Source organism: Schistocerca cancellata, chromosome 1 (genome assembly GCF_023864275.1).
Source record: "Schistocerca cancellata isolate TAMUIC-IGC-003103 chromosome 1, iqSchCanc2.1, whole genome shotgun sequence".
In the NCBI taxonomy this organism is placed as follows: Eukaryota; Metazoa; Arthropoda; class Insecta; order Orthoptera; family Acrididae; genus Schistocerca; species Schistocerca cancellata.
Genome location: NC_064626.1, coordinates 341,592,402 through 341,664,490, shown reverse-complemented (window position 1 = coordinate 341,664,490; position 72,089 = coordinate 341,592,402).

Genomic DNA, 72,089 nt, shown 5'->3' with positions numbered 1-72,089 from the left:
GCTCTGTTGCCAAAAGCATTACACTGCCTGCATGTGTCCACTACCAAGAACCTCTTAACTCCATGGATAAAACAAGAGGTGACTGCTTGATACAAGAAGAACGTAAGGGTAAAGTGGCTTACAGTGACATCAGTTATCAGCTACCATAAGAAAACAGGCAGTGCGCAAACGCAACTGCAGGGCTGCTGGTCAACATGCAGGAGCTAACAACATTTCCTGCACGACCAGCGCCGACACCTCATCCATCGCCGCACCATGTCCAGCAACCGCATGCTCCTCCAACTGCCTGGCAGTCGGTGTTCATACCGCCAGTGACAACGCGTCATGCGGTGGCCCTGTTAGTCCCACTACGAGAACAACGAAAGACAGCTTCGCGGCCCCTCAGCTATCACTGTGAGTTAAAAAGCGAAAAACTTCCTTAATTAAACACGTTCATACCTTCACAGTTAGCATTCTGTAACAACTTTCTCCAACTCATCCAACTTGCTCACCATGTATCAGAGAGTGTTATACTTAATGTTACTGCTCTGGTGCTCTTCAGTTTCTTTCAATATGGCGCAAGCTATCAAGGACATACTTTAATGGAATGCTAGGGCATTTAGATCCAGTAAACATAGTCTCATCCACTACACCAAAACACACAAATTCTCAATGTGCATGGTTTCTGCGATGTGGCTCAAGACCACGGAGGACTGCCACTTCCCGACAATCATATCACTAGAAGCGACAGAAATGATGTAATCGGAAGAGTGTAGGCTACATTTGTGTAAGAAAATATTCCTTCTGATCTTGAACTTAACTGCTCCAGGCAAAACATACAAGCGGCAGAGATATCCACACAAACACCAGAATCCTATCTGAATATACTGACTATCTAAAAGTCTCCTACTTCTATCATGTGGCAGTGTTACATCTCTATTCCTGCAGTTTTGCAATCCAATGCTTGTGGTGGGCGACTTCAACGCCTAACATACCTCAAGGGGATACGATTAGTACGATCGCAATGTTGACCTCTTAATGACAATCTTACAAGATGAAAGCCTAGTACTACTCAACGACGGATCCCCAAATACTAAGGTCACTACTATAGACAAGGTCAACAACACGTCTCAGTTTCGATTCAAATGGTTCAAATGACTCTAGGCCTAGATCAGGGTGGCCGAGCGGTTCTAGGCGCTACATTCTGAACCGCGGGACTGCTATGGTCGCAGGTTCGAATCCTGCCTCGGGCATGGATGTGTGTGATGTCCTTAGGTTAGCTAGGTTTAAATAGTTCTAAGTTCTAGGGGACTGATGACCTCAGAAGTTAAGTCCTTTGTGCTCAGAACCATTTGAACCATTGGCTCTAAGCACTATGGGACTTAACAACTGTGGTCATCAGTCCCCTAGACTTAAACTACTTAAACCTAACTAATCTAAGGACATCGCACACATCCATGCCCGAGGCAGGATTCGAACCTCCGACCGCAGCAGCAACGCAGTTCCCGACTGAAGCGCCTGGGAAAGCTCGTTCAGAGCGGCCGGCTCTCAGTTTCGGATCGCCTCATGTGGCACTACCCACCAACCGAGAAGTAAAGGTAGGCCCTCTGAGTTCCGATCACCCTCCAGTTGTTATTACTTTAGTTGGCACAGAGGAAGAACCACGCTGGATCTACGTGAAACAGTGACGGAAAATCTGGAAAAGCTGACCGCAAAAAACATGTTAACAAATTAAGAGTGAGCCTTTCTCAGTTGGAGACATCTGAAGGTCTAGTTTTCCATCGTTCCGAAATAACGCTGTGCATTGCTGAGTCCGCAGTTGAGGCAATTCCTCAACAAAACCCATTTTGCATTACACAGTCAGTCTTGTGGGATACTGAACATCAAGGAACCATCAACGAACGCAAAGGAAGGACTGGGGCAATACAAGAGACATAGTACCAAAAAACAACATAAACCTGTAGAAAATACAATCGGGAACAAAGAGGTTTTTGAGAAATAAGAAGAGGACGAGTTCGTAAAACATCTGTAACTCTATAACTGAGGACACTACAATGTCAAGTGTGTGAAAGAAGGTCAAGAGCTTCAAGAAACACTTAACATTTCTCCATGACAATTCGATGTCTATGAGTTGTGTTATTGAACAGACATTACAAAAGGAAACGCCACCCTCCGTCAAACATCCGTCTAGCACAGAGGATTCAAGAACTGAAAACAGTCACTCTCATCTAGAGCCATTCTCATTGGCCGAGGTGCAAAGAGCTTTCTTCTCTGTTAAAAATACTGACCAAGGCCCATATAATATGCAGTACAGCAAGTCATCATGTTTACCATATAAAAGACAACACCTACTCCTTATTGACAATATAATATGGGCTGTAAATTACAGCAGTGAGCCCCTAACATAAGTCGGATAACACACGATCACGTAGAAAGCATATCCGCAGAAGACTGCAAGTCACAACTGGCAGTCACAATGTTCGGGCTCCAACAGTAACTCACAAGAAGTGGACTGGATATATCCTCAGATAAATCAAATGCAGTACTTCAACTTTTGTAGTCCTGTCTTCCTCAGTTGAGCGTAATATTACGGTATACTGATAATTTTTACTTATGGACCGTCTGACAGCAACTGTGCCATACGCGTTTAGCGCAAACCGCAAATTGGCATTCATAAGAAGAAATACAACACCAAAAATGCAACAGGAGCGTAATATGTAAGAAATTGTCCACGCCACCTGCCACTAATGATGCCTTGCAGAAAATAAAGGCGAAACGGGTATGGCACTAATATTGTGTTTTATTCAGTTGCTGTCAGACGGTCCATAAGTAAAAATTATCAATATACCAAATGCAGTACCGTTTTCGAGGTAAATAGTGAATCTGCCACCGGTAATAGCAATAGGCTGGTATCGCTTCATTTCGAAGACTGCAGCCGTATACGCGAGACTCTTCAATATACATAAGCTAACATGGAAAACACGCATAAAATATGTGGGTAGGATATGCGACATGGCTGTCAACATAATCAGAGTTATGATGGGTGCAGCTACAACGTCAACACAACACTAATACTTTAAGGTAGCATGGCACGTCCAATTATTGATTATGACAATGGCTTTTATGGATCTGCAATGACAGTTACCTCAACAGAACAAAAACAAATGTAATGTAAAGCACTGAGAGCTTGTTTCGGTGCTATGCGGTCCACGGCCGCCAATATATTCTTAGCTGAAGCACGTGAACCTCCAATCTCCAATACATCTACGCGTTCCGCACCTGTGTGCCAAACCTCTTTTTAAAAGGAATCAGCATGAATTCAACAAGCTGGAATCGATTGGCTCAAATCTAACCATGTAGTGCTTAACTGCAAGCATCTAGATCATTAGAACTCTTCTCCCCTGTCCAAGCGCATTTAGATATTCAAGATTTCAAGGAATATCATTAGAGCGCGTATACTAAATAGTCTTCTTGTCCCCTCGTCCCACTCCAATTTAATTGTGAACGTAATAGCCGCACTGAGTAGCCGAGCGGTCTTAGGCGCCTTGTCACGCTCCGCGCGGCTTTCCCGTAGGAAGTATGAGTCCTCCCCTCCCTCGGGCATGGGTGTGTGTGTGTGTTTTGTCCTTAGTGTAAGTCAGAGTAAGTTAGCTTAAGTAGTGCGTAAGCTTAGTGACCGATGACCTCAGCAGTTTGGTCCGATAAGATGTTGTTGTTGTTGTGGTCTTCAGTCCCGAGACTGGTTTGATGCAGCTCTCCATGCTACTCTATCCTGTGCCAGCTTCTTCATCTCCCAGTACCTACTGCAACCTACATCCTTCTGAATCTGCTCAGTGTATTCATCTCTTGGTCTCTCCCTACGATTTTTACCCTCCACGCTGCCCTCCAATACTAAATTGGTGATCCCTTGATGCCTCAGAACATGTCCTACCAACCGATCCCTTCTTCTGGTCAAGTTGTGCCACAAACTTCTCTTCTCCCCAATCCTATTCAATACTTCCTCATTAGTTATGTGATCTACCCATCTAATCTTCAGCATTCTTCTGTAGCACCACATTTCGAAAGCTTCTATTCTCTTCTTGTCCAAACTATTTACCGTCCATGTTTCACTTCCATACATGGCTACACTCCATACAAATACTTTCAGAAATGACTTCCTGACACTTAAATCTATATCTATTAAATAAATAAATATCCGATAAGATATTACCACAAATTTCCAATTTTTGAGCGTAATAACTAGCTTTAGCTTTGAGCACGGGGCTTACATTCGTAGTAAAAATTCGGATCAGTTTTTAAGACAATTCCCGTAGGCAATATATACCTATACCGAAGGCACCAAACCCAATAACTCTATCAGCGGTGCGCACTCCATACCACGTTTTCGAAGTCTGGTCTTGTATCGTACAAGTACCATGACCGCGTAACTTGTTGTAATACAAGTACACCTTCGTTTCTGCTGGCAGACGATAGCATCTCCATATCCCCTACTCAGTGACGGCTGTAACAGTACTTTAAAAAAATTGACACCTGTTTGACGGAAAACCGAATTGTGTACAGGAGTATCGAAGTGCTGCAATCGATCTGTGGAGAAGCCCATTCCTTCAAATTCGCTTGGGTGAAATCATCCTGTGCGATCGCTGGCAATGAAGCTGCTGTGACAGGGCATACTAAACGGGCGGCAATCCCCCTCTACGGATTATCGATACGTCCTGCACCATCAGAATACACTGGAAACGGAAATGGGAGGAAATAACAAGATACAAAGGCAAGAAGCAGGCAACAGTCCACCCGTAGATTATGTTTCCATGGAAACTCATATAAATTCAGTGCCAAGGAACTTAACAGCCACACTCAAGTTTAACCATGAATGTTTTTGTAAACGTCTTCACAGGCTGCGTATCGTAGAAACACTGTTCTCTTCATGTGGAGAGAAGGAGACGCAAACTACCCTTCCTTTGTGTGCCCCAGACTACATGGAAATACTACAATCCTCTCACAAGAACTAGTATACCTAGGTCAATCTTTGTGACAGCTTCAACAACACAGGACCACTAAGTTTCCTACTCGATATACCAGTTTACTACTGCCGCATCTGGGTCCTACGAGTAAATATAACTGTCAATGGACTGCACGAAAGTGTTCTACAACACTTGATTTTACAATTATTACACGATTCTGGTCTATGTGTAACTATGTATATTCTGACTGTACTGCATTAGGTAAAAGCCAATAAATTCAATAAAAAGAAAACTAAAGTTCTCATCAATTTCCACCCCAAGCTTCCTGCAGATTGTTTCCCTAGCTATAGACGTATCCCATATTTAAATTTTGGATTTCTAGTTACTGATAACCTACCTTTAAGCTGAAATAATTAATTCTGTGCCCTGAAATCAGCAGTTTGCTTCTTCCGTAATATTTCCTCATCTGCTCCTGCACACTACAAGTGTTATTATCTAGAGCGGCTCTCGATTTCACAGAAACCCCAATTAGAAAATGGCAGCGTATGCCACAAGTCCGTCTACGTCGTGAGGGATTCTATCGTTAGAAAACAAGTACACACATAGGTCGTTGCAGGAATCTCCTCTGGATACGTTTAATTACTTACGAGTTTTCCGCAGGCCACACCACCACTCCCTTTTGAGAGAAAGTGAAACAAACCGCTGACAGAGAGCATATTCTGCTAGGTAAGCACTTCATGAGAAGCGCTAGCATATCACATGATAGCCCTGCCCAAGCTTCCTACATTTTATATTAATTTTTCGCTGTCTGATTATATTAATTTTTTTATTTTCTTGTGCCTTTCCGACTTGCTTCGATATTAATCTTCCATTTCTCCCTTACAAGTTTCTGTTGGTATACGTTTCTAATTATCTGTTGTTTTCTGATTTTCTCTGATGGTATTTATCACACACTCACTGCCAGTCCCTTTCAGGAGCGCCGTTAGGTGTCTTTTCCGCTTCTGAGGCCCAAAATATGTTATGGCTCTAACCTGTAAGTGGCTAACTCACTGAGGACACAAGCACGGAATCCTAGTCTCCTTCATTCTTCGTTTATATTTAATAATTGCATGGGTAGCTTATGTCATTTCAATCTACTTTATATTAGGTTAAGCAAATGCTAGAATCGTTTCATTTTCAAGGCTCTCTCAGACTTACTTACCAACCATTTTCCTGTGATGTTACTAATACATCAATAATGAGCTCGATCTCAGCATGACGTGGATCTCTTTACTTTTTTCTGCTTTGACGGTTTTTTTTAGAGATTATTATCTGCAGTAGAGACCAAAATGAGGCAGTATTTCACATCGTGTGGCAGTAGCACTCTAAGAAGATCTTCACCAAAGTTCCCTCTGATTACAGAAAGCCTGCAAAATGCTATCTATTACATCTTCTCAATGTTGAATCGTGTATTTCCTGACCTCACTTCATCGATAGATTGCCGCTATGGAGGATCGCCAGGTGGCATAGACGTTTCTATCTGTGGACTTCATTCGAATGTGGCAACCTAAACAATGCAGCAGCATTGCTAGAATGTCGGAAAAGCAGTGCCGAATACACTGTCGACACCGTTCTGCCAGAGATGGTTATCACTGGCGCCAGTAACAGAGTGCTCACTAACGAACGATCTACCCTTCCTGGACGTCGAACTGCCACGATACAGTCAGTAAAACGTCATACCAACTGCTTCCAGCAGCGAATCATTCTACAAATATTACAGTGATGAAGAAACAAAATATGAGGTTTGGGATGAAACTATTCATAAATGATGAATTCATCAGACTGTATTTTAACTTTATTTATTAATTTCATGAATAAATCACACTTATTTTCTTTCGTCTATCTTTCGTATAATGATGGACTTTCTTGGCGCTCTAAGATGGATTCTTTCTCAAGAACATTGACACCTTCGTCAATATTTATGTAGCTTTAGCCACCGTGGCTTTGATAAGATGACTTCAGTTGTTTATTATTGAATGTTAAATACCCAACCTGATGTTAAAATTGAACTATATTTACGGCTAGGAATATACCACTAATCGGACATATGAGGATGTAAATGGTGTGAGCTGTTCTTTAGTCCAACACCGAAGTTGTGATCTTGCTTCAGCTAGTATTCATTATAAGTGTGAAACATTACCAGCAAGCCGCCTTCTGTTCTGAAATTACGACCCAGAACTCCGCCGGTACGTGTCACAGAACTTAGAAAATATCACAAAACCACACATAAGTGGTCCTTTACCATAGTACACGCTATCCTGTTATATAGGGCTCTTTATTAATAGATGATACGTAACTCAGATTAATGCTGTGTCCCAACGTATATTCGGAGGCAGGTTGCTCACGATGCTTAAAATAGCTTTTGAGGAGTGTGTGGCAGAAGATTCAAACAGCAAACACAACGATTCTGCAGATGTGCAACTGGATTAACATCAGAGAAACTTGAGAGGCATGAAAGACAATGCTCAACCTCATCCTAGCCAATAGATTTTGCTCTTTGGAAACATACGAAGTTTGTCGCCTCCACCGAGACAACTCACATCTTGGACACATATTCAGCGGACATATTTCTAAATTAATGGCGCAAGAGAGCCATAAAAGTGGATTAACAGCCACAAACCAGAAACCGCATCATGTACACTATTAGCAGTGACTGGAGAGTGTTTAATTTTCGATGATCCTTGCTGGACACGCCATCCAATCCATTATGTAAATCATCACTTTGCAACTGTTTGAATACTTTGCAGCAATTTTAAGTTCTTTTGGCGATGCACTGTTGTTAACATGGGATCCTATCACTTATTATAGGTAAGAAGCCTGACTTTTTCGTATCCTAAAACGGTTCTTTGTAGAAACGTTCCTCTCTCGAAGGCTATGTTCATCAATGGGTCGTCCATGGCATTAGACAGACTACTATTACATCATCTTTTTCACAACGATGTTGTTTTTGTTGTTGTTTTCATTCCAGAGACTGGTTTGATGCAGTTCTCCATGCTACTCTGTCCTATGCAAGCTTCTTCCTCTCCAAGTAACTACTGTACCCTTCAACCTACTAAATCTGCTTAGTGTATTCATCTCTTGGTCTCCCTCTACGATTTTTACCCTCCACGCTGCCCTCCAACACTAACTTGGGGTCCCGGCGGAGGTTCGAATCCTCCCTCGGGCATGCGTGCGTGTGTTTGTCCTTAGGATAATTTAGGTTAAGTAGTGTGTAAGCTTAGGGGCTGATGACATTAGAAGTCCCATAAGATTTCACACAAATTTGAACATTTTTGAACACTAACTTGGTGATCCCTTTATGCCTGAGAACATGTCCCACCAACTGATCCCTTCTTCTAGTCAAGATGTGCCACAAATTCCTGTTCTCCCCAATTCTATTCAGTACCTCCTCATTAGTTATGTGATCTACTCATCTAATCTTCAACATTCTTCTGTAGCACCACATTTCGAAAGCTTCTATTCTCTTCTTGTCTAAACTATTTATCGTCCATGTTTTACATCCATACGTGGCTCCACTCCATACGAAAATACTTTTAGAAAACACTTCCTGACACTTAAATCTATACTCGATGTTAATAAATTTCTCTTCTTCAGAAACGCTTATCTTGCCAAGGCCAGTCTGCATTTTATATCCTCTCTACCTCGACCATTCTCAGTTATTTTGCTCCCTAAATAACAAAACTCATCTACTACTTTAAGTGTCCCATTTCCTAATGTAATTCTCTCAGCATCACTTGATCTAATTCGACTACATTTCATTATCATCGTTTTGCTTTTGTTGATGTTCATCTTATATTCTCCTTCCAAGACACTGTACATTCCGTTCAACTGCTCTTCCAGGTTCTTTGCTGTCTCTGACAGAATTACAATGTCATCGGCAAACCTCAAAGTTTTTATTTCTTCTCCATGGATTTTATTCCTACTCCAGATTTTTCTTTTGTTTCCTTTACTGCTTGCTCGATATATAGACTGAATAACACTGGGGATAGGTTACAACCCTGTCTCACTCCCTTCCCAACCACTGCTTCCCTTTCATGCTCCTCGTCTCTTATAACTGCTGTCTGGTTTCTTTACAAATTGTAAATTGCCTTTCGCTACAATTTGAAAGAGAGTATTCCAGTCAACATTATCAAAAGCTTTCTCTAAGCCTACAAATGCTAGAAACGTAGGTTTGCCTTTCCTTAATATATCTTCTAAGAAAAGTCGTAGGGTCAGTATTGCCTCACGTGTTCACAAAGATACATTATATATATTGAATAACCTCCTCGTTGCAGAAATAGTGCACCCTAGGTTCCACAGCCTATGACCATCAGTTCGGATACCTCTCACAGAACATCACTGAGGCGTACATATGCCCCTCAATGATTGTACATACACATTTGGATTGTTCTAAGTACACTGCTGAGCCAAAACGTCAAGCATACTACCTGGTGGCTTTTTTGGCGCGTGCCATGGTGAGGGAAGTATACAATCGGTGCAGAAACGACAGTACAGGCAAATGACTAAACGCACTGACATAAGTGACGTTGACAAAGGACAGAGTGTTATTGTCCATCGCCTGGAAACGAACATCTCTAAAACGGCGAAGATGGTCCATTGTGCGTGGGCTGTTGTGATGAGTATTCAAGATCTCCTTCGGTGAGCAGATATGCGGGTACCTCTGATGAATTTCTCTATCTGAACGTCTCTAAGACACCTAATAATCCCCTCTCCGCCTCCCCCCCCCCGCCCCCCACCCAAGCTACACTACTGTAAAATTTATGCACAACTGCATCTGAAAGCGTATGTCACAACATTTGGCCATGTATAGGGAAATTGAAGATGACATAATATATTTATTCCAAGACCAATCCTATTACTCCACTCGTACATAAATGATGATCAAAGGAAAGCTGTCCAGTTGAACAACAAATAGCAGTCAGTATAATGACATAGTTAATACCAAAAATCAAGAATAACTTTTAGCTCTCGACACTCGCTCAACCGGCCGGTGTGGCCGTGCGGTTCTAGGCGCTTCAGTCTGGAACTGCGTGACCGCTACAGTCGCAGGTTCGAATCCTGCCTCGGGCACGGACGTGTGTGATGTCCTTAGGTTAGTTAGGTTTAAGTAGTTCTAAGTTCTAGGGGACTGCTGACCACAGATATTAAGTCCCATAGTGCTCAGAGCCATTTGAACCATTTGAACCACTCGCTCAATGTGGACTGTTTTGTGGACTTGCTGAAGTGTTAGGAAGTAGAGTTTCAATCGGTGGCCGTGGACGTGCGAGGAGGTAAATATTAGGCGCTGTGGCCGCGATCGAGTGAGGTAGCAGAAGGAGAGAATTCGTTGTTCAATTCGGAATCTGGAGAGAAGTTGGACCCGGATAAGAGGAGCATGTGGAGAACCACTGTTTGATCCGACACAGAGGCTCATTGCTCACTGTGTTTAAGATTGTTACACGCTTATGGTGAGCATACCGAAACACCAGTATTAAACATCTTTATAGTGAATATCACAATTGCCGTATTTTCGTACAGCAACAACAGTCACTGTCAATAGCAGTCACTGTCACATATCAGCATATTGTGGTAGTTTCAAGTAGCAGTGTACAACCACCGTCAGCCATGTTATCTACAGTCGGGTCATATTATCTGCCATGAAAGTTAGAGTTAATTTGTTTTCCGTCTGTTGAAGTTTGTTAACTTTGTATCAGTACACACCATTGTATGAAACATGATCATGAACTAAATAGATGTGGTATCTTGATACTGAATACTATTTGTTGCTCAGTTGACACTTGATTACGTTATTAATTTCATTTATGTATGTAGGGAATAATAACAATAGTCCTGAAATAAATGAATCATATCATCTTCAGTTTTAACAAGCATAACCAAATAATGTCACATACACATTTAGATTCTGTTGTGCATAAATTTTGCAGTCGTACAACTGAGGGGGGACCGCATATCCCGTTGTGTACAACACAACCTCCCTCCAGAGGACAGGAAATATCTGTTCCTCTAATTGTAACGCACCTCACGGCATCAGACAGGCGTCTTATGTTGAGCTTTCTGATGTTACAGATGGCGTCCCAATTTTCACACACGGAAAGCAGCTCAACTGGGTGGCTATGTGACACTGAAAAAAACAAAAAATGCGTACAACAGCTATCCCGGCGACATAGTGTCGGGAGCCCTGCAATGCCAGCCAGTTTCTACCACTGAGGTGAAATGTTTTTAACAAGCCTAGCTGATACTGATATCACTGAAAGGTCTATAGGAAACTTCGTGAAGACCCCTGCAGAAAACGGAGGAAAGCACTCTGGTTGGGTGAGAACAATCGCTATTGCTCCGTCCCGTCGTAACTCAGTGAAAGCAGTGACAAAAACGTCTACCTCTGGCCCTGGAACAATGCAACGTAACCCCCTACAGGTTCGCCACCCGTCACAGTCCTTCACCTCGCCATCTGCTCTGTGAAAGAGCCGGCCCATTTCTACTCGCTCGGCCGAATACATCTGCTCCTCGTGATCCTTCCGTATTTTACAAACTGGCACCAATAAAATGTTCCAGCTCCAGCGGTGACTACCTAACAATACATGCATTAAGTTACATCACCTCTGCTTACTTCAGGGAACTAGCTACCATTGAACTCAGTATGACAACCACCGTTCACCTTCGTTAGTAAGCATCCTTGAGCACAGTATGGTATGTTTCTAACCTAATGAAAACATCGTAATGATATGTGACGGCCTGAATAATGAGCACAGTGGAAGAAAAGCAGGTCCAAAGTACTTGACATCTTTCACAACCCTACTCCACTCAGAGTAAGTTTTTCATGGGGGCAGGTCCCATTTAAATCCTATAGTGGGGCATGGACAAGCAAAAATTTATACCTTAATATAGCCTGCGTAACAATTATTACTAATGTGAGTAAAAATCAAAACGGGAAGGGGAACGACATTGCAAACCACAAGAAAGATGAAATGCAATTAACTGATATTTAACATACAAACATGCTTAGAGAGCCCTATTAGATCGATATATTTACTTTACTGTTGAAGACAGGACTGAAGGTCGTGCTGGACGTTCCTGACATTTCCTTGAACCGTGTAGTCCCTGCAAGCGCCGCAGCCACAACCAAAGAATAGAAAACACAGGTGGAATGTATCCAATGTGGCAAGAACCTAACACTTACTGAGGCCAGAGAAGAATATCAAAAGCTATTCCGAATATTAAAGAATGTAGATCCAAGCATTCAGTAACGTCATATATATATATATATATATATATATATATATATATATATATATATATATATATATAATTAATATAACCGAATATGGAACGTGTCAAGTATGACACTAGTTAGTTCAAGTGGACAACTAAGTAAGTTCATATTGTAAGTGGCGGTGCATAAACGGAAATATAAATATGACTCTTACAAATAGAGACTAATGAATAGTTGTGAGAAGTAAGTGTGTATAAATGATATAACTGAACTGAAACATATTGATTTTGTATTGATAAACATTAGAAATTTTGTTTGTGTTAAATGCAAATATTAAATAAACATGAGAACAAAAACAACAAATACGTGACGTGTGTGTTTACATGGTCAACAAAATAAATACAAAGAGAATATGTGTGAGATGTGGTCATCAGGTACAAATCCAAAAACAGTGGAAAGTTTTACAGCATTAAAATTGATAGTAAGATTTTACAAGAAAAACATAAAGTGTTACTTAGAAAATATTCAAAGACATAGCATCGAAGTTATTACGATGGCACATGAGCAAGACGAGGAATGTTTGGCAACATTACCGTCTAGAGATCGTTGCACTGAAAGCGTCACACTACTTCACAAGAATCCTTCGTTTCACTTTACTTGACACTAGAACTTCAAACTGAATGTGAGAATTGTGTCTGAAGTTGCTGGGCGTGCTATTGCCCAAGACTCGGTGGGCAGTAGCGAACCTCCTTGTAACAGTATCTGTGGGCGTGGGGCAGCTATGTGCAGCACTTGGCATCCTTCCTTCCTGCTAAAGGCTGAAGCGAATGGGACAGCAGGCTCTCGTCTACGTATTAGCAGTTCCGACCTCACTTGGAACAATCATATGCATAAAGTTGCAGGGAGGGCAGTGCATAGGCTGAAGAACAGTAACGAGATACAGAGGGACTGTCTAAAATAACTGCGCTGGCGTTGTACTGTAGCAGGTAGGTTCGAGAAAAGGTGATCCACTTCGGTATAAGGGAGTGTCACGAATATGATTCACTAGTGGTTGTAATCATTAAACGACATCTCCATAGGATCCATCTCAAGTATGTGGTTGAATGGATAGACTTGATTCCAAATCACAAACAACTTAACTAACAGAAAGCGTAACACTTTCGGCGACTCTTGTGTGTGCTTTTAGAACTAAGACATCTTTTTATGCAGCGTGACAGTAACATAGTAATTGTGATCGGGCTTTTAATAGCGCGGTCCCTTCGAGAAACGTATGGTGCTGACGATAGAATCCTTCTGCGGCCAGCTTCAAATGTCGGTTCTCAGTAGCGTTCCTCGAATAAAACATCGTCTTCCCTCCAGGGATTCCCATTTGATCTACCTGGTGAGTGTAATCCGACTGCTGGAAAAAAATTACTCGCCATGCGAAGTGACTCTCAAGATCAGTTTAATTAGTTAGCCTATCAATTTGATATCAATGACGTGCCGCCTGGCGGGTGGAAGTGATGGCTAGGGTACAGCAGATGTGAACTTGACTTGGAAATTAAACAGGCATTTACACTATGTGACCAAAAGTATCCGGACACCTGGCTGAAAATGACTTACAAGTTCGTGGCACCCTCCATCGGTAATGCTGGAATTCAGTATTGTGTTGGCCCACCCTTAGCCTTGAAGACAGCTTCCAGTCTCGTAGGCATACGTTCAGTCACGTGCTGGAAGGTTTCCTGGGAAATGGCAGCTCATTCTACACGGAGTGGTACACTGAGGAGCGGTATCGATGTCGGTAGATGAGGCCTGGCGCAAAGTCCGCGTTCCACAACATCCCAAAGGTGTTCTATAGGATTCAGTTCAGGACTTTGTGCAGACCAGTCCATTACAGGGATGTTAATGTCGTGTAACCACTCCACCACAGGCCGTCCATTATGAACAGGTGCTTGATCGTGTTGAAAGATGCAATCCATGTCCACAAATTGCTCTTCAACAGTGGGAAGCAAGAGGGTGCTTAATACATCAGTGTAAGCCGGTGCTGTAATAGTGCCTCGCAAAACAACAAGGGGTGCAAGCCCCCTGCATGAAAAGTACGACCACACCGTAACACTACCACGTCCGAATATTACTGTTGACACTACACACGCTGGCAAATGACGTTCACCGGTCATTCGCCATACCCACACCCTGCCATCGTATCTCCATACTGTGTACCGTGATTCGTCACTCCACACAACGTTTTTCCACTGTTCAATCGTCCAATGTTTACGCTCCTTACACCAAGCGAGGCGTCGTTTGGCATTTACCGGCGTGATGTGTGGCTTATGAGCAGTCACTCGACCATGAAATCCAAGTTTGCTCACCTCCCGCCTAACTGTCATAGTACTTGCTGTGGATCCTGATGCAGTTTGGAATTCCTGTGTGATGGTCTGGATAGATGTCTGTCTATTACACATCACGATGCTATGCAACTGTCGGCGGTCTCTGTCAGTCAACAGACGAGGTCGGCCTGTACGCTTTTGTGCTGTACGTGTCCCTTCACGTTTCCACTTCACTAACACATCGGAAACAGTGGACCTAAGGATGTTTAGTAGTGTGGGAATCTCGCGTACTGATGTATGACACAAGTGACGCCCAATCACCTGACCACGTTTGAAGCCAGTGAGCTGCGCGGAAGTCCTCATTCTTCTCTCCCACGATGTCTTATGACTACTAAGGTCACTTATATGGAGTACCTGGCAGTAAGTGGCAGAACAATGGACCTAATATGAAAAACGTATGTTTTAGGAAGTGTCCGGATACTTTTGATCACATAGTGTATTCTGTTGCGGTGATATCTCTTAGCGATATTTCAATCTCTCACCTACATAGGAAAAGACGACCATCGTAATAAAATCAGATGTATTATCGAATGTATAAGGGATACGTAATACGAACCTGATATTTACAATTTCTCTGTGCTGTTACCTTAAGAGACTTTGCATGTTTCGAGGCACTCGGTTGCTTTGAGGGAGTTCGAAAGTGAAGAGGCGTCCAGTGATAGAGGTAGATCTTAGCACACTGTTATGAGCCAAAAATGAGTTTGTTATTCTAGTCTTTTGATGCACGACGTAACAGATTAGAGAAGATTTTTTCCTTTCTGATGAGAAAATACTTAGAAGAAATGTAGCCTATTCCATACAACTTAAATCCAGTATTTACTAGAAACAGACAGACATAGTGGAAGTAGATCTCAGATGTTTGTTATATATTCCTGACAGTCTGAGGGTGATCTTAAATATCGTAACAGAACATAACTTCATTGGATGACCAACTTCGACAGAGCTATGCTATCATCATCGGATCTTACGCTTTTGAAATTTTGCAACAAACTTCCAACCATTGTTAAAAGTCGCTTCACATTGCGTATTCAACGCAATCTTAAGTGACTTGTGAAGCAACTTGTAACACTTATGGATAATATGTTTAAAATTTCAAAAGCATTAGATCCGATGATGACAGCATAACTCTGTCAAAACTGGTCATCCAATAAAATGTTGTTGTCGATTTTGGCTTGTGAAGTTTTTTCCAGGCCACAACTATTTTTCATCGGACGATGTGTCAAGAAAGCATCCGGTAACGCACGAACTAAAAACTTTAAATACAGCAGTAGTTGTAGGAAACAATGAGTGTTGACCACATTAAAGAAACCATTGTCTTCTGAAGATGTAACTGACAACGAAGCTGAAAAGGTTAACTGTTTAGTGTTAGGTAATAAGGGAGAATATATTGAAGAAAAAGATTCCTCAACCCTGTAGAATTCCTTCAGTTACCTAACATTCCCACGATGAAGTCGTCTGCTAAGAACCATATTGAAATGTGCAAATGCATCTTTTTGATGGTGACTTCAAATAAATCACCAACATGCATTCGATAGCACCCAGGTTTTTTGCATTACTTAAACATCACTAACTAGGCATCCCAATAGGAGGTACAGTCTCTTCAGATTCATCACCCTGCCATAAATAAGCCAAAGATTTAGATTCATTAATTAGAACTAACACTAAATGTACACTATGATTTGGAATACTTCATTCATTTTCATTAGTGAAAAATCCAAAAAAATGCATATATTGGCAGTGTTAAACTAGTCTTATTTCATGTCAATAGCCTATTTACCAATAAATCTGTTGGAAAGGCTAGGAACGTTTAGTGGTATTGTTATATAAAACCTGAAAAAATGAAGTGGAGGAAGAGGATATGAAATTGACAGTTGAGGCATGTTACAGCAAAATTACTTCCTATTTCATAAGACTCTCTGCTGTCAGATAGCTTAGCAAACATGTTCCTTCTGATCCCCTTATTAATACTTGTGGATAAGTTTGAGCAATCATTTTTAGAGAAAGAACCCCTAACTTCTAAAATACTAAACTGGACCAGGTGTTCAGATGCTGTACTGAGAGTTCGGACAAGTACCATCAGACAGTTATAAAATTTTTGCAGCATTTCTATTCATACCACAGCTAATTAAGTTTACAAAGGAATTGCGAAAAGATTCAGTCAAGTTTGTAGACCTACTGTGGAAGAAAGTATGCCTTGTGATGGTGCTTGGTACCGAAATAGGTAGCCTGCAGGCGTAATAAAAGAAATTGCAGATGTAGACTAGAACAAACAATTACTTTAACTCAAAAGGACTTAGACAAAACGGTTCTTCTCTTATGGAATGTTCCTGCTATGTTCTTCAGGCTTGTTAAGGCGTGTTAAGATAATATAGGGAGTAAGGGGCAGTGTACGTTGATAAGACAGTAATGGAAAAAGAGTGTACGGCGGTCTGAACGCTGGTCTACACGCAGCCAGGATTTCCGTGCATAAGCCGATGATAGATGATCAAATAGTCGAACGTCGCAGAGATATTGAGCGCAGACCTTCATCAGGAGCTTGCCGAAGTAAGACCTTGCTGTATAACATAGCTTGTAACGTCTATTAGCAAAAGACATATTATGTAGTAACGAGAAAACCTTGTGTATCATGTTTTGTTATTGTATAAAATTATGTATTTTTATATTATTTATTTTAGATAATATCTGTGTCGGCGAGTACTGAAACCGCCACAGACGATAAATATCAAACAAAGATGAGAATGTGCAACTACTATAAATAATACAGAGCGAACATTAATTTCTCTGTCTTCTTCTTGGAGTTAAGCGAGTAGGATAGCCTGTGACGTTGTATTGTACGCTAGCGTAGCCTTCTTTTGTCAAGACTGAGAGATGTACGCCATTACGTACTCATTTTAAAGGTGTGTAATAGCTAACATATTTAAATGTTTTGAATAGAGTTATTTAAATGAAACCTTGCATTATTATTTGTAATAGCTTGCTTGGCATATTATCCCATCCTTTTGAGACATTTTCAGTTATTTAAATATTATCCGTGGTGCCGAGCTGCGCTACGAACGAACGAGCCGCTGCCGCGGCGTATTCAAACTACATTAAATGAAATCTATCATACCGCAAAGAAGCGGGAAGGTAATAGTGAAATAAAATTATTTCTTTCAGCTTCCGGACTTGCAGAGCAGGGCAGAGCAGCAGATTTTATGATGTGTTGCAGGTTGACGCGGGCCGCTGATAATATATATAACTAACAGTACAGAAAGATAATTTACCTTCGTAATATAATAGGAATCTTGCTGTGCTTGGTTCTGGTCTGGCAAACCTTATAGTGAAAACGTATTATTCTCCGATAATAGTCTCATGTTCTTGTGGTAGTCGTGGTACTGAATGGTGTTTTACTGATAACCAAAATCCACTTCAAAATTTTGTTGTTGAACAATCATGCGAACTGTAACAGCAGTATTCATAACAAAGTAATTTTCATTTTCAATAACTGTAAAGTAGGGAAGATATGTTGACTTTTAGAGTGAGTTACAGTAACGAAAAATGTTCCTTTAATAGAAAGCCAGATACAGAACAATAAGAACCCAATATATTCTGTTTTGTTGAAAATTAATGTTTATAAAGAAATTCATAGCACAGCATTACCAAAAGGTATTTCGCGGCTCTTTTCATATACGCGTTGTTACGCAAATAATAATAATAATAGTCAAACAAAACAAAGCAAATAATAGGAAAGAGCGTACGAAGGCGAAAAGCTGTAATCAAAAACTAGAAGTATAAGCGTTTGGTAAAGTTTCTTTTTCAGGTCAAAAGGAAAGAGCTTTTTTAATTTTTTAATGTTGTGGATTGATACTACTGCCTTCTTGTACATTGCTGCTAGAAGCTCAGAACAATTTAGCTGTTCGTCTATTAGTGCTCCTAGACTCTTTGCTGATGTAGAGCTGACATTTGTCCCATTTAGGATTAAGGATGTTAGGGTTCCCCGATAATGAGATCAGAATGACCAACCATGACTGTTGTGACTTGGCAAGACAGCCAAGCCACTGTTACCGGTAGCCGAAAGGCACGCGTTAAGCTCACGCAGGCTGGCGTGAGGTCTGGAACAGGACAATGTAATTAATATAGCCAATAAGGTACGTTGCTGCTGGAATACTTAACTTTAATCCATAATTGGTGTACATCGGTCTGACGGTACATGCATCACATGATAAATAGCACATGATAACGGCGCCTTGCTAGGTCGTAGCAAATGACGTAGCTGAAGGCTATGCTAACTGTCGTCTCGGCAAATGAGAGCGTAATTTGTCAGTGAACCATGTCTAGCAAAGTCGGCTGTACAACTGGGGCGAGTGCTAGGAAGTCTCTCTAGACCTGCCCTGTGGCGGCGCTCGGTCTGCAATCACTGACAGTGGCGACACGCGGGTCCGTCGTATACTAGCGGACCGCGGCCGATTTAAAGGCTACCACCTAGCAAGTGTGGTGTCTGGCGGTGACACCACAATGACCATACGTGTTTTGGATGGGTTTTAACCCTACATTGTGTGCCCATTTAAACAGTGTACCCAGTTCACACTTAAATTCCCGATAACTCTCTTCAAGTCTATTGCTTTTAGCCTCATCAACAACTGGAGGTCATCTGCATACATTTGGTACTTAAAGTAGAACAAAAACGATTACACATAATTAGCATAAATGAAAATAGTATTTGATTTTACGCCGAACGCTGGGGGAAACATGATACCACCTGTTATATTATGACTATACGGTTCCGGATATGATGTAATAGTGGCGAGACATCAGGTGTGAACGTAACAGTTTCAGAGCGCTTGGAGGTAACGTTAGGCGGCTAAGTTCGACAAGTAAAACTTCGTACTCATAGCTTAAGAAGCATTTGATAGTTGCCTTTTCTCCATCCATGACAAATTTCTGGTAGTCTGTTACTCTTAATGAAGTATTCTGTCATGATATACGGAGATTCCGCAACTACAGAATAAAACACGGCTCTGTGGTGTGCTACCTGGCGCTCTGTGGAGAGTCGACGGGTTAGCTGTTGGCATGAGGAGCTGATAGTGTCCTACTATTAATAATGGTTTCTGTGCCGCTTGAAACGTGTCCGGTGATACTGTTGGTGAGAGGTCAGATTACGGTACGTCGGAGCGTGTATCTTTGTGGCGAAGTCGGGAGAAGTCTCACGTTGTTGATCACTATCACACATATGTCATGCACTGAGGAAGTTGTCCGTGAGTAACATGATCGGAGAGAAAATGATAGTACAAAAGTTATTTCACGCTTGAACTGACATCGAAGGAAAATATGATGAATTACCAGATGACATGTAACTTAGCGCACGAAAGTAGATAAGAAGCACACCATGTGATCAAAAGTATCTGGACACTCCCAAACACATACGTTTTTCATATTAGGTGCAGTGTGATGCACCATTAGACATCGTGAGAGAGCAGAGTGGGGCCCTCTGCAGAAATCACAGACTTAGAACGTGGTTAGGTGGTTGGGTGTCACTTGTGTAGTACGTCACTTGTGTAGCCCTCTTTAGTCAAACACTGACCCAAACCATCACAATACCGTCATCATATTGACTACTGGAAACTGACGATCTACTCTGTGCGCTTCCCCTGGTTTCTCCAAACGTGATCGTTTCCTAAGGTTGGGGAAAGAATAAAATTAGACTACGCAATCTCGCTAGGGGATATCACCTGTTCTTACTCCCAAGATTTGAGCTCTTCACAAAACTTAATTCCCTCCATTACAATCCTCTGGCTTAGAAGAGTTTGTGGTGTTACAATTGCAAATTTCGGCAACTGAATGTGTCGCTGGGAAGGAATTACTTGACTTTTCCTGTGCTATAGAATGATATTGAAAATTAGGTGTAGTGATATCATAAAAGAGTAAGCTTTCCGCGGAACTGGCTTGGAGAGAAACACGTGAAAAACACAGACAAGGAAACAAGATAACAGGACATGTGTTATGATATCAAGGTATACAATACCCACCATAAGTTTAGAAACACCTAATGATTATGGACAATCAAAGGAAATACAGTATAAAATTGTATTTTATTGTTTTCTATATGTAAATACAACAACTATATTTTATATTCCTCAAAATAGCCATCCTTCAATTTAACCATTGCCATGCACACTCTCGTCATATGATGGGTCAATTTTGCTAAGGGCCGGCCTCTGTGGCCGAGCGGTTCTAGGCGCTTCAGTCTGGAACCGCGCTGCTGCTACGGTCGCAGATTCGAATCCTGTCTCGGGCATGAATGTGTGTGATGTCCTGAGGTTAGTTAGGTTTAAGTCTTTCTAAGTCTAGGGGACTCATGACCTTAGATGTTAAGTCCCATAGTTCTTAGAGCCATAGCCATTTGGTAAGGTTTCAGTCTCCATTTTTGTTAGAGGACCTTCCACAAGTGTGTTCCACTCATGATTCCACGTTTTCTGGCCCACCTGATCAACTCATCCCATAGTAGCTCGAATGGGTTACAATCAGAAGACTGGGAAGGCCATTGTATGTTATTCGAAATTTTCTGAATCTCTAGAGATTCATATAGTTCTGACACAAGCGGGATGTTCGTTTCGGGTCGTTATCTTGCAGCAAGACAAACCCTTTCCCAATCAGACGCAAACCTGGCGTCCTGGAATATCGATGGAGAATAGCATGATAACCCTAATGGTTCATTTTGCATCTACTTTCGCCAAATCATCGACTTTTATTCCCTCCAAAAGATCCCCACACCATTACAGAGCCCCCCTCTAAGCTCCACAGATGGAATTACGCAATGAGGATTCAAGCGTTGACGTTGTAAACAGCGTATGAATTGACAGATTTTACTTCCAAATATTCCGAACTTGGATATATCACTGAATGAGACTCTTTCCTAATACACTGCTGCCCAATGTTGGTATTTCGTAGTCCTATGAAGCCTTTTTCCTTTTTTTATACAGGGCGAAACTATGGTTTCCTTGCTGCTACATAACCCTGGAGGTCGTTCCTGCCAGGCGCCGCACCATTATTGACTCACTCATGAACTCCTCTGCAACATGAACGTCTTCGTGTCACAACGCCCTCAGTTATTTATTGGAATATACCACTGTCTGTTTGCATCTATAGTTTTTAACCATCTACAACTCCTATAGATACCATGGAAGTTGTTGGCCGCTGTGGCCGACCGGCTCTAGGCGCTTCAGTCCGGAACCGCGATGCTGCTACGGTCGCAGGTTCGAATCCTGCCTCGGGAATGGATGTGTGTGATGTCCTTATGTTAGTTAGGTTTAATGAGTTCTAAGTCTAGGGGGCTGATGACTTCAGATGTTAAGTCCCATAGTGCTTGGAACCATGTGAACCAGTTTTTGAACCATGGAAGTTATACTACCCTCCATAAGTTTGGAGACACCATGTTGCATACTGCAATTGAGCAAGATGGGAGTAATCTACTTGAGTTGTTGGTTGGGATACAGTATAGTATGCTCAAGTAACAATTAATTATGCCACAAGGGATCTCACGTTGATTCCGTATTTCTAGATTTCCGCAAAGCTTTTGACACCGTTCCTCACAAGCGACTTCTAATCAAGCTGCGCGCCTATAGGCTATCGTCTCAGTTGTGCGACTGGATTCGTGATTTCCTGTCAGGATGGTCGCAGTTCGTAGTAATAGACGGCAAATCATCGAGTAAAATTGAAGTGATATCAGGTGTTCCCCAGGGAAGCGTCCTGGGACCTCTGCTGTTCCTGATCTATATAAATGACCTGGGTGACAATCTGAGCAGTTCTCTTACGTTGTTCACAGATGATGCTGTAATTTACCGTCTAGTAAGGTCAGCCGAAGACCAGTATCAGTTGCAAAGCGATTTAGAAAAGATTGCTGTATGGTGTGGCAGGTGGCAGTTGACGATAAATAACGAAAAGTGTGAGGTGATCAACATGAGTTCCAAAAGAAATCCGCGGGAATTCGATTACTCGATAAATAGTACAATTCTCAAGGCTGTCAATTCAACTAAGTACCTGGGTGTGAAAATTACGTACAACTTCAGTTGGAAAGACCACCTAGATAATATTGTGGGAAAGGCGAGCCAAAGGTTGCGTTTCATTGGGAGATGCAACAAGTCCACTAAAGAGACAGCTTACACTACACTCGTTCGTCCTCTGTTAGAATATTGCTGCGCGGTGTGGGATCCTTACCAGGTGGGATTGATGGAGGACTTCGAAAGGGCGCAAAAAAGGGCAGGTCGTTTTGTATTATCACGTAATAGGGGAGAGAGTGTGGCAGATATGATACGCGAGTTGGGATGGAAGTCATTAAAGCAAAGACGTTTTTCGTCGCGGCGAGATCTATTTACGAAATTTCAGTCACCTACTTTCTCTTCCGAATGCGAAAATATTTTGTTGAGCCCACCCTACATAGGTAGGAATGATCATCAAAATAAAATAAGAGAAATCAGAGCTCGAACAGAAAGGTTTAGATGTTCGTTTTTCCCGTGCGCTGTTCGGGAGTGGAATGGTAGAGGGATAGTATGATTGTGGTTCGATGAACCCTCTGCCAAGCACTTAAATGTGAATTGCATAGTAATCATATAGATGTAGATGTAGCACTGAACGAATGCTTGTACATGTACATACATACTGGTATAGCTTAGTTTTCTGTAAACTGACCTTACCTGTCCAAGAAGCTGCACTTATCACGCCAGCTGGCGCCAGGGGACGTCACGACTGTGTGCAGGTACACTGTTTACAGCTCTGTGTAGTTGTGGTTCCATTTGTATGAAGGCAGGACAGGACGCGAAAGAAGGAAGTAATTGAACATGGCCCATAAGTGCCAGATTCCTTAGGATTCACGGGTAAAGATAATCACTTTGCATCAAGACGGCAATAGCGTCTGAACAATACCAAAAAAGAAAAAAAAAAAAAAAAAAGAAAGAAATTGAAGATTTCCATCAGCGGAGTTGCCAAGGCCACACATAGGCATCGAGATACAGGCTCCTATGATGATCGCCCTCGCTCAGCAGCGCGCATGAAAACATTAGAACGTCAGGAAAAGCATTTAATAGTGACTAGTAAAGGAAACAGATTCAAATTTACTCCTAAACTAGAAATCGCTAACTGATAACTGACATTTATACGTGGTTATTCATGGTGTGGAATAAACGCGAGAAGGATTCAATTGCTACGTACCATTAAATTTGAAATTTGTGATAGTGCATCCTTCGACATCTCACTTCACATACATAAAAGGGCCAAATGACTGGATAATACGCAACACGCTAATGCACCTTGTTGCTAGGATATTTCATCAAATTCACTCTCACCGACTCACTGCGGTTGTCTCTTGCTTATTAATTTTTTTAAATATTCCTTTCTAAAAGCGTATTAGGACAAAGCAGAAGCCACTGGAAAATCAGAAGCTCTTGCCAACAGCAGTAGTATCATGACTGTTACGTTAATGCACGTCCTGTACCACTGTTTTTAAGGGCGCAGTGTTGAGCGCAACAGCTAGAGTTGTGGCAGAGGCTTCCTTTGTAGAGCTGACAGCCCCCTTCAAGTTTCCTGTCTGCCAGACTACTGTGTGTTTATTTTCTCGTCCACTACTGTTGCTAAAAACCAATATTTCAAGTAAAGTGCGTGTACGTTCGTGACACTAGATGCAGTATTTCTTGAAAAATGTAGCAGGTTTACTTGTTTTATCAGGTGAGAGCTAAGTTCAAAATCTGTAGATCCGAAATCAGAGAATTAGCACAACACGAGAATGTTCCGGTGAGTCAGAACAGTAGCACAGATACAATTCAATTCCCGTTTACAGCCAGTTTATGGAACTATCGGTTTTCCTGAATACTTCAGGAGGAGCGTGTTATTTATGCCGCTGCGATTTCGTCGCTTGTAGGTAGTTATGTCGGTGACTTGATTTCTAGTTCTGCAAGACATTACCTTCCTACCGAATTCTAATGTACCCCCTGAAGTATCTGTTCACTTTTCAAGGCTATATTCACATACAGACAAGCTACCGTTTATTCCTGTCAACGACTGGTTGTAAGCGGAGATCGGCTAAGATTATGATCGCCTTTGAGAGAAAATTATGTGCCTGCGAAATTACAGAATTAATGAGAATGGAAAAGAAAACTGAGGATGTATTAGATGAAGAACAGTTTGTTTTTAATAAAGGTAAAGGCAACAGACAGGCAATTCTGACGTTGTAATTGACAACACAACCAAGAGTAAAGAAAAATCATGACATGCTCATAGGATTTATCGACCTGGAAAAAGCGTCCGACAATGTAAAATGGTGCCAGATAATAGAAATTCTGAGAAAAATAGCGGCAAGGTATAGAGAGAGAGGGGTAATATACAATATGTACAAGAGCCAGGAGGGAATAATAAGAGTGAACCATCAGGAACGAAGTACTCGGATTTAAAAGGGTGTAAGATAGAGATGTAATCTTTCGCCCCTAATGTTCAATGTGTACATCGATGAAGCAATAATGGAAATAAAAGGAAGATTCATAATGGGATTAAAATTCAAGGTGGAAGGATATCAATGATTCGATTTGCTGAAGACATTGCTATACTGAGTGAAAGTGAAGGAGAAGTACATGATCTGCTGAATCGAATGAACACTAATGAGTACAGAATATGTACTGAGAATAAATCGAAGCAAGATGAAAGTAATGAGAAGTAGCAGACATGAGAACAGCGAGAAACTTAACATCAGGATTGATGGTGACAAAGTAGGTGAATTTAAGGAATTCTGGTACATGGGCAGCAAAATAACCAATGACGGACCGAGCAAAGAGGACAGCAAAAGTCCTGGCAAAGAGGGTACATCCGGCGAAGAGAAGTCTACTGGTATGAAACATCTGAAGAAGAAATTTCTGAGAATGTACGTTTGGACACAGCACTGTATGGTAGTGAAACATGGACTGTGGGAAAACCGGAACAGAATCGAAGCATTTGAGATGTGGAATGCTGAAAAAGTTGAAAGGTGTGTGAAACCTTATGGGACTTAACTGCTAAGGTCATCAGTCCCTAAGCTTACACACATAAATTATCCTAAGGACAAACACACACACCCATGCCCGAGGGAGGACTCGAACCTACACCGGGACCAGAATCGGAGAAGAAAGGAATATGTGAGTAATACTGACAAGAAGAAGGGACATTTGTGAAGACATCAGAAATAACTTCCACGGTACTAAAGGGAGTTGTAGAGGACAAGAACTGTAGGGGAAGGCAGAGATTGGAATACATCCAGAAAATAATTGAGGACGTAGGTTGCAAGTGCTACTCTGAGATGAAGAGAATGATAACATAAAAAAATAATAGTTAAATAAATACAATATAGTAATACTTGTATTTCACTAACGTCTACGTCACCATGATCCGTACTTTCTGCGTTGTACTGCTTGTGAAAGTAAAACTAAACAAGGAACCAGTAAAGAAACTCAAAACTCAGCTGAGCTCGTGTGACAGAAATACTTTTGCAGTATACTCTAGCTTGAGCAGAACTCGACTTCCCAGTTGCAACAGACAGTTGTAGTCACGTATAATCAAGAGGTTTCTGAATACTCTTCCGCCGCGGTAGCCGAGTGGCCAGCGCGGCAGCAATCATGCGAAGGGTGCGAGTTTGATTCCCAGTACTACTGGGGATTTTTACTTGCTGGCAAGACTGGAAAGGTGTCCACCCGGCCTCGTGATGCCAGCTGAGAAACTATGTGACCGTGCAGCAGCGACTGCTTGTTGCGAAAACTGACAGCCGGCCGGTGTGGCCGAGCGGTTCTAGGCGCTTCAGTCTGGAACCGCGCGACCGCTACGGTCGCAGGTTCGAATCCTGCCTCGGGCATGGATGTGTGTGATATCCTTAGGTTAGTTAGGTTCAAGTAGTTCTAAGTTCTAGGGGACTGATGACCTCAGATGTTAAGTCCCATAGTGCTCAGAGCCATTGTGAAAACTGACAGTGGCTTGGAGGCCGATGTCCTGACTGCACACCCTCTATACCACACATAGTGACGTTGTTGGCAGACGATAGCAGGGCGGTCGGTCGATCCCGATAGTCCCGAAAAGGCCTATGGACGGAATTTACGCTCTACAGTGTGCAATATCAGAAAAAGCGCTCCAAAAATTGTGGAAGCTATTCTCTTTCGTTAAGAGAGAGCTCAGCACCAGGAAGGGAGATACAATAGCCTTCTCTTACACAATGTCTTGGCCATCCTTACAAGCGTCCGTCGAGAGAGTATGCCTAACTGCAATCAAATTTCAAGCCAGCTGACGTGATCCCTATGCACAAAATGTTGCAATCGATGTACAGTATACCGGTATGTACTCCAAATCAAATGTCATCCACTTTTCTTTAAATTTTAGATGGACCCAGAAGCCGATGTACTTTGGTACCTGTTGATGAATGGGTCAACAGCCTCATTTTCAAATGATACACTTGCGGCTTCGAAATGGATTGCAATTAAATGGGAAAGGTATAAATACAACCGTTTGCTCAAAGGGATGAACATTTTTCATATATATATATATATATATATATATATATATATATATATATATGAAAAATGTTCATATATATGAAAAATGTTAACTGCTTATGTCCGCAACGCTACCATAATAAGAAAGTTACAAGACTGTCATCCTGACTCCTTTAATGACCCTCCCTCTTGCGCATGCTATAGATCGGTGAGACAAGTCACTTAACTGCACGTCGAACTGCATCGCTTCAGCGACATTTCATTCCCAGATTAAGGCCGCTTGCAAAATGGCCTCATTTTATGGCATGACGTAGTAAATTTTATGGAAACTGTCTTCGCTCGCGATATCTGTGATCATACATCTCTTCCATAGATGTTATTGCGCGAGAGTAAAAGGTTAAAAAATGGTTCAAATGGCTCCGAGCACTATGAGACTTAACTTCTGGTCCGCAGCTAGTGGCCGCGCGGTAGCGTTCTCGCTTCCCGCGCCCGGGTTCCCCGGTTCGATTCCCGGCGGGGTCAGGGATTTTCTCTGCCTCGTGATGACTGGGTGTTGTGTGCTGTCCTTAGGTTAGTTAGGTTTAAGTAGTTCTAAGTTCTAGGGGACTGACGACCATAGATGTTAAGTCCCATAGTGCTCAGAGCCATTTGAACCATTTTGAACTTAACTTCTAAGGTCATCAGTCCCGTAGAACTTAGAACTACTTAAACCTAACTAACCTGAGGACATCACACACATCCATGCCCGAGGCAGGATTCGAATCTGCGACCGCAGCGGTCGCGCGGTTCCAGACTGTAGCGCCTTTAACCGGTTGGCCACCCCGGCCGGCAGAGTAAAAGGAAAGGTGATGTTAGTGCGTTACACTCATGGCAGAAAACAAGCTTTGGAATTGAAACGAGTGTACGAGGGATTAAGTTATCTAACTCCTGTATACGTCTGAAGACCGACAACCCCTTTTTCTTCAATTCCACTTCGGAATGAAAGAGGAAAAATAAGTCAAATAAAAAAAATGGAAGTAGTGTTATTACAGTTTCAGCGTAGTTGTTAAGGTGGTGGGCGGGTGTGGTGGAAAAGCTGAATCAAATCTGTGCGGAAAGTCTCGAGAGAGCGGACCGGCTGGTCTCGGTGGCGCAGACTGCAGCTCCGGCCGCGCGCTACTCGTTATATTGCGCTGTAATAGCGGCCGGACGGCTGGCCAATGGGTCCGCGCTCGCGTGCCGTCATGTTGCCTGCAAAACGCTTTGCAGCGCCGCCAGAGTAGGTTCATTCTTTTTTGGTTTTACAAGTAAGATGTAGCTTTGCGTGAAAGTATTGCGAGACCTTCACGCACTGAGCGCAGCAATCGCCATTAGGGACCACAGGTTTTTTGTGTTGTTTTTGCTGCACTCGAGGTGGTTATCTCGTTACGGTTTAAGGTATACGCTTCTGCTTTACGACGCGCCTGAAGTTAGTCGACGTTCTATTTTGTACTCACGCTGTAGTTCAAGGACTGACGAGGAGTGTAATTAAAATCTACTACGTCGTGTCTCGCCAAATTTCCTTTCACGCCAGTCCTGCGTCCAGTAGTCACGCGATTGCGCGAAATTTAAGGAGACACGCAGAAAAACATTGTTAGTCGCGCCGTGCACCAGCTGACTCCACTAATATCAGCCATTCTCTCGTGTGATTTGGATCTGAAACCGGCGTTATACACTCAGGTGACAAAAGCCATGCGATACCTCGTAATATCGTGCCGGATCTCCATTTGCCCGCCATATTGTAGCTACGCGACGTGGCATGGACTCAAACATGTCGTTGGCAGTCCGCTGCAGAAAAACTGAACCATGCTGCCGCCATAATCGCGAAAATGCGGATGGTGCAGGATTTTTTCCACGAGCTGACCTCTCAATTATGTCTCATAGATGGGATTTACATCTGGCGATCTGGATGACCAAGTCATTCGCTCGAATTGCCCAGAACGTTCTTTAAACCAGTCACGAAGAACTGTCGCCCAGTACATGGTGCATTGTCACCCATAAAAATTCCATCGTTGCTTGGGAACATGAAGTCCGTAAATGGCAGCAAATGATCTGCAACTAATCGAACATAACCTTTTTCAGTGAATGGCTGGTTCAATTGGACTATAGGAGCAAGTCCATTTCTTATAAACACAGCCCACACCATTATAGAGCTACCGGCAGCTTGCACAGCGCCTTGTTGACAACTTTGTCCTATGGTCTCGTGGATTCTGTGCCACACTCGAACCCTACCGTCAGCTATTACCATAGATTTCTGGGGTTGTTTCACGCAATGTTGCTTGTCTTTTAGTGCTAACAACTCTATGCAAAGTCCAGTGCTCTCAGTTTATGTTCAAATGTATGTGAATTCCTAAGGCACCAAACAGCTGAAGTCATCGGTCCCTAGACTTACATACTGTTTGAACTAACTTATGCTAAGAACAACACACACCCATGCCCGAGGGAGGACTCGAACCGCCGGCGGGAGAGGCCGCTCAATCCGTGACATGCGCCTCAAACCGCGCGGCCACTCCACACGGCTCTCGGTCTATAAGTAAAGGCCGCCAGCCACTGTGTTGATCATAGTGAGAGGTAATAACTGAAATTTGGTACGCTCGGCACATTCTTGACACTGTGGATCTCAGAGTATTGAATTCAGTAACGATCATCCCTAACGATGGAATGTACCCTGCGTCTAGCTCCAGCCACCATTCTGCATTCAGAGTTGTTGATTCCCATCTTGCGGTCACAAGCACGTCATAACACATGGAACAAAAACAGCTACAAATTGCGGAAGACAATAATAGTAAAATGCTTATACCAATTGCAAAGTTGCTGTTGCAGCCATTCTTAAGATTCCGAAGTTTGTACCGGCCCTAGTATCAAAGGCACCAGATACGTGGATGAATGTTTTAAAATTTTGAAGACATGTAATAAGACTTCTGAAGAGCAACCCATTTATTGGGTTGAAACCTAGGTCAAGAGCTTTTAACTGCTACCTTCTGCAACTGGTGGCTGGTTTTATTCCATTTGTACAAATGCTACTGCAGCCATCCTAGAGATTCCGTGTCGTAAACCTTTTCACACGAATCACCTGGGTACAAACGGCAGCTTTACAAAAGCACTGCCCTTTTATACCTAGTGTCTCAATACTACCGCCATCTGTGTAGTTGCATATCGCTATCCCATAACTTTCCTCGCTTCAGTGTAATAATGATAAGAAAAAAGTTATTTAAATGTAGACTCTGATCCGTTATTTAATTAAAGAACTTTAGAAAGCCAATACCAGAGAGGTATCCTCGGTACAGAACCAGGCAGCCAGGCCCGCTAGCTGCAGCTTTTCATGTTCTGGTGAGGGAGGAGGTATTCGAAATCAGGCGACGCGCACCTTTGAACAGCAGTCATCTTGTTGGCACCCCACGTTCGCCAGCGCCGAGCCCATCCCGACCGCGCCACGTGCTGTGCTTTCAGGTGCTGGTATTCCCACTGCCTGTTTTCTGCTGGGTGTCGTTCGTCTGGACTGTTGCTGCTCAACAGAGAGATGGGCAGTCGCTCGTCATTCACATCACACATTTGGAATATCAAACAAAACCGCTATGTACCTGAGTCGATGGTGAATCAGTTCTTGCATTACTTTTCTCCAAACAGTCAGTACACATCCAGAATGAGATTTTCACTCTGCAGCGGAGTGTGCGCTGATATGAAACTTCCTGGCAGATTAAAACTGTGTGTCGGACCGAGACTCGAACTCGGGACCTTGCCTATCGCGGGCAAGTGGTCTACCATCTGAGCTATCCAAGCACGACTCACGACCCGTCCTCACAGCTCCAATCTGCCAGTAGCTCGTCTCCTACCTTCCAAACTTCACAGAAGCTCTCCTGCAGACCATGCGGAACTAGCACTCCTGGAAGAAAGGATTTTGCGGAGACATGGCTTAACCACAGCCTGAGGGATGTGTGCCGGACCGAGACTCGAACTGGGGACCCGTTCAGTTTCAGTCAATAGACATGATGAAGTAGTGTCAAGCAAACCATTGTCTACATAAGACGATAATTGTTCTCTCGCGAATTGCAGCTGGCTTACTTATAGCCATTCGAGCGCTATTACATCTTCAAAATAAATTGTGCACCATGTTTCACTTTTTTGTTGTTGTCTCAGGCTTCTCGCCTTAGTAAGGCTGGGTTGGGCTATCAGTGGTAACACTTACATCCACTCACTCCTCAAAGACATAAAAAAAACCAAGCTGGTAGAAAAAAATGTTATGCCTGGAAAAAGGACGTCGATTTTGGTCCGATGAGGGTATATGTCATCGGGGGTAGCAGATGTACTGATACCGATTTCAATGTCGTCCGCCAAGAGGCAGCGTAGTGGCGTAGCTACCAGAGGGCTATTTGTACCTCTCCGTTAATGGGGAACGCTCACCGCCAGAAGGCACGGTGTGGCGCAAACGTGTGAAGCAAGCAGGCAGACATGTCACGGAGACGCACTCGTACTTCGTAAAGCCAACTGAGCGAGTTTGAAAGGAATCAAATTGTGGCGTTCTGAGTGGTGGGGTGGTCCTTTCGGAGAAATGACACACAAGTTGGACGGGCTGCGACAGTTGTGCTACAATTCTGGTGTCGGTGGTCACGTGCACGTTCTCACATCTGTGGACGAGTTTCTGGACAGACGTCCACCAGGATCGACATGTTGTAAGAGCAGCAGTGGCAGATCGTACAGCTATTACAAATAAGCGAGCTTGTGAGACCAGGTGCGTCAACACGAAGATAGCGATGAAAGCAAAAACTGCTGTAATCAAGTGATGGACATTTGAGCTATCTCGCAGAGAGCATTCATAAAAGACGCACTGGTCCCAGCACAGGCTTTATGGTCTGTGAAACTCAACGTGTTCCACAAGACGTGCAGAAATTTTCTTTCCCAGAACGATCTTCCAACTTGTCTCCAACCGGGCTCCAGTGGGATAGAATGGAACGAGAAGTGACTAGTGCGATTCGTCAGCCAATAATTCTTACAGAACTACATCAACACGTCGTGCAGGCGTGGCGTAACCTATCCCAGGACAGTACTCGCCATCCGTACGATTCACTGGATGTCAGAGTCAGCGCCTGCACTGCTGCCCGTAAAGGATACAGCACTTGCTAATGTGTGTGATACAGCATGGGTTGGTACCTGGTACCCCGGAACCGCTTGTGCTATAGATCTGTAAATGGAATCATCTCATATGCTCCATATGCACTGTTCCAACAATATATCTAGAGTGACTTGGAACACTTTAAAAGTATGTACTAATTTTTATACGGCGGTGCATGTTCAAAAGGCTCTGAGCACTATGGGACTTAACTTCTGAGGTCATCAGTCCCCTAGAATTTAGAACTACTTAAACCTAACTAATCTAAGGACATCACACACATCCATGCCCGAGGCAGGATTCGAACCTGCGACCGTAGCGGTCGCGCGGTTCCAGACTGATGCGCCTAGAACCGCTCGACCACTCCGACCGGCCGGCGGTGCATGTAAAACAGATACAAAATAGTTGAAATGGTGTTAAAAATGCGTATCGTATTTCTTGCTGATTTTAACAAAAGAGTTTTGAGTAGGTGACGGGGTCTTTGTGTAAGCATTTTTTAGATGGTCGTTGGAGGGAAGTGACGATAAAAAGATCCCCTAGTCACGATGCTGGAGAGAGGAGTAGAATACAAGGGGGAGGAAGAACCCCGACAGGAAGGAATGATGGTGCATGTCGTGATAATATAATGGGAAGGTGTTAAATAATCGGTGGGAATTCGTGGGTAGAATGTAGCGCAATTGGTGTCAAGTTTCCGGGATCAGTAGAAAATTGAAAGCTGTTCATTGTGTGTGAGGACAGGGTGTAAATTGAAAAGTTCATACAGGATTCGAGTGTAGACGTACATGAAAATCAAAGTGTAGTGCTTGGTGTTCAACAGTTCGGAGAAAACCTTATTGCGAATGCATCTTATCAGTTTACTGGAATGTACTGTGGCTTTAAAATTTTCCTACTCATCTCTCGCTATAAAATGTAACTAATCTGCATGATTGCATTGACAAAGTACAACGTGGTGCGTCTCTCTCCGCACTATCAATGCAGTCGAAGCTCCCAAGTTTATGTCTTGTAAAAACCTGTGTCCTTTACTTTTGTTTGTGCACCATGGAATCGCGGCCGAAACTCTTAATGCTTGCGATACATTGGTTAAGGACTTGCATTAAGAGTGTGCAGCATTTTCTGTGGGCAGATATTCCTTTTTGAAGTTATTTGTAACGACGGTGGTTGTCGCACAAAATGTTCTCGGTGAACTTGTGTCAAATTCCAGCCTTTTGCCAATGTTCATCACTGGTTTCGTCAGGAAAGCAAGTGGCTGTCAGAGAGGTGTGAATCGTTGTTGTTCTCGTTGTGACGTAACTGCTGTGTGATCTCTTGGTACCAAGCATCCTTTTCTTCCATTAACAATCAATATGTTGGAGCTACTGATACAAAATCGACTTTCCTCGACGTGTTTGCGTTAGTGAGCGTAAGATAGAAGCCGTCTCTATTCAAAGAAGATATTGCGCTAGTTGAGAAAACGCATTTTCAAAGCTGACATAATTAAACGACGAGGACAAGTGAGTAGTAGGTAAACAGTGGTTCAAACATAAAACGTTATCTTGGCTGTTGTATGGATCACTTATTTATTGCGACTTTTGGCCTAGAGGCCATACAGCCACTTATTGGGTTACAACAAAATCAAAAGTAACGGCATGATACTCTCGATCACGAGATTTTCCATATGTGGTGGATGTCAAATTTCCAAGCAAATTTCCAATAATAGAAAATGATACAAGTGATGTCTTTGGTAAAATTATTAATTGGTTTTTTGCCAATAGGCTTGCTCTGAACTTTAAAGAAAACACAGTACATTTAATTTTCTACTGCAAGGAGCACATTTCCTTCAATAAATATAACACGTCAACAGAAGTCAGTAGCCATCGTAGAGCATACTAAGTTTTTGGGTTCACATATAGATGAGAATCTTAATTGGAAAATTCGTAGTTTGGATCTCCTAAAGCGACTGGGCTCATCAATTTTGAGGCTATATAGAAATCAGTAAGCTAATATACTTCGCATACTTTCACCCTCTGATGTCAGACGGAATAATGTTTTGGGGTACCTCAACACTTACGCAAAAAGTATTCACTGCTCTGAAGAAAGTGATTAGAATAATGTGTAGGACTCACAGTCGAAAATCTTCTAGGCATCTGTTTCTAAGGTTAGGAATTCTTACAACAACCTCATAGTACCTTTACTCAGTAATGAAATTTGTTCTCAACAACATGGACCAGTTTAAAAACAACAGTGACATTCATGATTATAATACCAGAAGAAAGGAAGACTTACACTAACCTCTACTTAACCTATATTTGACACAGAAAGGGGTAGTATAATCTGCTGTTAAACTTTTCGATAAATTATCAGATGAAATAAAATGTCTGACAGACAGCAGTAATAGTTTCAAAAATAGATTGAAATCATATCTCCTTGACAATTCCTTCTATACCAAAGATGAATTCTTGAATAGTAATAAAGAAGTCTATAGGTATAATATTTAGATTTTGTGCCATTTAAGGGAATAGGGTAGGTAATTTAAATTTTAAGCTTTTCATGAGTGCGTTTCTAATGCACCTGGCACGTTCCACATCATAACGGTTACTATATGTATAATACATGGATTTTGTGCCATTTAAGGGAATGGGATAGGTAATAAAAATGTTAAGCTTTTCACGTGTGCATTTCTAATGCACCTGACACGTTCCACATCATAACGGTGACTGTGAGATTGATCAATGCGAAACGTAACTAACCAAGTAACCAAGGCTATGATAGATCAAATGGAACGAAAAGTTGTTTGGTGCATTACATATTTCTTATACCTTTGAACAGTTTAACATATTATTTGATGAATCGAAAATCACTTTATTTCCTGTATCTATGAGCCAGAAACATGGCATACCACATTAACTCACAGATCAGAAGAAGAATAGTTAAATTAGAACCGAACTGAGCGTCAAAGGCGTACTTCAGGAAATATGGAAGTACAGAAATAGATAGCAAAGGATGCCAGATTAATGTATACCTAAATCGATATACAAATGTACACCTCAAAAAATGTTGTGTTGTCCTAAGAAGAGATAAAATGGTTCAAATGGCTCTGACCACTATGCGACTTAACTTCTGAGGTCATCAGTCGCCTAGAACTTAGAACTAAGTAAACCTAACTAACCTAAGGACATCACACACATCCATGGCCGAGGCAGGATTCGAACCTGCGACCGTAGCGGTCGCGTGGTTCCAGACTGTAGCGCCTAGAACCGCTCGGCCACCCGGGCCGGCTAAGAAGAGATAGAAAGATCAGATGCGGTCTGCTTGAAACTGGAACAGGCAATGTTGCCATAACCAGAATTGGATATGATGAACTGATACTACAGCTCCACTAAGACTCCATTAAGAACAAATTATCTGTTAGTAATATCAGAGAAGTGCATTAAACTGAGGCTATAGTGAAGCCTTTAGTTACCGGTAAAGAGATTCAAGACAATAAGTATTGCAACATGGCCAGACAAACTAAAGGGTCCAGAAACATGCTTAACTTGGCGAAATGTACTGGGTGTCTCCCCTAAGAATCATGAGGTGCGTTTCCTCTGGTGTTTCAGCAGCTACTTGCAATTTAGGTTTTACACTGTGTAGCTGGAGACAGTCCAAATATCTATTGCTCACCTTGCCTTTCATGCAACGGTCAGTCCCGTAGGAATCGTAGGTTTGTCTCCCTTTACGAACACAATGTTTTTTAAATCAGAGTTTTACGTACTCATTCGATAGCGCGGTCACAAATTAGTCTAGCACCATATCTGCTTTATCGATATGTATTAACAGGGACAGCAAAACATGAAGAAATGGCCAGTACTGCAGCAGCGGCAGCGCCGTCGTGGCCCGTGCTGACTGCTGTCCCCAAGCACGCAGCGCTGCTGACTCGTTGCTGTTTGCTGATTATTCTTCGTGTTTTACTGTCCGTGTTAGTTCATACCAATAAAAAAGGTATAGCACTATATCTGCGACCGCAGTATCGAGTGAGCACGTAAAATTCCGCTTTAAAAATCATTTTGTTTGTAACGGGAAACATAATGACGTTTTCGTCGTCATTCGGCTTCGTATAAAAAACTTGATGAGCCTTATTTCTTTGGGCTGACTCCAGATAAATACTGCAAAAACAAAATTACAAGTATCTGTGGAAACGGTGAGAAAATATGCCTCAGGACACATTGGAGAGCCCCCAGGTAGATGTCGCCCATTAAATTAAAGATACATTTGGAGAAAGGGAAGTGGCTGCACGAATATCGAGAGTTCGTATGGCAAATCAATACAAAACAGAGAAGGTAAAGCTGAAAGGTGGACGGAATGCGTGGAAGGTATGTATAAAGGAAACAAGCTTGAGTACAATATTACAGAAACAGAAGAGGAACCAGGTGAATAAGAGATAGGAGATATGATACTGCGAGAAGAAATTCACAGAACAGTGAAAGGGCTGAGAGGAAACGAGACCCATAGAGCAGACTACATTCCCTCACAATTACTGAGATCCTTGGGAGAGCTAGCCATGACAAATTATTCCATCAGATATCCAAGAATGTAAGAGGTGGTGAAATACTGCCACACTTCAGGAGGAATGTATTGATTCCAATTCCAAACACAGCAGGTGCTGAAATTGTGAATACCATTGAATCATCGATTTAAAACCTCCTGGTTGCAAATTATTTGTAAGAATGATTCACTGGGGAATGGAAATGCCTCGTAGAAGCTGACTTCCGATTAGATCAGTTTGGGTTCAAATGCCTTCAAATGGCTCTGAGCACTATGGGACTCAACTTCTGAGGTCATTAGTCCCCTAGAACTTAGAACTAGTTAAACCTAACCAACCTAAGGACATCACACACATCCATGCCCGAGGCAGGATTCGAATCTGCGACCGTAGTGGTCTCGCGGTTCCAGACTGCAGCGCCTAGAACCGCACGACCACTGCGGCGGGCAGTTTGGGTTCCAGAGAAATGTAGGGTCATTCGAGGCCATGCTGAATTATCCTAGAATATAATTTGAAGAAAGGTGAAACTACATTTACAGCATTTTTAAAGTTAGAAGAAGCTTCTGACACAGTTGACAGGAATACATTTTTTAATATTCGTGAGACCGCAGGGGGAATATACTAGGAGCGAAAGGTTATTTACAGAAACCATATGACAGTGATAAGAGTCGAAAGACATGAAGGCAATGAGACAAGATTGTAGCCCATCCCAGATATTATTCAGCCTTTACATTGAACAAGCAGTAAGGGAAACGAAGGAGAAATATGGAAAGATAATTAAAGTTCGTGGAGAAGAAATAAAGACTGTAAGGTTTATTAATGTCATTGTAGTTCTGTTGGAAAAATGAAGACTGTAAGGTTTGCTGATATCATTGTAGTTCTGTTGGAGACAAAAATGATTTTAAAGAGCACTTGAACGGAATGGATAATGTCCCGAAAGCGGGATTCGCGATTAACACCAACAGAAATAAAACAAGGTTAAGGGAGTGTACAGGAATTAAACTAGGCGATGCTGAAAGAATTAGATTAAAATGAGAAACAAAATGTAGTAGATGAGTTTTGCTATTTATGCAGTAAAAAAGTAGGGAGGACACGAACTATAGGCTGAAATCAGTAAAAAAGTATTTCTGTAAAGAAAGGAATTTATTAACATCTAATATAAGTTTAAGTTTTAGAGAGTCTCTCCTGAAGGTATCTGTATGGAATGTAGCCTTTTACAGAAGTGAAATGTGGACGATAAGCATTTCAGACAAGAAGAGAATAGAAACTTTTGAAATGCGTTGCCACAGAAGAATGCTGAAAATTAGATGGGGAGATAGAAAAACAAATGGGGAGGTACTGAGTCGAATTATGGAATAAATACGGATACATCCTAACATATCAATGAAATGTCAATTTGGTAATGGAAGAGAGAATGGGAAGGGGGGGGGGGAGGGAGGCAAACTAGAGGGAGACCAAGTTTTGAATACTGTAAACAGTTTCCAGTGGTTGTAGGTTGTGACAGTTAAGCAAAGATGAAGATGCTTTTACCCGATAGACTAGTTTGGAGAGATGTGTGAAACCTGCCTTCGGACTAAAGACGACTGCAACTTAATAATGCATAAAAACCGTTTACTGTACAATACGCTGTAACCATGTGGTTCAAATTCTTACGAATACATCGAAGAACTGGGAATCAGAATTTCATATCCAACAGAGATCTAAGTGATTAAAAAAAAATGTTCAAATGCCTCTGATCACTGTGGGACTTTACATCTGAGGTCATCAGTTCTCTAGAACTTAGAGCTACTTAAACCTAACTAACCTAAGAACATCACACACATCCATGCCCGAGGTAGGATTCGAACCTGCAACCGTAGCGGTCCTGCGGTTCCAGACTGAAGCGCCTAGAACCGCTCGGCCACTACTCCCGGCTAAGTGATTACAGATAGAGCACGGAGATATGGAAGAAACCAGACACGACCTTGTTGCAGAACCTGTACAGTATTCAGCTGATGTAGTTTATGGAAACGGCACACTAAGTTTCGGTGGCCGCATTGGGGTTGAATCCTGCTCCACCAGAATCCGAGTTAAGCAGCTTCCGCCTTTAATCACATGGACGTCGATGTGAGACTGTATCATAATCTATCTTCCTTGCTCCTTACCCGCTAAACCGACTTATTCAGGACTGGTTAAAAAAATAAAAGCTGTTTCATTTCCATGTAACAGAACAGTGTCCAGAATCAACAGTGCTTGATTACGAACTCATCCACATGCTTAGACTTTAGTGAACACTGTGAAATAAATCGTTCAGTATTTACAACTCCACTTTTCCACTATGTTGCCGCTTCTACGTCAGTATCGAGGTGAGTGGTACGGCGTCTCGGGCAACGTATCTCCCTTCTTAGAATGTAGGTTCCTGGCTGTAAATAGCGCCGGTGAGAACACAAATACTGGGAATGTGGCCACTTGCAGATCTCAGCCCGTACAGGCGGTTTGTTTTTGTAGTGAGCTATCAACAAGCAACCAGCACATGCGAACCTTTTACAGAAGGGCTGTCGGCAGACGATCCAAGCTGCATCATCCCTCGAAGATAATGTCAACAACTCCTGAGATATATAGTTCGCAATAAGTGTAGTTTTCTTAACTTTCTGCTATGGGAGCAACGTGCTAAAGAACGGCTCGGAGAAGACGGTAGCCACAGTTCTTACGCAAACTGTGATTACTGCGTCTTAAATATTCGAAGCGTGGTTATTAATTTTAAAGAGAGCCGTTGTTGTGAGCTGTAAAAAAGAGCAGCGATACATTGCTGCAGATTTTTCCTCACCCATTCTGTGGGTGGTACGTCTGCTTTAGAGTACAAAATTATCAAGGGCCCAAAAGCTTTCTGTGGATTATTTTGAGATCTCCAACATATGCAAAGTAATGTTTCGTTTCTTTCATCTTGAGACATATATATCATAATTAGTGTAACCTTTTATTGGTGTAAGAAGTAATTTTAATTTAAACAAGGGTATTTAGGTATGAAGTGACCAAAATATCTCTTGTGGCTCTGAGCACTATAGGATTTAACAGCTATGGTCATCAGTCCCCTAGAACTTAGAACTACTTAAACCTAACTAAGCTAAGGACATCACACAACACCCAGTCATCACGAGGCAGAGAACAAAATATCTCTTGTGTTACGCAGTTTTGTATTGCTCAATATGTTAAAGGATTTTTTCTCTTGTAATACGCCGTGAATTCTGACACTGTGGCAACTACAAAGTTAGCTGTAACAAGGGCGTACCTTAGGTACCTACACCCTTGTGTTGTTTTGTGTTGTCGAATGTAAATTTGTGTTTTAGCACATGAAATGACGGATTTGACAGCGGAAATTAAAATAATACCTTTATGGAAAGGCACTTTTGTTAAACAAAACATAAACATTTCTTTTGTTGTCTTATTTAACGGCCGTATCTGTAGCCATGTGGTCAGCGCGAATGACTGTCATGTGGAGCTCTCGGGATTGGTTCCCGATACTGCGAGAGATTTTTCTTTGGTGGTGGGAGTCGAATGCGGTTCAGTCCACTTCTTGAGGCCAACTGAAGAGCTACTTGAATGACTTGTAGCGTCTCCAAGATCTGCTAAACCGAAAACGGAGGGGAGATCAGTGCCCTGGCCACATGCCTCTCTATATGGGATATCGAAGACGCCATTGACTGAGGACGACACGGTGAGTCGGTCGGTCCAGATTGGTCAATCTGTAGCAAGAATATCGGAGCTTTGCGTATTTTGCTCTTATTCAACGGAATACAAACATTTTCGCCACTGTGAATCGTTCCAGCACTTTTCTAATAAACACATCTTGACTGATCAGTTTTGAGTGTAAAATGAACCATGTGAAGCTACTTGCACTAATTAGTCGTTTTCATTAACGAAGAATTTTAACAAATCAACATAACATTGCTTTAAGATGACATAAAACATACGTTATGCTAAAAAAGATATGACAGGGCATTGTGGCTCATCTGCTACTCGTAACACTGAATTTGTGCCACACAGACATCAGCGCATTCCGCTGTTGCGTTGAAAGCACAGCACGCAACGAATATGGGCATATTTCAATGAAAGATGATAATCATGATAATCATCGAAATACAATGGAGGATGCAACGAAGACAGCAGCGATAAAGGCCGGAGATACTCCAATTTTTCCCAGCACCACGGGAGCGATTGCAAATGACTCCCGTTAATACTAATAAGTGGACGACAGAGGGATCAGTGGGTACAGGTTTCATCCAGCACATCAAATGCGCAATCACAGATGAGAGGGAGACAACTGTGAATACAGTGAATTTAGAACTCTGGCTCATGTTGTTCTCAATTGTAGACACAATTTCCAACATAGCAGTCTCACAGTGGCTGCCTTTTACAGAAACATGGCTATTGCATCTCAAGACTGAAGCATAGACGATGTCATGTCAAAAAGTATTGGCAAGGCAAATAATGTATCTAGTGGTGCTTGTATGAGTAGCTAAGGGGTGTTCAAAATAATTGTATAAATATTCCATAGCTGTCGATTCATAGCTCTTCAGTCATTCAGAATTGTCATAAGTGCTGACAATGCAAATAGGAAATCTATAATTGAATAAATCTTATACTCGGTGTAATAGCCAATGCAAATAGGAAATCTATAATTGAATAAATCTTATACTCGGTGTAATAGCCTCTTGTTAATACGTTCTATAGCGTTGTTGACGCAAACTGATAATTTTGGAACTGATAATTTTGCTAAAACTACTGAATCATACACCTAAACTGACACAAAACATAGGACTGTGCTAGGTAAGGAGAGCACTGAGGCCATGAAAGAGATCTTTAATCAGTGTGTCATTCATGTTCGAGCCATGTATTCCAGTATTGTATTTAGGAATGCATGAAACTCTAGAACTACATGTAGTGGTCTAACACCACTCTGCTGTTAGGTGACCTCTACATTGTCAGTCTCTAGCTGTGGCCGATAAAAATTTTGCACTAGTCCAGATACACTAGTTCTGTCACTGGCTCCTTCGCGAAGGGAAATAAAGCCATTCTCACCCCGAAGATTGGTATCGACACCACAGTTCTTTACTAAGGACTGCGAGGGTATTTCCTTGTCTACCTCCTGTGGTAATGAGATTTCGAGTGTGGTCAGGTTCCACACTTTGTATCCCTTCACTACACCATTATAAAGAAAAATTGATTTATCAACAGTGACAAATTTCTCATGTACCTTATAGCCTTTTACATGCTTTTACGTTAGCGTTTCGGGCGTCTGAGCTCGTGCCAATTGAAAGTGGTCATGTGTCTGCTTCACTGGTTCCTTTAAACTCCTACAAGTCCTCGGTAGTGTAGTGTTTGTCACTCTCTGTCTCTCTGTCTCGCTCTTTGATTTGGGGAGATATAATGTGGCTTTAATCTACACCTAACATAGCCGAAGAATCTTCGTGCTTGAGAACTCCTTACAGCTTGTTCCGAAACTCCATTTATACGTACTGATCGAAGTAAACGGAAACGGTTGTAACACAAAAGTCTGACCCTCTCGTTGTGACTGCGAAGTTCCTCAGTTTTATGTAAGAAAGCACTGGTAAAATCATTTTAATCATTTTTAATCTTGTATTAAATGCTATTGACAAAGGTAGGTGCTATCCTTATGAGTTTTCGACTACCATCGTAAGAAGGAAGGAAGATTTGAGCTTACACCTCGTCACCAACGAGCGTTGACGTGAAGTAAACGCCGGCCGTGTGCCCTTACGAACACAATGGTCTGAATATGCGTATGGGGCCGGTGATCACTGCGAGATCAAAATAGATCAAATGGCTCTGAGCACTATGGGACTTAACATATGAGGTCATCAGTCCTAGACTTAGAACTAATTAAACCTAAGTAACCTAAGGACATCATACACATCCGTGCCCGAGGCAGGATTCGAACCTGCGGCCGTAGCGGTCGCGCGGTTCCAGACTGAAGCCACTAGAACCGCTCGGCCACACTGTGAGATCTCTGTGGATATGAGGTACCGAAACGAATAACGTATGGAGCTAGCATCGTCAGGAAATTTTTGGTGTACTTATGACGTTACGTTAGCGGTAACACTTAAAATTTTCTATTGTTATTAATTCTGACAGGATCGTGCTGACTACTCAATGTAAAAACGAAACTGCAGAAATCTGCTGAAACATCTGAGAAAATGCGCCTGACGACTGTTAGGAAAGACACTCAGTGCTTATGACAAAACTGAAACTGGTGTGTTCACGTTCAACTGTGCAAAAAGAAAAAAATAAATACGGAAACCAGTTTTTAAAGAATGGTGCATGTTCTGCGAGCATTTTCATGAAGTATAATATAGAAAAAAAAGTGTTGGTACCTTTTGTAAAAGGTAGGTAAGCAAAAATTTTTGTTTGCAACGAAAACCGGATTTCTGAGTGCAATAGACAATTAGAAATAGGAAGACATGCACTTTTCCTATAAATGACGATTCAGTTTATATTTAAATAACGTAGGTATTCGAATTGAACGGAAAAGAGGCGAAAACGTTAATGACCGAAACAAGTCTCGATCTAACGATTGTCAATCTAGTGCCCTTTATGTACTCTGTGCTTGAGGGAAATTCTCGTAGAATACGAACCAGTCTTTTAAAATTTGATTCCAACTGCAATCGAACCCATGATCCCTGAACCCACGCCCTTCCCCCTCCCATACCCATGCCCTCCTGCCACCGCGCCCGCGCGCACACTCACACACGGGCACACACATACGCGCGAGCACAAACACACACACACACACACACACACACACACACACACACACACACACACACACTTAGACACACATAAAAACACATACACACACTCACGCACACACTCACACCGATGGAATGAGAGGGGGAGAGTCCAGCCTCCCGCAGAGGCACACTGCTCGTCGAAAAGAGTTAACCTTATTTTAGCATATTAAATAGATCGAAAAAATACAAAGTCGATTTTCTCGTGTATTTCTGAGAGTATCATTTAACTGCTGTAGGTTCAAAATTTCACGTGCTCTGAATATAAAAAAGTACAAAATCCGATTGCCCTTTGGCCTTTTTGTTAGCTGAGGAAACCGTTGTAGGAGCAGAGTTACGTGCAGAGTAATAAAGCGGGTGAATAGTTCAGGACTCGACGTCTCATCGAGTCAGCTATTGAACCAACGGCGCATCCTTATAGCATAGCTGTCTAGTGTTTATCATGAATACTGGAAAACACGGCAATTAAACGACTAGAAGGCTCTGAAACGCGGTTTTGAAGAAGATTGCATGCCTTGATCCTGTATGGAAGAAGAACATCCTGCAACGAATCGATGAGAAAAATTTTTAATAAAGAAAATAATCCAATGGGAAAACAATGGTTGGGCATGTACATGCATCAAAGAAAGTTCACTTCGGTTCCGAGAGTTCTGGAACCTGTACAGAAAACTGAAATAGAGATCAACATAAACATCATTTTCGCCCCTTTTATTGCTCATGAAAACCACACATTGCATGTTGTACCGCAATACAGCGAGACCTTCAGAGGTGGTGGTCCAGATTGCTGTACACACCCGGAACCTCTAATATCCAGTAGCATGTGCTCTTGCATTGATGCAGGCCTGTATTCGGTGTGGCATACTATTCACAAGTTTATCAAGGCACTGTTGGACCAGATTGTCCCACTACTGAACATCGATACGGCGTAGATCCCTCAGAGTGGTTGGTGGTTCACGTCGTCCATAAACAGCCCTTTTCGATCTATCCGAGGCGTGTTCGATAGGGTTCATGTCTGGAGAAGATGCTGACCACTCTAGTCGAGCGACATCGTTATCCTGAAGGAAGTCATTTACAAGATGTGCACGATGGGGGCGCGAATTATCGTCCATGAAGACGAATGCCTCACCAATATGCTGCCGATATGGTTGCACTATCGGTCGGAGGATGGCATTCACGTATCGTACAGCCGTTACGGCGCCTTCCATGGCCACCAGCGGCGTGCTTCGGCCCCACGTAATGCCACCTCAAAACGGCAGGGAACCTCCACCTTGATGCACTCACTTGACAGAGTGTCCTAGGCGTTGAGCCTGACCGCGATTGTCCGACGATTGTCTGGTTGAAGGCATAGGCGTTACTCATCGGTGAAGAGAAGTGATGCCAATTCTTAGCTGTCCATTCGGCATGTTTTTGAGCCTATCTGTACCGCGCTGAATGGTGTCGTGGTTACAAAGATGGACTTCGCCATGGACGTCAGGAGTGAAGTTGCGCTTCATGCAGCCTATTGCGCACAGATTGAGTCGTAAAACGGCGTCGTGTGGCAATTAGGAAAGCATTATTGAACATGGTGGCGTTCAAATGGCTGAACTATAGACAACACGAGCTGTGTACCTCCTTCCTGGTGAAGTGACTGGAACTGATCGGCTGTCGGACGCCGTCCGTCTAATAGGCGCTGCTCATGCATGGTTGTTTACATCTTTGGGCGGGTCAAGTGACATCTCTGAACAGTGAAACTGACTGTGTCTGTGATAAAATATCCACAGTCAACGTCTGCCTTCAGGAGTTCTGGGAACCGGGATGATGCAAAACTTTTTTTTAAAATGTGTATTACCGTACGAGTCATTAACGGAAACAGTTACTTACGGAACAGCAGAGGGAAAGAGCCGCAGTGGCAGACTTAGATATGAGTACAAAACATCGATCTTCCAGGATGTGAGATGCGGCTGCTATGCTGCTAGGGTTGACGAACAAAACAGCAACACAGCAGGAACAGCAGTATCACTGAAAACATACAGGATGCGTTACTGTAATCGAGAGTACAGAATGTATAATCAAGCAGCATTAGGAAAATAAAATAAAAAAAATATATTATTCGCCCGCGTTTCAGACGCTTTCTCAGGACGGAAACAATACCAGTGTTGCTGATACTCCTACACAAAATTCTGAAATATACAACGCAACATTATTATTAGATGCAGAAAGCTGTTTGGGCCAATGTTGCGAATTAAAATAGCACGACATGTTTCCGCTACTATCACTATACACCATTCATCTTGAAATTACAGCCGTTCTTAGTGGCCGAGCGGTTCTAGGCGCTACAATCTGGATCCGCGCGACCGCTACGGTCACAGGTTCGAATCCTGTCTTGGGCATGGATGTGTGTGACGTCCTTAGGTTAGTTAGGTTTAAATAGTTCTAAGCTCTAGGGGACTGATGACCTCAGAAGTTAAATCCCATAGTGGTCAGAGCCATTTGAACCATTTTTTTGAAATTACAGACAATCTTTCATCAGTGCTGAATTTTTTCTCCGAATGCCCTGATGTCTGAATATGCAGACTTTTTATGGGATACATCGAACAGATGCAGATTCTCGTTAGGTGTTTCCGAGCATGTCCTGAGTTTCGCCTTGAACCTAAGGTAAGAGTACATGGGAGGACAGAGCTTGTGAACCCGAAAGCCGGCACTTCACGCGCGGCATCTGATAGCAGTGAGCAGTGTCAGCAGTGTCAGCTTCCCGGCGTACAGGTCTATTGTTCCCCCGTCGACTATGGCGCTAAGTGAACGGTGGGTGGTGTAAAGTATTCATTGAACTGCAGACTCAGGCTGAGTCATAACCACAGGATCCTTTCTCCCTGAACTGGTGGTCACGCAGTACATCAGGTAACAGCCTCAGTAAACTTTATCAGCGGAGCAGAAAAGTGCGGTACTTATGCTGTGCTCCAAGGTAGGAGTATCTTAAAAAGACTGCGGGAAATTGGCAGGAATTAAAATTTCGTGATAATTGCATCATTGAGTAATCAGTGCTGAAGATTCAATTTTTATTTCTAGTTGCTTTTATACACATTTGTCATGTTCTACGGACAAAAAATTGACTTTCTGCAGTCATGCAAGTATGATGCCTTTTGTATGATTTTGCTTTTTATTAAAATCCAGGTAACTAGAGACGCAGAACTATTCCAACAAATAAGGCTAGAAGAACGAATCGCCATCTGTCAGAAATTTTTACAGTTACTTGACTGTCAGATTACAGAAGAATCTGATAACACAATAATGCGTTAATCGGTGCATTTAGTGTGTAGGCAACAATTTTGGTACCACCAAACAAATATTTCGTAATGTTTCCTGGTTCAGGTTTTGTAGAACACAGTAAAAGAGCCATTATTTAACGATAGAGTAACTGCTACAGTTGTAAGAAAGACTGAGTTCAACAAATATTCCCAGATAAACGAAAAACGTTTTACTTTATCACTAGACGAAGGAAATAGAGATGTTCAAAGACATTAAAATGATTAGGCAGGAAGTAGAATGTCGAAACGTGGTTAGATATATTCGAAGAGGGAGAACTGACTGCAGGATAAACTTAGGCTGCGAACAGGAAGATAATTGTTAGCTTAAACGAATTGAGAGTAAGTGATGATGATACTATGATTGGACTGAAGCAGAAGCATTAACCTTCGTTTGAGCGACACAGTAATGAACAGAAGAGAAACACAGATGGTAGGAAATGAAAATTAAAAAGAGAGAGAGAGAGAGAGGGAGAGAGAGTGTTGGATGTTTTTGAAATCTGATAATATAGGGCCGGCCAGTGTGGCCGAGAGGTTCTAGGTGCTTCAGTCTGGAACCGCGCGACCGCTACGGTCACAGGTTCGAATCCTGCCTCGGGCATGAATGTGTGTGATGTCCTTAGGTTAGTTATGTTTAAGTAGTTCTAAGTTATAGGGGACTGATGGCCTCAGATGTTAAGTCCCATCGTCCTCAGAGCCAGAGCCAGAGCCATTTGAACCATTTGATAATGTAGGAAGATGTCATAAGTTAAATGATACTATAAAGTACATATTTCAGATGAATCAAAAGCACATTACATGATTTTTGCGTGGAGATATGTGTCATATGAAAAAGGAAAAGGCAATTAATTATATCCATGCTTAATGGCAAGTTTTTTAACCAGATTAAGGAAAGGTGAGTGCCATAGTGTACTGGGTAGTTATTAAGAAGACATTCCAGCAGACATCGAACGAATTTACAAACGCAGTGATTGAACTGCAACAGATCAGCGAAGCCACAGAAGAGAACGAATGTTTTCAGAGAAATTAAATAGGAAGCTCTGGAAGAGAGGCACATAGTTGTCGCGATAACCTCTTTGATATACGCTGTTGGCCATTACATCTACATCTACAGGTATACTAGGTAAATCACGCTTGCGTGCCTGGCAGAGCGTTCATCGAACCACCTTCACAACAATTTGCTATTATTACAGTCACGAACAGTGCCCGGAAAAAAATTACACGTTAAAGTGCTGGCTCTGATTTCCCTTATTTTAGTATTGTGATAGTTTCTCCCTATCTAGGTCGGCATCAACAAAATATTTTCATATTCGGAGGAGAAAGTTGGTTAGTTAAATTTCATGAAAAGGTTCCACCGCAACGAAGAACGCCTTTGTTTTAACGATGACCACCAGAAATCCTGTATCATATCACTCTCTCCCCTATTTCGCGATAGTATAATACGTGTTGCTCTTCTTTAAACTTTCTGGTTGTACCACGTTAATCCTATCTGGTAAGGATCCCAGACAGCACAGCAGGACTCCGATAGAGACGGACAAGCGTAGCGTAGGCAGTCTCATCAGTAGATCTGTTACATTTTCTAAGTGTCCGGCCAATAAAGCGCAGTCTTTGGTTTGCCATCCCCCCAACATTTTCTAAGTGCCATTTCCTATTTAAGTTGTTCGTAATTGCAGTTCCTTGGTATTTAGTTGAATTTATGGGCTGTGGATTTGTCTAATTTATTGCCTAACCGAAGTTTAACAGATTCATTTTAGCACTCATGTCCTCACAGTTTTCATTATTTAGGGTCAGTTCCCAATTTTCGTATCATGCAGATATGTTTTCTCAATCGTTTTGTATCTGCAAACAAGTGAAGACAGCTGCTCAAATTGTCTTCCAAATTGTTTGTATAGAGAAGGAACAACAGAGGGCCTGTAATACTGCCTTGGGGAACGCCACAAACCACTTCTGTTTTACTTGATAAATTTCCGTCAATTACTACGAACTGTGACCTCTCTGACAAGAAATAACGAATCCAGTCATGTAACTGGGATGATATTTCATAAGCAAGCAATTTCACTATAAGCCGCTTGTGTGGTACAGGTTCAAAAACCTTCTCAAAATTTAGAAATACGGATTCAATTTGAAATCCCTTGTCGTTTTCCACAAGAACAATGTTTTCTAAATCTGTGTTGATTGTGTGTCAAGAGACGATTCTCTTTGAGGTAATTTATAATGTTCGAACACAATATATGCTCCAAAATCCTACTGCATAACGACGTTAATGACGTGCATGTAATTTAGTGTATTACTCCCACTGACTGTCTTGAATACTGGTGTGACCTGTGCAACTTTCCAGTCTTTGGGTGCGGATCAGTCGTCGAGCAAGCGGTTGTATATGATTGTTTGTTATGGAGCTATTGCAGTAGCACACTCCGAAAGGACCCTACTTGGTACACAATCAAGTCCGGGTGAATTACCTTTATTAAGCGATTTAAGACTCCGAGGATATCTACGTCTAAGTTAGTTATGTTGGCAGCTGTTCTTCATTCGAATTCTGGAATATTTAGTTCGTTTTCTTTGGAGAAGGAATTTCGGAAGGCTGTGTTTAGTAACTATGCTTTGACAGAACTGCCTTCGATAGTAGTCCTATTGCTATCTCTCAGAGAAGGAATTGATTTTGTCTTGCCCATAGCATACTTTACACACGACCAGATTCTCTTTGGATTTTCTGCCACGTTTCGAGACAAAATTTCGTTGCGGAAACTATTATAAGCATCTCGCTTTGAAGTCCGCACTACATTTTGAGCTTCTGTAAAAGATCGCCAATTTTCTAGATGTTTCGTTCGATTAAATTTGGCATGTTTTGTTCATTGTTTCCGCAACAGTATTCTGGTCCGTTTTATGTACAATGGGGGAATTTAATGAATTTGGTGTAAATCTCTCAACTGCTGTCGATACTTTTTCTTTGAATTCAAGTCACATCTAATCTATACTCACATTGTTAGTTTCGAACGAGTAGAAATTATCTTTTAGGAAGACTTCAATGGAATTTTTTGCTGCTTTTTGTAATAAGTATATTTTTAGTTTATTTTTAGATGATTTGGGGATTACAATATTCAGTCTCGCTACGACAATCCTGTGTTCACTAATCCCTATATCTGTTTTGATGCTCGTTATTAGCTCACAATTACTTGTTGCTAAGAGGTCAGGTGTGTCGTCACAACGATTTACTATTCGCTTAGGCTCATGAACCAGCTGCTCGAAATAATTTTCAGAGAATGCGTTTAGCACAATTTCGGATGATGTTGGCAGCGTGCCTCCGAATTAGGATATGTATTTTCGCCACTATAACGAGGGTATATTTGTAGGGGTTGGGTACATATTCGAAATTACACTGAAATTTTCTTTGAATTTTTCACCCATTAATATTGCAATACGAAAATACGGCACGCAAAAATCGTCACATATGCAAGCTTGGATATGCAAAGAATTAGCATTGCTGAACAACCACATAAATTAAGCAGAAGTCACGCCATCCACAATCTGTAAAAGGTAGTCATAGACATTTTAGATTTCGGTGTCTATGCACAATCAGCACCCAAGAAGACTGAAATTCTTTAAAATTTGTTTGCCGTCGATACACGCCCATACAGCCATCCCAATACTGGTAAGTCAAATACATAAATACGGACGTAAGTATAACAGAAGACCCAGACGCCGAGCGGCGAAAAAGTCTCCGACCTGCCCGGTAATCGAACCCAAGCCGTTTCGGTTAGCAATCCGCCGCGCAGTTCTTAATTTTTTTTAATCTTATTTTGTTCGTTGCATTTGTTCGAGGCGGATGTCCCACAACACCCGTTGATGTTCATCGTTGATCCATTCGGTCACTTACTCATTTTTTTTTATTGCAGAAAGCGGCTAACCCTCTGACCGAACAAGCTGAACTATCGTGCCGGCGTTCTGCTTAGGCTGACGACATATTCCTTCATCGGAGTTACGACCATTCACCTTCGTCAAATACCTTTAGTCAGGAAATGTGCTAGTTTATAACAAGGCAGGTATCCACAAGGATAATGGTGGACACCACGAACTCTCAGCACGGCCACCACTGTAGCGGCTACCTTGATGCAGCTGTAGAGAAGCGTGCTGCGAATGGTGCGGCCAACGACTAAACTGAACACCGCAATTGCACGACGTCATCTTTTTGGAAGAGCCGTGCTTGTGCATACAGCACCATGATAGAAGTAGGCTTTGCGCAAATGAACATTTCCAGATTGCATCCATCACAATCATAATGTCCTGCACCTAGCGTGACGGCATTAGGGGGCTTTGGATTTTCTACTCGGTCATCTTTAGTTTGTGTAGATAATAGCATGAACAGCAGCCACTACATATGTACCGCACTAAAGAAGGTGTCTACATTGTATCTTCGACATCTCCGCAGCAAAGGGAGTTCCACTGCTGCCCTGTCCGTTTTCCTGACACCTCACACATGGAAAACACCTGGTCGTGGGTAATCGACATACTGGCACGCAGTCATTCGCCAGTCACTATACGGTTGATGAACTCTGGGAAAGTCTTGAAGCAGCATTGAATGACCATACCCAAATCTGTCATATGGGCTCAGTTCGACACGCCGTCCAGGTTTGTTAGAGCTGTTAATATTGCTGAAGATGGCATATCACCCTGTATACCCCAAATCATCTACATATTTAATCATATATTGTTCCTGAATATTTTGTCCATGTACAGTGCCTTCATGAGTGCTACAACTGTTCATGAATATAAATAAAACAGTCTGCTGTGTCAGTAGCTTGTTTATTTTCCAAACTTCGTTTTTCGATGGTCCACACAATCATGTTGAGGCAGAGAGAATTTTTTTCGTTGTGTTCCTTGTTTTTGTATAAAGACTCCTTTCCACAGTAGCAGACCAAGTGCAAAGTGAATTATGTTTCGATTTTTACTGGCGATGAAACTGATTTTACAGAAAAGGAATTGTTATAGAAAAAAATGGATTTTTGAAGAGTAAAATATAATTACGACGGAAGTGGAATCGAAAACATACTGCAAACTGCTACTTGTCACATGTGCCTGATCGCTGTACAATACATTAACACTGTCGTTTCACACAAAGATTTTATACGTGTCAGGGATGTGCTGTTTTCTGTGGTTTCTGTAGGGGAAAGCTTCTTCTACTTTATTACTTGCTATTTAATAACACATGATGAATGGGGATATTAGGATACAGATTAGCTGCATCTAGAGAGATCGTTTAGCACCTTTTAGTACTTCGTATCGTAAAACCCTGTGGTATTTGTAACATATGGCGTGTTTATTAGTGGTGGCATAATGTTGTCATCACACTGAAATTCTCACCCCTACAAACGATTAACATGACCATGTCATTGACAACCTGCAACTAGGGATAACCACAAAACGAAGTGTCGTGTTGTGGTTTTTCTTCACCTCTATTTAGCATGTGAAACTAATGATTCCTATCGGAATGCTACTAGAATGAATCACAATGTGTATACCATTTGTTATACAGAGTACAAAAAATTGTAAAAATATGAAGTACACGATACCACATTCTAGCCCACATGTAATTTTGAGGTTGGTAGAACAAACGTCTGAATTTCTTTACACCGCGCCTCCAATTATTAGACGGGTACGAAGTTGGCTGATACTGTTTAGCGGCGAGAAACAGGAGACCTTCACCTGACTGAAACTTTCAGGAAACGCTCAGTAGACAAGCAAATGGATCTCTACACATTCACCGTCATTGTTATCCTACTCGCGCAACCGGAGTGATCATATCGGCTACTGAAACACTCGAACGGACCGCATTTGTACTGCACCGATGATATGTTGGCTTTGACGTCGCGCGCTGCGCGAATGACGTACGTAGACTACCTGCAATTTTCTGCCTTCACAGTGGGCTGAAATTACATCAGTGCAAGACAGAACAAGAGTCAAGATTTCCGTTTGCTCACTAGCCAAGAACAGAAATTCGACTCAAGTATTCTCCCCTAAAGCAGCATTGCAGTTTGTGTCAGACTCCACAGAGGGCTAAAGAATTCTCACTCATGTAAACAGAATAATATTCTATCACGAATAAATGACTTCAGGTGCTTCCTGTGTTGAAAGCAACACTTCAGAAAATCTAACAGCTAGATTTTCCACTGTGGCTCTCGCCAGCGAAGCCTCTAGCTCGATCCCCGGAGGGTACCGTTCTCGACTGCCCCCGGCAGGGAAGTGCTCTCGGTCGATCCCCGGAGGCAAGTTCGTGCTCATATAATCCGCTCTCTCCTGGAAACGCGGCGTCTAGGTTTGCGCTCAAGCGACGAATCCCAACGGCTGTTACAAAAACGTTACCTACCACATATATGGATCACGACTCTGCCAGCCAATCGCCTGAAGCTCACATTCTCTTCAGAAGATTTTCTGGAAGGCTCCACCAATCAAAAGCGCGTCTCCTATTTTCAGCAGGAAGCGAGCATCGGCGTTTCCCGTGAGGGGATATCTCGGAGGTCAGCTTGCGACCATCGTTTGTGATGTCGCTCATTTCTTCGCACTAAAAGGCTGCCCTTTCGGCTACTCCCGCCTCCCCCCCCTCCCCCCCCCCCCTCCCCGCCCAATGGCCAACACTCTTTCTCCAAGTACGCTATTCTGAACCTTTTTCCGCCCCACGAGAGAGCAACCTCCCACCCACTCTGCCTGCACTACGAGGGCCTACCGCTTCCAGCATCGTAAACCGCCACCGCCACGCTGCGCTCCCTCTCAGGACGTAAAAGTCCGCCTCTGCAGAACACGAGAAGTCTCTTGCCAGTCCGTCTTTAGCCGATAGTCGGCTTCTGGGGAACTCTTAGCCAACTTTGCCATCTCTGTCGGTGCTAGCTCTAATTAACTCTCAGACATGCAGTACTACAAAAATAGTAAGTACGTGCTGCTAGCCAGTATCAGCCAGTGAAATGATTAATAGTCCGGTTGTGCACTGTAAACAGAGATATAATATAAATTTAAATCTAAGAGAATATTAAATGAATGGTCACAGGATCTTCCTGCCTTCAGATGAGTGAGAAATGAGAGGCAATTTTTAATGAGTAGTTACTTTGTGTTTAAAAGTCTGGAACGATACACATGCTGGAGCTCTCGCAGGTGTTTAGATGGTTTAATGAAAGTTAGGATTTTGAGGAGTGGTATACATTCTTAGGAAACGACGCGGTTGTCGTCACTCAGATTTTCCCTTGGTTCGGTAGAATGTCATAGTGAAGTCGAACATTTTCAAGCGACTGGCCCACTGACGCTCATTTTTTACCGGCGGCTTCATGTACAATAACAGATTCTCATCACTCTGCTCTTACTACTTCATCAGACGAAGTGTACCAAAACTTAGAGATGTCGTTGGACTATCGATGTACATGTATCAGGGAAGACTCGGCTCAGGCCACGCGTGCATCAGACTCCTGGGTTTCCTCTGTGGAATGCGGAGTAGGGAATGAATCCTTCATTATTCATTATGTGTGTTCCGAAAGGCATTCAGCCTACCTTTTCTTTATTACGAAGAAGTAAATATTATGTTTTATGCTGACATTGATTTGCAGTCATTGAAGAGTGATTCTGGTCGCTTCATGGCATGTTTCTGAAGCTGTTTTGCGGAACTACAGTTCGATTAAAATTACATGATAGTTAACATCTATAACTTGCCACTATAGTATTGCTACATCGCATTCTGGCTACTGCTCGATTATAGGTGACACAAAAACACAGCGGGTCACTTCACAAATACTGTTAATGTGTAATGCGGAGTAATGTTGGAAGTGGCCCCCGCAAGGTATTCGGAAACTTGTGATTGTCTGTCGACTGCTGACTTTATGTGGCCAATGACTGAACCGCGGCAGACGACTCGTTTTGTGGCCCTGAAGTTCAACTCATGCCTTACGCTACCACAGTGTGCAATGTGTCCTACAAAACGGCGGTCAACAGTCAGCAGCAGAACTAAAATCGAGATCACTTTGTTCACGGCGAGTAACGCTAACCATTGCGAGCAAACTCAAGACTGAAAAAAGTCGGTTTTAACACTAAAAGCAAACTGTAAATTTTCACTATTATTGGTTACCTGAAACCGTCCTTACACTGACTGCATGGGCTGCCGCATTACCAACCGCTGAACAGCCCTGGTTAGCACTTGGTTGCAAATTATACGCCACACAGACGTATTCCAGACGAAAGAACGATGACACGAAGAAAAGCACGAGCAAATAAAAAAAAAGTGAATACGATGGTGAAAACCGACGTGACAAAGAAATAGATACAAAACTGCACTTAAATGGATTAACTGAATAAAAATAACCCTCAACTTCTTTCGAGTTAGGTGCAAAAAAAGAAAAATAAATAACAAATTTCGCTCCCATTTTATAGATTCGAACGTAGGATCTGCTACACGACAGATTATTACGCTGAGTACTGCTTTACCTCAAAACGCGGCGTAAAGCCGTTGTATTTTCGAGTATGGCGATACTGTCCCAAAGCTCAATAGCAGCCTTAAAAACATCGGCTTCACTTAAGGTCGTGCGAAACTTATCTAACGTAAACGGCTTTCTGTGATTATTATAACTGTACATGTGGCACTTAATCGCAGCTTGTGCGAAAGTATCAGTAATGCTGTGCTGTGAATAAAACGTATGTATTTCGTTAACATTGTTGTGCGTGTATGATGTTTTTGGTGTGGTTGTCATATGTAGTCCAATGCGAAAGAAAGGTGTCAGACCCCTGATTCGGTGTCCAAACAGGTCAGGACAGAATATTAGACAAGGAACTGGAAATGAAGTTATCAGCTGTTGCAGTTTGGCAAAGATGAACAGTTCGGGCGGACAGTTTAGTGCTCTCATTGCAGGAAACCGGCTCCAATGCGTTAAGTGTCAACTGTACGATAATTTTAATAGGATTGCAGTACTTGCTTCGTGAGTTCAGTTTCTTTCTTTCCCCTTTTCTTTGCGTTAATTATCGATTAAAACTAAAACCAAAATTTGGCCGTTTTATGATAACAGAACAGAAATTACTTGGTGTTTGTGAGACACGCAGCTGAAACGGAATTTAATTAATGGCCGACTAGAAATTCATACCCCTACGGGCATAATCGTTTCTTGTGTTCTTCCTTTATAACATCTTACACTTTTTCCCAATGAGTCATCGCAGTGCTTTTGTAGCTGTAATTGATGTTTACGTTTGTGTAGGTTGTACCTCGATAACTGGTATGGCCGAGCGGTTCTAGGCGCTTCAGTCTGGAACCGTGCGACCACTACGGTCGCAGGCTCGAATTCTGCCTCGGGCGTGGGTGTGTGTGATGTCCTTAGGTTAGTTAGGTTTAAGTAGTTCTAAGTTCTAGGGGACGGATGACCTCAGCTGTTAAGTCCCATAGTGCTCAGAGCCATTTGAACCATTTGATAACTGGTAGCCACGTAGTCTCTGTCTTCAATTATTAGCAGTATAAACTCACTCTTTACCAATACTTGTTACTGGAACAGCCATTTCGATAATTTTTCTTACAGAAGATTTTAACCTTTCGCATTTTTCCTTCCGTTGTTCCCTACGTTCGTAATTACGCACATTGGCAACAGTTATTGCAGCCCATGTCGCAAGAAACGACAGCACTGAATTTTGTTAAGGCGTGTAAGGTAAGTTATTCACTGTGGAACAAGTGTAAAGAATATCTTTCGTGCATAATCACACGTCAGACTTAAATGATCTAAGTTTCACAACATAAATCTCGACAATAAGTTTATTTTAAGACTAGAGTTTGGTTTGTATCACGAAACGAACTCGGTGCATTTATGTGACGTCTTGTTCAAATCAGATTACATTCCCTAACTTGCGAGCATTCTCGGAAATTCACAGCCGCGCGGGGTAGCCGCGCGATCTGGGCGTCTTGTCACGGTCCGGGCGGCTCCCCCCCCGTCGGAGGTTCGAGTCCTCCCTCGGGCATGGGTGCGTGTGTCGTCCTTAGGGAAAGTTAGTTTAAGTTAGATTAAGGAGCGTGTAAGCTTATGACGTATTCCAATCTCTGTCTTCCTCTACAGTTTTTGCCCTCTACAGCTCCATCTGGTACCATGGAAGTCATTCCCTCATGTCTTAGCAGATGTCCTATCATCCTGTCCTTTCTCCTTGTCAGTGTTTTCCACATATTCCTTTCCTCTCCGATTCTGCGTAGAACCTCCTCATTCCTTACCTTATTAGTCCACCTAATTTTCAACATTCGTCTATAGCACCACATCTCAAATGCTTCGATTCTCTTCTGTTCCGGTTTTCCCACAGTCCATGTTTCACTACCATACAATGCTGTACTCCAGACGTACATCCTCAGAAATTTCCTCCTCAAATTAAGGCTGGTATTTGATATTAGTAGACTTCTCTTGGCCAGAAATGCCCTTTTTGCCATTGCTAGTCTGCTTTTGATGTCCTCCTTGCTCCGTCCGTCATTGGTTATTTTAGTGCCTAGGTAGCAGAATTCCTTAACTTCATTGACTTCGTGACCATCAATCCTGATGTTAACTTTCTCGCTGTTCTCGTTTCTACTACTTCTCATTACCTTCGTCTTTCTCCGATTTACTCTCAAACCATACTGTGTACTCATTAGACTGTCATTCCGTTCAGCAGATCATTTAATTCTTCTTCACTTTCACTCAGGATAGCAATGTCATCAGCGAATCGTAGCATTGATATCCCTTCACCTTGTATTTTAACTCCACTCCTGAACCTTTCTTTTATTTCCATCATTGCTTCCTCGATGTACAGATTGAAGAGTAGGGGCGAAAGGTTACAGCCTTGTCTTACACCCTTCTTAATACGAGCACTTCGTTCTTGATCGTCCACTCCTATTATTCCCTCTTGGTTGTCTCTTGGTTGTTGTACGTATTGTATATGACCCGTCTCTCCCTATAGCTTACCCCTACTTTTTTCAGAATCTCGAACAGCTTGCACCATTTTATATTGTCGAACGCTTTTTCCAGGTCGACAAATCCTATGAAAGTGTCTTGATTTTTCTTTAGCCTTGCTTCCATTATTAGCCGTAACTTCAGAATTGCCTCTGTCGTCCATGTACTTTTCCTAAAGCCAAACTCATCGTCACCTAGCGCATTCTCAATTTTCTTTTCCATTCTTCTGTATATTATTCTTGTAAGCAGCTTCGATGCATGAGCTGTTAAGCTGATTGTGCGATAATTCTCGCACTTGTCAGCTCTTGCCGTCTTCGGAATTGTGTGGATGATGCTTTTTCGAAAGTCAGATGGTATATCGCCAGACTCATATATTCTACACACCAACGTGAATAGTCGTTTTGTTGCCACTTCCCCCAATGATTATAGAAATTCTGATGAAATGTTATCTATCCCTTCTGCCTTATTTGACCGTAAGTGCTCCAAAGCTCTTTCAAATTCCGATTCTAATACTGGGTCCCCTATCTCTTCTAAATCGACTCCTGTTTCTTCTTCTATCCCATCTTACAAGACCTTAACACAAATTTCCAAATTTTCTTAGATTCACAAATCAAGATTACTCATAAAACTTTCAGTGCCACGTTATGCTATGGTCACTCGTCGTCTGTGCGTGTCCGAAGTTCAGGCTGTGCCCGCTGGCCGCGGACCACCACCGCCACCACCACCGCCGCCTCCAGCACCAGTGGACCAGGAAACGGCTGCCGGCCGAAGGCTGCGCGCCGTCCCCGGACGTGCCCGGCCTGGGTACGGGACTCCGACTGCCGGCCGGCTGGGCGCGAGGCGCGGCTTTCCTCGGTGAAATGTCCGCTCGCCAGCCGGCCCGGCGAGCATTATGCACGCACAGCGGCCGCCGGCCTACCCGAAGGCCTTGGTCTGTTTTTAGCAACATTCACGAGGAGGCGGACAGGCCTTTCGCTGGCCTAATATCGTATTCCTTTCCCCGGCCGCCGCGGCCGCAGCCGCAGCAGTGCTCGCACCGAGCACCGCCGATACCGACTCCAGCGATTCTTTACCGGCTGCACTCTGGCCGCTCCTGCCCTGCTCCGTCTCTCACAATGGGCGTCGCTTGTAAACAGTAGTCCGAAGCCACCATTAGAAGAATATAACTCACTGTCGTAAGACGGCGGCGGAAGGACTCCATTTTTATCTGGAACAGAGCGAACACGCTGCCTTTGAATACCGTGTCTATAACTGTGAAATTTAGCAGTTGTTCGCGGTTTGGCCCTAACATTATCACTAGATTCTCAAATCTACAACTCCCAGGGATATATTTACCCTTATCTTAATTTTTGTCCAGAGTTACAGGTCCATAGTCTCATAAATCTGAGGGGACACCGGAAAAAAAATGCTTAAGTTTCTTTATTATCATTCAGCACAAAACAAAAAAGTTTTCTTCCACATCAACACGGCAAAGTTAGTGTTGTCACTGGCACTTTTTATTACAATCGAGTCATCTCACACTGTCGCTTCCATTCCTCTAGTACCTGGCCAAACCCACTAGAAACTCTCCAGAACTACCTACAGCTGTCCACATTCAGTTGAGAGGGCATCTTTAATTATGGTGGCTTGCGATGTCATTGTTATGACATCATCCTTGCCTCACGGCCAAATTACAACGTGTCTAATCAACAATCGTTTGAACAATTGTCAAATGTTCGCGAACCCATTTTTTAGTATGATTCGGTGAATTAAAATACATAAAGCAGAATGTCACAGTGTCCTGCAGCGAAACATCTCTTTTAATGAACAAATGCTCATATGTCTTAAGGTATGCATTTCAGAGGCCATGTTTAGCAGACAATGTTTTCTTCATTTCGTCTAAACTACCTCCTCCCAAAACATGGAAAGCAAAGAGCGTAGAATAGAAGAGATTTACCTCGTAGTATTGAAGATGAAGAAGTACCCATACCTCTTCCGGTATGCATGAGCCCATGCTTACTAGACGTTTTTGCTACGAATGGTCGTTCCTGTCGTATCCTTCAGTACTGACCATTCCTCCTGTTTCTCTCTCTCTCTCTCTCTCTCCCTCTCAAGTCATAACACCCGTTGTATCTCCCCAACCGTAATACAAAGATGTCATCTGAACAGTGAATTTCACGGACAGGGGCTACTTGAATACATCACATTTCATGTTTGTACTAGTTTTTATTACAGGGTTTTGAGGCCATCTTTGGTTTTTTAAAAAAGGAACCCTACGTTAAATTTTAGCGTAACAAGAGGGGCTTAAAAAGACGGTTTCAAATATGTGTATATCATAATATTTAGGTGAATAGTTTTTGAGACGGTGATATGTTCCCGTATCGTATTCGTCTTTCGAAGCGGCGCTGTCCAATGCGACCTTTCCTATTGACCAGTGAGGAACATAACAGGGAGGGCGTTCTTTTCCTGCTTCTCGATAACGCAGCAAGGTGACGCACGAGGTAGCAGGAGAAAAGGGTATAAATGTGCTACTGGGGTAATGAGACATCGCATTGCCGTCACAGTTTCTTGGAGCAGACACGTACACCAACGAAGAAAAGTTAGATGTGCTTCTAATGTATGGTGAAAGCAGAAGAAATGCTGTTAGAGCAATAAAGCGATATGGAGAGCTGTGTCCTGATCGTGAGTGTCCTACGCTCTAGCTTCTTCCACGTATTTGCGAGAAACTACTTGAATCGGGATCATGGAACGCCATACAGAGGACAAAGCAGAAAACAGCAATTGACGAGGTACATGAAGCGAGCGTTCTAGCGTTGGCGCATAACGACCCTACTGTTTTGTCGCGACATACCGCCCTGGAGAGTGGTATAAGTCAGAGAAGTGTTCTACGCATATTGCACCGGCATAGATTTCATCCATTTCACCTCTCATTACATCAAGCTCTCTCCGGTGAGGATTTCGAACGGCACCAGGAATTTTGCTGGTTTGCCCTGCGGCCTACAACATGATCCAAGATTTTTTCAACGGGTGCTTTTTACTGATGAAGCGACTTTCACCAACCACGGTAACGTGAATTTGCATAATATGCATTACTGGTCAATAGAGAACCCTCATTGGCTTCGACAGGTACAGCATCAGCAACCGTGGAGTGTTAACGTTTGGTGCAGCATCGTCGGGAATGTCATTGTGGGGCCGTACGTCATTCCGGGTATAATAAATGGCAATAACTATGCACAGTTGCTGCGAAACGTTTTGCCCACTTTGCTGGAAGAGGTACCACTAACTACGCGTCAACATGACGGCTGTCCTGCTGAATCTTCCAGTGTGGCTACAGAGCTGTTAAATGAAAAGTTGCCGGGTTGTTGGATAGGACGACGTGCTGAAGTGAAGTGGCCAGCCCGATCTTATGATCTGACCCCACTTGATTTTTTTCTGTGGAAGCAATCAAACATAAAGTGTATGCTCAAATACCGACTACGCCAGACGATATAAAGCAACGTATCATCGAAGCATGAGCTGATATCTCACGTGACACCCTGGCAGCCGTTCACAAACCATTCCAATGGCAACTACAAATGTGCACTGCAGCAGAGGGGAAACATTTTGAGCACATGCTTCAGTAAAGTTTTGTGTCATGTACAGTATGCACTGTATTTTGCCTCTTTGTGTGTATTTGCTTCGTATCGTAATCAATAGTAAATATTTTCAAATAAACAACAAATACATACGAAATAACTGTGACCAATAAGGGCCTCCTCATTTACATTTGTATTTCTGTTACTTAAAATGTATTAACATCATGTAGTATTTTAATACTGTATGTTGTCTACTATTTTGGTATCACAGTTATCAAATAACTGAATAATATTTGCGTGACATCATCAGTTAATTTTTAAGAAAAATATTACAGTATGTATTGCTATTGTTGGGCAAACAGGCGTGTTTGTGTAAGGACGGACTAGCGACGTTTACCATGTACTCTACACAACAGGAAAGGTCGCATTGGATAACGCCGCTTCGAGGGACGAACACCATTCGAGAACATATCTGTGTCTCAAAAACTATTCCCCTAAATATTATGACATACATATATTTGAAATCGTCTTTTTAAGCCCATCCTGTTACGCTAAAATTTAACATAGTGTTCCTTTTGAAAAAACCAAAGATGGCCTCATATCTCTGTAATAGAAACTAGCACAAACATGAAATGAGATCTATACAAGTAACCCCAGTCCCTGCGATTCATTGTCCAAACGGTATCTTTGTGTCTATTACGGTTGGGGAGGTACAAGGGGTGTTATGACTTAGCTGCCGCACCCGTATATATATTATTCACAGATTATAAATCTCGTCTTGAATTTCTACCAGAGGAACGTATTCCATAACTTACTGATGCTTTTTTATCGATAATTTAAGTAATCAATATTAAATAAATATCTAATTTGGCTAAGAAAATTTATTTATATCCCGCTATTTCGACCTCGTACATCAACTGTGTTGCCTTACAGTATCTTTCGTGGAAAGTGCCGAGTAGTGCCCCCCTTATCGGACTTCGCGTGACTAGTTAATAGAAGCCGCCTCTAGAAGACCTATTACGTCACTACGAATAAGTGGTGGGTCAGACTTCCAATAAATATTGGTAATGCTGGAGATACTTCCTAAACAAGAAATCAGATACGAAAATTTGAATCAGGCGAAGAAAGCTGACAACTAAATATATGTGAAAAGATTTCGACATTGGACCAGACGTACAATTTCCATCAGTTTTATGCTCTTAGAAGCTTGTAGAAACACTCTGTTCCATTTGCTATCCAAGATATATCATACACATGAATTACCTTCATACTTCAACAAGAATCTATTGAAGCTTGTCAGAAGAAAGGCAGGCGCCGACAGTTGTTATTATTACCGAACATTTACTTTAATAAGTCACTATTGGAATGTATCTAACACCATTTGTATTAAGAAGGGTGGGACGTTTAATAGAAGCAGACCCGGTGGAAGATCAGTTTGATAGCTGAAGAACCGTAGGCACACGCAAAGTGATATTGAACCTACGAGGTATCTATGAAGGTAAATTGAAGAAAAAGAAACCCAAGTTCGAGTCCCGACCCGGTGAATAGTTCCAGTCTGCCATCAAGTTTCGCCTCAGATAACACTCATTCATTCTGAATGCGTTTCTAAAATTTATGCATTTAAAATAATCTTTTGATAATTTTGACTGGAATACACTCTTTTAAATTCTGGACCTGCCATACCCATACGTAACTCTCACAGAAACAAGACCGCAGTCGTAAGAGTGTAAATACATGAAAGGAAAGCATTACGTAAGAAGTCAGCGAGACAAAGCTATAGCCTATTCCAGATGTTATTCAATCCGTACATAGGAAAAAGGGAAACGAAAGTAAAATTTAGAAAGGGACCTACAATTCAGGGAGAAGAAATAAAACTTTTACAGTTTGTCGGTGACAGTGTAGTTCTGCCACAAACACCAAAGGACTTGGAGTCATTTACGAGTAGATGGACTGAATAGGGTACTGTAAAAGTAAACTCATGTTAATGGAATGTAATCCAACTAACCAGCTGATGCTAAGGGAATTCTATCCGGGAATGAGACACTAAAAGCAGAAGATGAGTTTTCCGTTCGGGCAGAAAAGGAACTGAATAGATGGCGTAGGTAAAAATGGTGCAAAATGTGAACTAACAATAACCATAACAAGGTTTATGAAAAAATATAAATAAATTCTACTCCTAATGGGACGGAAATCAGTAGATCTGATGCACACGTACAGACAAACACATGATTAAAATTTCGGAATAATTGGATGATATATTATGGAAGTGAGAATATCTGTAGAAAGGAGAGGAGTGACCTGGCAGCAAGTGGAGGAAGAAAAGTGGTGGGAGGACCGAGCCAAATGGAGAGGACTCATCAGCACCCAGACCCGGCAGTAGCTGGAGCGGGATTCGGATATAGATATAGATAGATGGGTGATATATTATTTAGAAAGAGCTTCATAAATTAAGAAAGTCAACAGTAAATGGTTGGTCCACCTCTTGCCCTTATGCAAGCAGTTATTCGGGCTTGGCATCGACTGATAGAGTTGTGGGATGTCCTGAGGGATATCAAACCAAGTGCTGTCCAAATGGCGCACTAGATCGTCAAAATCCGGAGGTGGTTGGAGAGCACTGCCCACGATGCTCCAGACTTTCTCAACTGCGGAGAGACGTGCGACTTTACTGGCCAAGCCATGGTTTGGAAAGCATGAAGACGTGTGCGAATGGGCGTTATGATGCTGAAATATTACTCGACGATGGCTTGTCAAGAATAGCAACAAAACGGGGTGTAGAATGTCGTATACGTACCGCTGTGCTGCAAGGATGCCGTTTATATTAAGAGAAATAGCATCCCAGACTATCAGTCCTGGTTGTTGGGCCATATGGTGGGTGATACCCAGGTTGATATTCCACTGCTCTCCTCGGTGTCCCCAGACACCTCACCGCTGATCATCAGGCCTCAGTTCGAAGTGGGACTCATCACTGAAGACAATTCTACTCCACTCAATGAGATACGAGGCCCCAATGACCAGCGAAGACGTGTCTGGAGTCGCCCCAGACTGCGGTGGGATAACAAGGTGACTGCAACCTGCCGTAGGACCTGACAGCCAAGAGTGATGGCCTGGGGCGCCACTTCATTTCCTTTGGTTGCCATCCGCGGCACACTTTCGGGATAACGGTACGTCGACGATATTCTAATGCCCGTTTTGTTGCCCTACATGGCAAGCCTTCCTGGGCTTACACTTCAGCAAAATAATTACCGTCCTCACACGGCGAGAATTCTACTGCTTGTTTTCGGGCTTGCCAAAACATACCCTGTCCAACAAGGTCGCTACCCAACTGAGAACGTTTGTAGGATTATGGGAAGAGCTTTCCAACCATCTCGGCATTTTGACAATGTAAAGCGACAATAGGATCACATTTGAGGAAGTGGAAAAAATGGTCAATATATTGAAGTGCAATAAAGCGGCTGGGGTGGATGAAATTAAGTCGGAACCCATCAAATACAGTGGCATGTCAGGTCTTAAATGGCTACACAGGATAATTGAAATGGCCTGGGAGTCGGGACAGGTTCCATCAGACTGGACAAAAGCAGTAATCATACCAATCTTTAAACATGTAAACAGAAAAGATTGTAACAACTACAGAGGTATCTCTTTAATCAGCGTTGTGGGTAAAATCTTCGCAGGTATTGTTGAAAGGAAAGTGCGAGTATTAGTGGAGGACCAATTTGATGAAAATCAGTGTGGGTTTAGTCCTCTTAGAGGTTGTCAGGACCGGATCTTTAGCTTACGGCAAATAATGGCGAAGTGTTATGAGTGGAACAGGGAATTGTATCTATGCTTTATAGATCTAGAAAAGGCATATGACCGGGTTCCTAGGAGGAAGTTATTGTCTGTTCTACAATATTATGGAATAGGAGGCAAACTTTTGCAAGCAATTAAAGGTCTTTACATGGATAGTCAGGCAGCAGTTAGAGTTGACGGTAAATTGAGTTCATGGTTCAGAGTAGTTTCAGGGGTAAGACAAGGTTGCAACCTGTCTCCACTGTGGTTCATATTATTTATGGATCATATGTTGAAAACAATAGACTGGCTGCGTGAGATTAAGATATGTGAACACAAAATAAGCAGCCTTGCATATGCGGATGACTTAGTTGTGATGGCAGATTCGATTGAAAGTTTGCAAAGTAATATTTCAGAGCTAAATCAGAGATGTAAGGACTATGGTATGAAGATTAGCATCTCCAAAACGAAAGTAATGTCAGTGGGAAAGAAATATAAACGGATTGAGTGCCAAATAGGAGGAACAAAGTTAGAACAGGTGGACGGTTTCAAGTACTTAGGATGCATATTCTCACAGGATGGCAACATAGTGAAAGAACTGGAAGCGAGGTGTAGCAAAGCTAATGCAGTGAGCGCTCAGCTACGATCTACTCTCTTCTGCAAGAAGGAAGTCAGTACCAAGGCTAAGTTATCTGTGCACCGTTCAATCTTTCGACCAACTTTGTTGTATGGGAGCGAGAGCTGGGTGGATTCAGGTTACCTTATCAACAAGGTTGAGGTTATGGATATGAAAGTAGCTAGGATGATTGCAGGTACTAGTAGATGGGTACAATGGCAGGAGGGTGCCCACAATGAGGAAATCAAAGAAAAACTGGGAATGAACTCTATAGATGTAGCAGTCAGGGCGAACAGGCTTAGATGGTGGGGTCATGTTACACGCATGGGAGAAGCAAGGTTACCCAAGAGACTCATGGATTCAGCAGTAGAGGGTAGGAGGAGTCGGGGCAGACCGAGGAGAAGGTACCTGGATTCGGTTAAGAATGATTTTGAAGTAATAGGTTTAACATCAGAAGAGGCACCAATGTTAGCACTGAATAGGGGATCATGGAGGAACTGTATAAGGGGGGCTATGCTCCAGACTGAACGCTGAAAGGCATAATCAGTCTTAAATGATGATGATGATGATGATGATGATGACGATGATGATGATGAAAGCGACAACTGGACGGAATTTGACATGATATCCCTCAGGAGTACATCCAAAACCTCTGTCAATCAGTGCCAAGTGGAATAGCTGCTTCTATAAGAGCTAGAAGTGGATCAATTCGTTATTGACTTGTTCAGTTTGTGAAGCTCTTTCTCATGAATAAATCATCCAGTTATTCTGAAATTGTAATATTTAATTGTTTGTAGGCTACATGTACATCACATCTACCGATTAGCGTCCCATTCGCATTGTTCCTTCGCGGCGTGTTTTGTTTTGTTTTTATTTGATTTACAGTGTTTGTTGACCACTAATATAAATTTGAGCCCTAGAAAGATTTCTCTGAACGTTTTTGTCTCAGTTATGGCGTTGTATAGGTGTGAAATGCGAACGATAAGCACTGCAGACAAGAAGGAAATGTAAACTTTCTAAGTGAGATGTTATAACATTACAGGTCGAGATTGATCTATGAAGTCTTGAATATCTTATTTGTATCTGTCAGTTGGTATTGGGAAATTGAGATTTCGGGCATTTCTTTATATAGTTTTGCGTGATTAAGTCCCGACACTATGCAAAGCTGTCATTTAGTTACTTGCGCTTTGCGACCTGTTATGTTTTACTTTCCGATAATAAATCATATTTTTCTGATTTCCGTTGAAATATAATGACGATAAATGTTTCAGGTCATTTGGAATAAAATTTTAATAACTATGTAGATGATGTGACGTCATTGTTTTGCTCTTAGGAAAAGATTGTTAATTGTGCGTTTATGAACGTTCAGTGTCGGGTTCAGGGATTACGATTCGAGAACTAATTGATTTGACGAAGTTCAATTGCACACAAACGCGTGGGGTGGATTATGACCTTGGAATTGATTGTAGATGTATGCAGGTCAATTTCGTGACAGGCCAGCAAGCGTCGCGAGTGTGATGCGGTATCAAGACTGCTTTCGCACCGCCGATGGTTTGCTTTAAACTCGCGAAAATACAATTTACGAGAATTCTTAACTATCGCTAACGGGTAGAATATTTGATGGTATTCCTACTGTTGATGGGCCATTGTGGAGGACTTAAGTTTGGATAGAAAGATCAATTTATAATCCAATATAAATCCTGTTGATCGATGTAGCCTAGCAATCCTAAAGCTCATACGTGGTTATCAGCAGAAACAGTGTACTATTTTTCGTGCACACGTTTACACTCTAAATCGAGGTGTGAAATAAACATTTGAAAGCATTTCATTGAATAAAAGAAAATATATAAAGAAGTTTATACATATATATTGTTATTTCATGAACAGTGGTATTTTCTTATAGTGGTGTAGAGCCGTACGTATTATTAATATTGTGACAGACTGATCGTAAATGCTCTCGTTACAAGTCGAGTTTTGGGCCTGATTAAGAATAGCTGGTTCTTAGAGTCTCAATGATTAAGTGACGAATAAAATCACACTTCAATAACGCTGCACACAAACGCACTGTCTTCATACTACGGTATGTTAAGCTAGCTATTCTGGAATCAGATGGTATCGTGGCCCTGAAGTTGTGTGTTGTCAACAACAAATAGTTAAACACAAACATAAACATTTCTCATGCTCTGATATCGACGAGGGAAAGAAGAGACGACACTGACGACATACACGTATACATATACAAACGGTATACCAGGGGCCCTACAATACAACACAACGACGTCACGGTACAATGTTACAAAAATTGCTAATATAAGCTGGGTAAACCAGAGAACTAATTAAGAGATACTGAGTAGAACGTGTAGCACCATTTGACTAATAGAAGAATCCGGTGGACGGAATATATACTAAAGCGTCAGTGAATAGTTACTTTAGTAATAAAGGAAAGTATGGAGCGTAAAATTTGTTCAGGTAGATCAGTACTTGACATTAGCTCTGATATTTGTGCAGATATGAGATTTGCACAGGTGTACTGGCGTGAAGAACTGCAGATTGTCAGTCTCTGTGCAGCAGACTAGAACAAAACACACACACACACACACACACACACACACACACACAAAATCACGAGAACGCTGAATTCAGTAGATACTGATAGATGAAACTACTAGCACAAGGTGGAGGCGGGTGCCAAGCCATTAGCAGAGCTGACAGTAACGTATGAGACGTGGTTTTGTCAATACCAGCACACGAACTGGTAAACGTCAGAAAACCAATCGAATAACTCTGGCAGGATGGATCCGAAAATAAATTGCTAACGAGCACCATATTAACGATCACCGGTAAACAAGAAATGCTGACACCGTACAAAACTCTCAGCAACTTCGATCGCCGAATACCGAAACAATCTTTAACAAAGAAACACAAAGCTGTTGGGGAGAAAATAACGAGTACTTCTGAAGTTATTCAGTAGCTCGGGTTATATGCTCCTGTCAGCGTAGACTAATGTGAGCTACACAAATCTCTGTGATCGAATGTCAGTGTCCATAACAGAGACCATCACCGGGAAGATGGTGATTTTACCGAGTAGTTTCAAGAGATTGTGTTCGCTGTTGGGTTACCCTCTGGCGTATTTAATCTGCTTTGTGTGTGTGATGGACGGTCATGACTGAAAAAATTAAACGTTTGTAAGGTCGTCGGATAATGTGGGGACAGACTTCATGGTATCCTGTTGACTTTACCGGCTGCTGTTATTTCAAAGCCGGCCTGTGTGGCCGTGCGGTTAAAGGCGCTTCAGTCTGGAACCGCATGACCGCTACGGTCGCAGGTTCGAATCCTGCCTCGGGCATGGATGTGTGTGATGTCCTTAGGTTAGTTAGGTTTAATTAGTTCTAAGTTCTAGGCGACTGATGACCTCAGAAGTTGAGTCGCATAGTGCTCCGAGCCATTTGAACCATTTTGTTATTTCAAAAGGCAGAGCAATTTATGGACATTTTACGTAACCGGATGCTTGCCAATGCTGTAGGCTGAGTAGCCGTGTTCGAGGATGACAAAACCTCAGTTCAGAGTAATGTGCATGTGTGGTCAGATGAATATTCACATGGACTTCAACAGATGCTGGTATCCAACTAGTTGTTACCTTGCTCGAGCATTAGCGAGCATATGTTGCAGGTTTCAGAAAAGGGAATCCCGTACAGGTATTGTCTACCATCATGACAGAAGAAGTCCTGCGCTACATAACGAATGGTCTAGATTTCCTGCGAAGCCAGTTAGCGAGGTGTTTATGTCGGATAAAAGGACACTAATGTGAAATGAAATAAAAGGAAAATCAGAACCAATGGCCAGACTTGAATGAGGTCGTTTAGATATGACACCAGTTGTACACCTTGTACGATCATAAACACTGTGTCACAAGTTCATGAACAAAATTTCTTTTAACACAATATCAATAACCTGCTGTTTCCTACAACTCAAAAGAGTCCAGTGATAGCACATAGTGACAACCACAGAAGTATCAGATATCTCCTTCTGTGATAGTGTACCACGGAAATTCCAGCTCCAACCGTAACTAGCCAGGGATGCTAACGGTACTGCATGCCACCCCACATTACGGCTCACATATGCTTATCATAGGACATACCAAGTGTTCGTGCCAGCCATGTTGGCTGATGCTCGTTGTGTGACACAGTATGAACATCTGCAGATATTTCCCAATTGGAAAACCACGCCTCTCTGACATAGCAAAAATGGTAATACATAAATAGTGCTGCTTGATGTTGAGAATTTATTGCACACTGATTAGCTAGGTCTAGGGCACTCCACACTGATGTGTACACCGAGGCGACAAAAGTCCACCCAATATCGTGTAGGACCTCCTTTCGTGCGTCATAGTGCAGCACCTCGATGTGGCATGAACTCAAAAAGTCTTTGGAAATTATTTTTTTGTTGTTGAGTGATCAGTCTTCTGGCTGGTTTGATGTAGCCCGCCACGAATTTCTCTCCTGTGCCAACCTCTTCATCTCAGAGGAATACTTGCAACCTACGTGCTCCGTTACCTGCTGGATGTATTCCAATTTCTGTCTTCCCCTACGATTTTTGCCCTCTACAGCTCCCTCTAGTACCATGGATGTCAGTCCCTGAGGTCTTTACAGATGTCCTATCATCCTGTCCCTTCTCCTTGTCAGTGTTTTCCCCATATTCCATTCCTCCCCGATTCTGCTCGAACCTCCTCATTTCTTACCTTATCAGTCCACCTAATTTTCAACATTCGCCTGCAGAATTACATCTTAAATGATTCGATTCTCTTCCGTTCCGGTCTTCCACAATCCGTGTTTCACCACCATACAATGCTGTGCTCCAAACGTATACTCTTAGAAATTTCTTCCTCAAATTAAGGCCTATGTTTGATACTAGGAGGCTTCTCTTGGCCAGGAATACCCTTGTTGGTAGTGCTAGTCTGCTTTTGAAATCCTCTTTGCTCCGTCTGTCATTGGTTATTTTGCTGCCTAGGTAGCAGAATTCCTTAACTGCATAAATCATGATGTTAAGTTTCTCGCTGTTCTCATTTTAACTGCTTCTCATTACTTTCGTCTTTCTTGGATTTACTCTCAATCCATATTCTGTAATCATCATAATGTCTATTCCATTTAACAGATCATGTAATTCTTTTCCAGTTTCACTCAGGATGGCAATGTCATCAGCGAATCGTATCATTGATACCCTTTCGCCTTGAAATTTAATTCCACTCCTGAACCTTTCTTTTATTTCCATCATTGCTTCTTCGATGTACAGATTGAACAGTAAGGGCGATAGTCTACATCCCTGTATTACACCCTTTTTAATCCGAGCACTTCGTTCTTGGTCGTACACTCTGTGGGATTGTCTCATACACGTAGACAGTTTTGTCGTCGCTAGTAGACACCGCATTCGTAAATGACAGTCATTGACATCGAGGCAGAATATGCTCTGTTCATTGCACACAAATGCATACCGTTTCTACTTTCGCACCATCATCGGCAGGAGGCATTATGGCGACACGGCATCGGAGGAAACTGTGTGATCAGCACACATGCTGAAATCCACTTCGCAGCAATCGGTTTCTGGCAGTCCCAGTTGACGCTCTGGATGAAACATTTGTTCTGATTTATCTTGTGGTGGCCATGAGATCAGTAATGGCTGCACATGTAATGCAACAGTTGAAGCACGAGAATGTATGTTTTCCGCTTCGCAACCAGGCACCTACCGATTGCCAGTTGCGGCAACAGTACAAACATCTGGCTTCTTCTGTCCCTCATATAAGGCAGCTATTCCTACCATCACCTGCAATAAAAGCCTCTCGCTCCAGTGCAATTAGTTACTTCAGAATTGCTCGCCGACCTCTTCCCGGAAATTTTCAATGTTTGCAAACGCAGCACGGATCCTTCAAATACTCTTTCATGAAGTCATAAGTAGTTGAAATAAATTGAATGCACTTAAACGTAACGAATGGGTCGATATGGATTAAATCAATAAATTTGCATTGCCTTGAAGTAATATGAATGCAAACCGTTCGGATATTGCTGAACCTGCATGTAATGAATATGTAATCATAACTCGTGTCAGCCCCGTCTTCTTCGATACGTTTATGGGAATGTAGCAATAGTTCTGCTGTTTGATGTATTTCGGGTACCGTATAAAGTAATCCTTTAGTTACTATACCTAATAGTAACTGAATGTAAATCGTTGAGTGCGAATCAATGAAAGTAAGTAGCAGAAATAATTTTTAATTCTACCACGTACTGAGATTTCTTACCATCCCATTCAGGAGTGCAGTCTGGTAAGAATGACGACATACTTCCTCTCCTCGGTACCTCGACCAGCGGGGAATACCATCGTTCGTCAATCGGACTATAATCTAATTTTAAGTTAATGGTCTCTACTATCTACGGGGGCTACATGTAGAGATCTGAAGAAAATTCATATACACTCCTGGAAATTGAAATAAGAACACCGTGAATTCATTGTGCCAGGAAGGGGAAACTTTA